Consider the following 63005-nt stretch of genomic DNA (forward strand, 5'->3'; position numbering starts at 1 on the left):
CCTGAAGTTTGTTTCAAATGTTAATTATATCATTAGTTCCTTGAAGTGATTTTTAGAACTTAAATTAGAGTTGCGATGAATATTGAAAAATTAAGCTCTTTGAGAGCTGCCATGTCTAAGAATTACAAGATTCGGTATCAGGAGCATTGTCCCTATTCAAAAGATTTATGTTAGATCATGACATTCTGAATCTTAGGATGTGGTTTATTTTTCTGATTAGTGATTCATTAACAACTTCATTATTCTTCTGGGATTACATGTTGAATTGTCAATCGATATTTTCTTTAAACATTCTTATTGTCTTGCAAATTTCAGCTCTCGTAGTAAGGAAGCTACGGTTTTCAGCCCTGGTCCTGATACAACTTCCTTAGTGCAAGAGGTTGCTGTCAAACAGAAGCCTTCATTGATGCAAGAGATATCCGGATCGAAGAAAGAATTGGCAAAGAAGTTCTCTCTCTCTCTCTCTCTCTATATATAGATATATATATATATATATATATATATATATATATATATATATATATATATAGGGGTTGGGTTCCGTTGGCTCAAGAAGTAACTTAGTACCCCGCCGTGTAAGCACAACATCCAATGGTTAAGATTTTTGGCATATACCGATAATACATATCCCTATGATCCTTATCTCGAGGATGATTCCCAAATGTAGGATTTTGTGTTTACTCGGTGAAGATTGTGTGTTATTTCTTGAGCCACCATAACCCACCCATACATGAACACACTTGATGGTTCTGAATTTTATCTGGAACATTCAAGTGGCTTCATTTATGACTTCTATCTGGGACACCTTATTGATTATGATGTGATGTATTTATATGTTATATAGGAAAACAACACCAAATCAATTTTGCAGACCAAACTCTCACGGCAGGGGTAAGAAAAGGTATGGATTCTATTGTTTAATTATGGATACTTTTTTTTCTTTTTTAATAATCACGTTCTTGTTTTGTTGCGCCTTCTAGCTTTGTTTGAAGCCCATTCTTCAACTATTTGATACATTCTTTTGACAGGGATAATGATTTGCATCAATTGCTCTTCATGCCAAATGGACTCCCGGATGGAGCTGAGTTGGCTTATTATTCGAAGGGCCAGGTTGTTTGATTGATACTTAACATTGTTGAGTGATTGCTGCTCTGGCTACTTACTTTCAAAATTTAGTAACAACATGTTATTTGTTTTCCACAGAAGTTACTTGAGGGCTATAAGAAAGGAAATGGTGTATTATGTAGTTGCTGTCGTGAAAAGATTAGCCCCTCACAATTTGAAGCTCACGCAGGATGGGCTACTAGGCGTCAACCGTGAGTAGTCTCTGAATTAGATGTAATCTTATAGAGTAAGTAAGTGCTTCATCTCCAATTAAGAACTTCTGTATTCTTGCAGCTATCGTCATATATATACTTCTAATGGAGTGTCACTACACGATCTATCAATTTGTCTGGCAAATGGTCAAAGTCTTGCTGCAAGTGATGGTGATGATATGTGTACCTTATGTGGAGAGGGAGGGAACCTAATTCTTTGTGACGGATGTCCTCGAGCATTCCATACAGGTGTGGATTTTTCTTTGAAATGAGTGTACCTTCCCTGCATTTTGTATGTATGCTTGAGTTAATGTGAATTGTTCCATTTGGTGTATTATGGTTTGAAGTTGTCGTTCTACATTTCTTGTTTATTGTTCAAACTGACAAATTCATCATTTGTTTGGTCCTTTTTTCTTTTCTTTTCATTTTTTTGAAGTTCTTATAAATATCATCAAATGCTTCAGTTAGCGATGATGTTAGGCTTGATAACTCTCTGATTGACACATATTTTATGCTGATCTGATCTGATATTTGTTTTTCATGGTTACCTCCACTTCTCTTTTTATGGCATTTGCAGATTGTTTGGAATTACAATGCATTCCTGAAGGTGAGTGGTACTGTCCAGACTGCAAAGATAAAATCGGGCTTGGCGGAAAGGCAGCTTCCACTGAGTCATGCGGTGGTGTGAGACCAATTACGATAAGACTAACTAGAGTTGTCAATGCTCCGGCAACCGAAATCGGTGGTTGTGTTGTTTGCAGGTGGGCCACATTAGTTATCTTATCTATGAATTTATACTTTGATTGTCTGTGGTCTTCTGGCTTCGTCATGGTTTTGATGAGATCCACTTAGGAGATCAGCTTCTTGTTAATCATCGGACAATTTTGCAAATCCTAGTATAATCATCATCGATATATTTTAATCCATGTTACAAGATTTGACACATTTTTATGCCTGTTGTCAATTTGAGCAACACTCTATCATGGCTTGGGATAGCAATCCAAGCCTATAATTGACGGGGGTGGATATGTTAGGGATATCTTCATGTTATCCTGAAAGGTTTTCTTTTGGATATCTAGCTTGTATGTCTCATATCAACTAGGATGATTTTTCCCCCAATATTAATCACCCTGAATCATAGTTGAATTTGTTCTACAATCATACATCATAGTCTAAAAAATATCCGCTTCATCTGTTTGTATTTATTCAAACTGACATGGTTTTCTTTGTTGTTTTCTTAGAGCCCATGACTTTAGTGTATCGAAGTTTGATGAGCGAACGGTTATTCTCTGTGACCAAGTAGGCTTTCAGCTATTTCTTTTTGTTGTTAAGGTTTATCTTGTAATCATTTACCATTGGAAATTTGGAATCTTACTCCTTTTCTTGTTCAGTGTGAGAAGGAGTATCATGTTGGCTGTTTGAGGGATCGTGGATTATGTGATTTGAAAGTAAGTCCAAAGGCATTACTATTGTTATTTTTTATTTTGATAGACATTCTTAACATTGACAAATTAATGTTCATTATGGCACATTTTAACATTGAGCCGATAACTCATCACAGGAATTACCTAAGGGCAAGTGGTTTTGTTGCGAGGACTGCATTAAGATCCATGATGCTTTACAGGACACAATTTTTAGTGGGGCAAAGGTGATTCCTGCTTCACTTTCAAATACATTAAACAGGAAGCTTCTTGAGGAAGGCCAAGCTGATGAAGTTGGAGATGATGTACAATGGCGACTTTTAAGTGGGAAAATGGAGTCACCAGAACATCGATTATTGCTTTCCAAAGCTGCTGCAATTTTTCGAGTAAGTGTCTGCTCATACTATGGCCTTCTTATACCATATAAGCCTTCCTGTCTTATTTTGAGCTATTATATATTTGTTCAACTAAATAAATAAATAAATTTCATCCCATCGGTTTAATACTTATCTTTGTGGATTCTTCATCCTCGCTGCTGTCCCAACAGTTTATTAGAGCCGATTGAGATGATATTTCATTGTTTCACAAAAATAACTGGTGCTTAGAAATCTTCATGAAGCTAGTTGGAAGGATTATTGTAACAGATCTTGTATAATCACAAGAAAAATTAATTAGATCTTACATGTTTATTACTGTGAATTGACTGTCACGGCCTATCATACCACTCCTTGGACTTGGACAATTGCACATGCACCGGGGGGGGGGGGGGATGTAGTTTGTCTGAATCAACTCTATCGACCTGGGCCATGCAAAGATGAGTCAAGTGCTGCTTTTTGGTCTGTGATCCCCAACAAAATATCAGAATGGGCTTATTTTTAACTCGCAAAAACTTTTTATAACATGTGAATCACCTTCAGCCATTGACTGATCTCCATGTGGTCTCTATGAACGCGTGACTCTAGACGTCAATTTTCCGTATGTTTTTTGGTCCAACATCTAGGCAATCTCTCGCCTAGTCAGGTCCCCAAAAAGCCCTGGCCAACCCCTGGCTAGACACTTATTGACAGGCCCCATTGTATATGCACTGAATTGCAAGGTGGTAAAATGTCCACCTAGGCTTTTGATGCAATATAAGATGGTCTGTTCCACACACAAGTAAACTCAATAGCTTAAGCTTAAATAGCTCCAAATAGGTTATTACCAACCAATTTATCTCATTTATCTATATTTTTAAACTTTATCTATTACATTTTGAAGCCCTTTCTATTTTAATATTTTAGGCTTCATAACATCATTTTCAAGTTCTTTTCTATTTATTTTCTTTGGCGAATTTCTTAACACCGCAGACCTGGGTGCAATACCTGCCTCCGCCCTCTTTCCACTCGAAAAAATGAACATTGCTTTTTTTGTTTTTTTGCATCCATTTATTTCTTTTTTCTTTAATTCAGTGCTTATTTTACCTGACGTGCATGCATGCGGAAATATTTCCTAAGCTTTTAGACTATATTTATTGAATCTAGTGGGCATGCTGATTGCTGTGCATGTACTTTTTTTTAGCTTTATTGTCTTGTTTAATATACATTATTGTCTTTCTTCCCAGGACTGTTTTGAACCAATAGTTGAAAGGTCAGGTCGTGATCTAATACCTGCCATGGTCTATGGGTAAGTTGATCATGTAATGTGTTCATTTAAAATTTTGTTTACTCCAAATATATGCTCTGCTTTCGATTGTTGGCATGGTAAAATTTCTGATGGTAGTTGAAATGCTTGCTTCCAAATTATTTTTATAAGCTGAATAGTGCTATATCCTCGCAATATCAACAATTGCAAAATGTGTCGGTCTACGAAAAGTAATGTTTACACAAAGAAGTCTAGTTTAGGGCTTGGACCCATAGCTCAGTTGGTTGAAAAATTGCTATACAGTTTTGAGGTTGTGGGTTCAAGTCCAGCTTACCTGTCAATACAAAAAATACTAGTTAATATTTGAAGGGACTTCACTTGAACAAGAAATAGAAACCTGTTTATGTAAGACTTTTAAAACCTGTGTTTTCTTGGGTGTATGTGGTCGTCATGCAGAGTTGCATGTTACTGACATCTTGTGTCCTTGTTTGTTGAATATTTTGCAGGCGAAATATAGCTGGACAAGATTTTGGAGGGATGTATTGTGCAGTTTTAAGTGTAAAGTAAGTTCTCTGACAAAAAAAAAAATGTATAATTTTTGTATTTTTCGTCCTATACTTTAGCTCTATGAATTCCATCTAATGATTTGTCTAACCTCGGTATTTTTATACAGGTCAGTTGTAGTGTCAGCTGGAATTCTTAGGATTTTTGGTCGGGAGTCTGCCGAACTTCCTCTGGTAGCTACAACTAAAGAAAACCAAGGAAAGGTAAGCCTTTCATGTTTAATAGGATGTGCATTGATGTTGCACTGTAACCTATTTCATTTGCCAAATATATTTATTTAGGTGTTCTTCTGTCTGTGTGACAATGTTCCATAAAAATTTCAAAATTTTCATGCCTGGTCTCGTAGATTAACCAAACTAGTTGTTTTCACACCAAGTTGTGGTTGAAATCAGAGAAGCTATAGATTTCTACCAAGTCTGACTTAGTCATTACGTTCCTATAGTTCCAAATCTCTGCCGGACTTATTCAATTATCTCCAGTATTCTTTTCTTTTTCTGTTTTGTTGTCTTTGTTTTTGCGCTTTTTCATTTTAATCAATATCCAAAGCTCTTTTGGGATATTAGGTAATAAACTATTGACCTATCTGTCATTATTATCATCATCATCCTAACAAGTCCTGCATCTTGGTTTTCTTATTTTTAAAACTAATATTTTATTTTTTTAGGGTTATTTCCGAGTGTTGTTCTCGTGCATCGAGAGGCTCTTGTGCTGCTTGAATGTTGAGAACCTTGTCCTTCCTGCTGCTGAAGAGGCTGAATCCATCTGGACAAACAAATTTGGCTTTAGAAAGATGACTGAGGATAGAGTAATTTCATTCTCTTTGTTATTTGGATTTTGAACTATAAACTCAAACATGTGAAATTTGGTAATTTTATTACATTTCGTTATATGTTAACAGTGAAATCTCTGTTATGTCCACAGTTGCAGATGTATTCAAAGGAGATTCAGTTTATGTTTTTCAAGGGGACTTCAATGCTAGAGAAAGCAGTGCCGCGGAACACTAACACTGTTCCTGCTTTACTCTCATCTTTAGATTAGTTACAACAAAGAAATTGAAAATTTCTTTTTTATAGATTCACATTCTTTTTTGTCTATGTTTGCTGCTATTTTGTTCCATAATAGGCAGCAGCAAATCATTGGTTGTGCTCTTTCTTGGTGGATAGATTGATCCATATATGTACTTGAAATTGGAAAAAAATGCCCCCACACCCCCAAAAGCCTACAAATATGTACAGTGAGCAGGCATTGCATGCAGACATTTTATCATGCATGTATACTATACATAAACATGATTTCATATGCTTTAGTGTTTGAGCAGTTACATGTATTATTTCTTTCCAATGACCCCCCATGATATTTGGCCCTTTTTCTTGTATTTATATGCTTAAATTTATTATTTTTTACTAAATGTTGAGTAAGAGCTGATTCAGGGAATTCAGCACACTCGTTAAATCGCCTTGACAATTGGTGTCCCACGTAAATCGTCGATAATGGCCGATGCTTCAGAAGATCTTAGTCTTTATATAATTTCTTTGGATCTTGATTATTACTCCCATTCCTCTAGTACTGCTGCACGTAGAAAATTACTAAACTATGTAATCAAGAGCTCAACGATGTTCCTTGAGCAATGTATTGAAGGAACAATGAATTGAAACATAACGGCCCACGCAAAAGGGATGGATAGGAAATTTATCCCTATAACCGTAGCAACTGTGGGTCTTGTACTTTTGTTGTTTTATTAGTTTATGAAATTCGGGTTGAAGTTTAGAAATCACGATTTAAAAAGAAAAAAAACTTCAAATGCAAGGAAAATAGCAAGCACAACCTGTTTCTTTTGTTTAATTTAATGCCCGTGAGTTCAACACCCACAAATGCTCCCACATGTACTTTTAATCGTATTACAATTCTTACAATTACCTTAATTAAATTTTAGAAAATTATTAAAATAACATTTTTTATTTAAAATTATGAAAAGGCCCTTACAAAATAAATGTTTGTTTCCACATACCACCTAGGCACCTACTAGTGGAGGTACAAGTACAAAGTTGATATATCTTTTCTTTGATGATACAATAGTGACAATTATTATTTCAAAAACCTCATCCCACATCGATACCTCTCAATTTTATTTTTTTTTTTTTTTTTAATTATACTCAAATATACAAAAGATGTTGAACAGACGACTAATGGAAGAACGCATGATCCCGACCATTAGACTGTGAAACCTATTGGTTGGGATTCATACATATCTCGAGAAATTGCTAATTAATAAAGCAAGCTGCTATTGGCAACTCAATTTTTACTTATATATTATCTCAATTTCTTAAATTATTTCACACCTTAATTAAAGACATTACAAAAATTTGGTTCAAGTTATTATCTCAACACTAGGGGTGCAATTTGGTCTGGTTCAAACCGTGAACCGAACCAAATCGATAGTTTTGGGGTGGTTTGGTTTGATTTGAAATAAGTTGCAGTTCGGTTCCGGATTACGAAAATGGAGAATCGATCAATTTGGTTCGATTCTCGGATCAAGCTTGTATAAAACCGAATCAAATCCCTATGCAATAAATAAATATATATGTAACTAATAATTATTATGAAGTATTTTAAGAGTTAGTACATAGATTAGTGATCTTTTACGTATAAACTAATGGTTTTTTATGAATAGATTTGTGATTTATTATATGAAATTTTATGTTTATTTTTTCATTAAAAAATATTACTTATAATTTATAAAATATTTGCAATTCGTGGAATCGAACCGAACCAAACCGACTTTAATTTGGTTCAAATGAAATTTGGTTCGGTTCTGGTTCTTATTTAATGGAATCGACCTATGTCGGTTTGGTTCTAATTTAACCTCAAATCGAATCGAACCAAGTTGCACCCCTAGATAGCATTATAACACATTCAAACAACTTTTGTAGCTATTTACAAATAGGATTAGGCACAATAAAATCCTAAAGTTAGCAAATAGAAATCTAAACAAGAAAAGAAGAGATTTATTAGACTCCAACGTTTACCCATTCTCAATCATTGATTTTTTTTAATGAGTAAATATAGGAGTGCCAATAGCAACTATCTGCGTCTCATTTTCACTTTTCCCGCATTGTCTATTCAAAACATTTTCGCACACTCAATTAGTCTATTCAAGTCGACACGGATCGAAGTCTGAGAGTTCCAAAACCGTTGATTAGAATCAAGATCCAACGGCCAATATACATTCTCTCCTGAATCAAAGTTCTAGCCACAAAACTATATATATAAATCCCCAAGCTCACAATCATCTCAGAACAAGCTCACTCCCATCTCAAGTGCAGGGTTTCCAATTTTCTCTTATAATCTGTAGTAGTTTTTTAAACCAAAGAAGTTAAAGATGGAGACGACTGGAAAGGTGAAGAAGGGTGTTGCAGGAAGGAAAGGAGGCGGTCCAAAGAAGAAATCGGTCTCCCGGTCCGTCAAGGCCGGTCTACAATTCCCGGTCGGAAGGATTGGAAGGTATTTAAAGAAGGGACGATACTGTCAGCGGCTCGGTTCAGGTGCTCCGGTTTATTTAGCTGCAGTTCTCGAGTATCTCGCAGCTGAGGTTCTCTTTCTTTCTCCTCTTTTTTTTTTTTTTCTTTCTCTGTTGGTTTTGTTAGATTTTTTTCTGCAACTTAGGCTTCTTTTATGTAGAATTAATCTAAGTTTGGTAAATCTAGGTTTTGGAATTGGCGGGAAATGCAGCTAGAGACAACAAGAAGAACAGAATTATACCAAGACACGTCCTTTTGGCTGTAAGGAACGATGAGGAGCTTGGAAAGCTTCTTGCAGGGGTGACCATTGCACATGGAGGTGTTCTTCCCAACATCAACCCAGTTCTCTTGCCCAAGAAATCAGACAAAGTCGCCAAGGAACCCAAATCTCCTTCCAAGGCCACTAAGTCTCCGAAGAAGGCAACTTGAATTTTCAATCTGAAAGTTAGATTTAGTTTGTCCTTCTTTTTATCTCCCTTTGTATATGTTTTTGGAGGATCTTCTGTTGTTTACGGTTGTAATGGGAAATTTTGAAAAGTTGTAATCATTGAAGTTATTGTTTTTGAGATTTCTTTGAATGAATCGGAAATGATGTTTATGTTTTTTAATCTTTTGATATTAATGTTGTATATCAAAGTGAAATTTCCAGTGCCATTAAACAAATTTCAATCTAATGGTTGTAATTAAAGCACAATATATAATTGGGTATCATTTGATATATTTTTTCTTAGTCTTTTAGCTTATAAGTAAGCTGTTGATTGTATGCACCCCCCCTTCTTTTCACCCCCTTTTTTGAACCATGTAGATATGGTTGTTTAGTCTAAAATGCTTTTCAATCTTTTGAGGGCATACTTTATTGGGTGAGTTTTATTTTATCTTTTTCTACCAATAACATAATGAGATTCTTTTTTAATTTAATTTAATTTTTGTTAAAAATTTGAGATTGATTTTTCACTTAAATTTGAAATTTATATTTAGAAAAATTTAATCTCACCATCATTAAGAACAAATTTTTTAAAGGGTTTCAAGTTGATTTTTTGAGTCTTTTTGTATTTGTAAGAGAGAGATGTGATGGTGGGTTGAAATCTTTAAAAAAAAAAAAGATTTTGAGAGATAAATAAGTAAAAGTTAAGGGTGGTAATAGGTATATGAGTGTGATTTTGTGGATTCAAATTTCTAGAATTTAGTATGAAAATTGTAATTGAGTTGAGAACTCAAGTTTTATGTAGTACAATTGTGAATGAATTTCTTAATTTTGTTAATGGAGAATGATGAGAAATACCATTACTCATCTTTCTCTATATCATATGAGAACATTTTTTTAACTCAATCTTAGAATTTTTTTGAGGACTTTGTTGTGTTGGAATTTGAAGCACACAATAACAAATTTCATGTATGGTTCCCGAAGGCTAGTTTCTCTTGTGTTCTATTTGTTTATGTTGTTATTTTTACCTGGCTTAATTTTTTTTTTTTAATACTGTTCATGGCTTTTACATTACCCAATATTATGTTCTTAGGCTTAGTCACAGCTTTCTTCTTTAGTTACTTATTTGAATCACGATTTTAAAACTTGTTTTGACATCTGGTCTTGTCCATGAACGAGACTGAGTTGTCTTTGACACGTTTTTGGATACGTTTGAGTTGTCTCGTTTCACAATGAGATAAATGAACCATGGTTTTAAATTTTGTCCGATATGTTTGACTTGTCTATCTGTCTCATTGGTGGATGATACCAACTCACATTGGATGAGTCGTCTTGGTCTCGAATGAGATTTAAAACCATGATTTGAATGCACATGTCGCCCCCTATTAATCTAGAAATTTCATGCTTCCCAATTCCCAGGTTGCAAGTACAGTTTATATTAGTATTAGCCACTTTGTATTCCTTTACTTTTGCATTATTATTATTATTTTTTTCCCTCAGAATTTCAAGCGGGGTTCCTGTTGGGCATTTGATAGCATGTGCCAGGTCTGGGTTCTCATCCGTTTCTCTTTTCATCAAATCTGAATATAAATATGATTCAGGTGGTGGTTCAGGTTAGACGGAATGCAGTGTTTGAGTTCTAGAAGAATTTCTCTGTTATTCTCTCCAGCAAGATGGCTGATTGTTCGACGAGCTCACAGCAAATTGTTTGTGGGTAGTACTAATCTCTCTCTCTCACACACACACACACACACACACACACACACACACACACACACACACACAACTACAAATACACTATGCACCAGCCCCTCGTTTTACTGCTATGATGTTAGAATAAATGCTTTAGACCCAGGCGCATGCTATGATTTGTACTGAAAAATATAAATTGATGGATATAGATTTGTATGTTAGGATATAAGTATGTTGTGGGGGGCAGAAAATAGTATTTCAACCAAAAGGCGGCATATCTCGATGCTAGGATTAATCTAGTGTAGATCTTGGGGAATTGATTGACATATATTTCAAGGGCAAACTAAGTATGCATCCCTATATCTGCACTTTTAAATTGCACCACTTGGCTTGCTTAAAATTTGATGTTATTTGTTTAGGAAAGGAATCTCAAAAGGAAAAAAAAACTCCTAATTAATGAAGGGATTTCCTTATTTGATTCATACTGGGAGTCTTGTCCACAATTGCCGGAATGTATCAATATGTCAACAAGACTGAGAAAGGGTTAACTTGCTTGAGTTATTCTATTTAGGATGATTGGAACATTTAATTTGCATGGGGAAATTTTTGTGACAAGAACAACAAAATTCAATGGCAGATCCTTCTTCGCATTGACCATGGACTGATTTTTTTTAAAGCTTTGTTATATTCATCATTTTTTTCAAGGCCAATACAATAACCAACACTTACTTGGAAATAATACATACCGATTTGGCATCTCAAGAGACTGTCTTAGAGAAGACCAAAATCAGACAGGTTAATACACATGTATCATGTCTTAGTCATCTCTGTGGTTAAGAACTTAGTAAAGTAGGAAGGATGGAATGCACCTGCCCTCTACTGTTTGCAATAGAATGTTGACACATGAGTGACATGGCAGACTTCTTTAAACTGGCATGTAGTGTTCATAGTTTAATTAAGATGGAAAAAATATACCATCACATAAGCGTGTCAGCACATCCTTGTTCCATTTACATTTTGGGCTAAGTATTTTCTTCCAAATTTCCACTACTTTTTTTCATAATCTCAGGCCCAGTTTTCATGAATTGCAGGCCTTTCATATGATACCAATGAAAGTGTCCTTAAGGATGCTTTTGTGCAACACGGTGAAATCATAGAAGGTATTGTGGCGAGTTCTAAAGATTTTCAGTTTCATTTGAGTTCTAAATGATAATGAAAGATTTTTAAGGAGAACCAATTGTTTTACATCCGGCAGTTAAAGTTATATGTGATCACATGAGTGCAAAATCAAAAGGTTTTGGGTTTGTGAAGTTTACTTCAGAAAGTTCAGCCAGTACAGCTCTACAAAAAACCGATGGACAGGTAAAAAATTCAGATCTCATTTATTTGTTAAATCTGAGTCCCATTAAATACTACTTGCGGGCTTTTGTTGAATTTTGGATTCTTGTTTTGTTTGAGGTATTAGATGGCAGAAGCATTCGTGTACATTATGCAAACAAACAATGATACGAGGAGCTCTGATGCAAGCAAACAATGAGTACTTCAATGTGGCTTCTGTTAACCTTCTCTTCTACCAATGTGGTTTGCTTCTTGTGAGAACGTAGTTTGCTATGATTAAGTCCCGGCATGTGATGGTTCCAACCAAGAAATCTTTTGAGTCAAGTATTCAATCACTTGGGATTACCCTAACTATTTGATCTACAATATTTCTTTCAATGGTTAAGAACAAAATCTTAGAATGAAATTGGTGTAGCTAGTTTTCATTTTCAACTATATTTCTTGCATATTTGCCTTTTTTTTTTTGAAGTGTATGATAAGCTATGAGCTTCACCAAACTTGGCAATTACATCTTATGTGTGCTGTTTTTAAAAAACCGATACGGAATCAAAACATTGGTATCAAAGCAATAAAAAATAGTTTTTATTCATTAATTAGCATATCTTATGTATAGGCCTAGTGGCTATTGCCTCCTTTCAAAAAAAAAGAAAAGGAGATGTCTTGATTTCAAGTCCCACCTCACAGGGATTTATCCCATATGGTGTGTGGGGGTATTGCTTGTACCCGGGCGAGGCAATCACTAAGTTTCGTGATGATCTGACTACCCCACATAGCATTCTCAATCTGCTCTCGGGAATCGTAGATTTGTACTCCTTGAGATACACAACTGCAATTTTTTGGGAATTGTGAATTTTTATTACTTGAGATACACGACTGCACTTTCCCTTAAAAAAGTGCAGTTGTGTATCCTGAAGAGTGCAGATCTACGGCTCCTGAACATATCATGTCAAGGGAGTCATAAGTATGCCAGGTGGATATTCATTCTATTACTAAAAGACTTTTTTATGTTTGGTTAAGTGAGGTTACAGATGACTCAAGAGTTGATTTCGTAACACACCCTGACAAATCAATCAAATTTAATAAGACAATAGTTAAATCAGCTATGCTTTAGTTGAATTTTGCATGATTTTAATAAATTGAATATAATAAAGAGGAGGAGATGGTGAGATAGATGAGTTGAAATATTTGGAAAGATAAAATTAGAACAGGGATTTGGACATATTGAGGTGGAAGATTAAAGAAAAAACAGGGATGAAAGTAAAAAAAAGATAACAGATGAACTCAATTTCTTGACTTTATTGTTGTCGTTGAATCTCTCATAAAAGTGATAAAGGTGATATTAACGGAAAAGGGTAATTTTCTACGATTTAGATTGAGGGGAGTAGAGGATCTGTATGTATTTGTCGGTAGTATCTTATCAACGTCAAGAGTACAAGATATTCTCATACTCTATTTGTATCTTTATCTTCACGTCACACTAAGTCAACTATGGTGTAAACCCCAAAGTCTATCAAAATATTAAACACCAAATGTGACACAAATCCTCAAAAATAAAAATAAAAGATTGAGCCATCTAACAATAACATGATAATAAATAAACACTCTACACAAAACTTCATACAAATCAAGTGGATCTGTTATCTATGATATATGAGAATCTAAAGCAATCTATCCATTTAAAGAGTTTTATTGTTTCCTCTAAGTACACCTAAATCAAACAATCCATGGCAACAGCTGGTTTGGTTTAGTTGTTGTTATTATTATTAATTATATAAAATTATATTTTACAAGTTTGAAGAATTACAAGATCAAAGTTTTTTCAAAAAGAACAATGGTAAAAACACTTAAATACCCGTCTTTATTCTCTAACCAAAAAAATAATTTATTTTGCTTTCAAAAAAATAGGTCATCTTCAAGCTTTTTAACTCAACTTCTTTGTCATATTTTTTAATCATCATTTTCATAATTGAATTAACAGTTTGTAGAAAACCCTAGATTTTTTCAACTAAAATTTTATCGTTTTCTATTTATCCAAATATCTTATTTTATTCCCTCCCCCACCTCCCACCACACACACACAATCAAAATAAAAAATAAAAAAAATGTCATCTTTAAGTTCTTCAATTGTAATCCAAAATTCCATCAATTTAGACTTCCACAAGAGTCCTATCTTTCTTTGAGACTTGATGATTGAAGTAGATATGATACTAAGATTAAAGATGAGGGGTAAAATTTTCATTTAAAGATGTTGAAGATGATTTGTTTTGAGAATAAAAATTAAAAGTTTTTTTTTTACTAGGGGTTAAAGACGAGGGCATTTGGATCTTTTCACTAGATAATGCATGTTATCAGCTTCAAAACACAACGGCAACGGTATCTCTAATGGAGTCGTGCTGGAGTGAACTCAAGATTCATCATTTCACACTTCAAAACGATGTCAATTTCAATGTTACTCCAGCACGACTCGTCTCTCTAATATTCACTAAAAGTTGGGGACATGTCTAATCATCCTAAAATTAAAGTGTAATGATTTTGTAACTCAACCTAAGAGAGTAACTCAAAAACTCAATTGATGTGTACCTTGCAAGAACTGTAAATTTTTCTCCTTGGGATATACAACTGTACATCCCCATAAAATATATGTAGTTGTGTATCTTGAAGGGAAAAAAACTAAGACTACAACTTGGGGGCTAACCTGAACTCAAATTTATTGATGGGCGAGCCTAGGCTGGATTATATGAAAAATGAATTGAGCCTGGGCTATGAAATCTCGACCCAAACTTGCTCAAAATGAAATTAGGCTTGTTCAATGAGTCGAAATTGCTCAACCCACCCAACATTGCTTAACTTGGATTAAATTGACCTTAACCCGATTTTAGAAGCTCAATCTCATGTTGAGCTTGGGTTAATGAACACTAAAAGATAGAGCCATCTAACAATAAAATGATAATAAATAAAGACTCTACACAAAACTGTTATCTATGATATATGAGAATCTAAAGCAACCTATCCATTTAAAGAGTTTTATTGTTTCCTTAAGTACACCTAAGTCTAACAACCCACGACAACAGCTGGTTTGGTTTAGTTGTTGTTATTATTTATTAATTATATAAAATTATATTTTACAAGTTGGAAGAATTACTAGATCAAAGTTTTCTCAAAAAGAACAGTGGTAAAAACACTTAAAATGCCCGTCTTTTATCTTTAACCAAAAAAACGTTTGATTTTGCTTCCAAAAAAATAGGCCATCTTCAAGCTTTTCAACTCAACGTCTTTGACATTTTTTTTTTATAGATTTTTTTCACCCAAAATTCTATCATTTTCTACTTATCCAAATATCTTATCTTATTCCTTCCTCCCCCCCCTAATATTAAAAAAAAAAATGGCATCTTCAAGTTCTTCAATGGCTTCTATGGTAATCCAAAATTCCATCGATTTAGACTTATACAAAAGTCCTATTTTTCTTTTGAGACTTGATGATTGAAGTAGATATGATATTAAGATTGAAAATGAGGGGTAAAAATTTCATCTAAAGAGGTTGAAGATGATTTGTTTTGAGAATAAAAATAAATTTTTTTTTTTTACTAGGGGTTAAAGACGAGGGCATTTGGATATTTTCGCGAGATAATGAATGTTATCAGTTTCAAAACACAACGACAACGATATCTCTAATGGAGTCGTGCTGGAGTGAACTCGAGATTCCTCATTTCACACTTCAAAATGACGTCAATTTCAATGTTACTCCACCAAAACTCGTCTCTCTAATATTCACTAAAAGCTGGGGATATGTCTAATCATCCTAAAATTAAAGTGTAATGATTTTGTAACTCAACCTAGCATAGTAACTCAAAAACTCAACTGACGTGTACCTTGCAAGAATTGTAAAATTTTTCCCTTGGGATATACAGCTGTACATCCCCATAAAATATGTGCAATTGAGCATCTCAAAGGGAAAAAAATCTAGGACTGCAACTTGGGGGCTAACCCGAACTCAACCCGATTGATGGGCGAGCCTAGGATGGATTATATGAAAAATGAATTGGGCCTGGGATAGGAAATCTCGACCTGAATTGAATTCAGGTTGAGGTTTTGAGCAACCCAACTCAACCCGAACTCGATGATATATATTTCAATATCAATATTCTTATTTATTTTAAAAAAAATATAGTTTTCTTTCTATTTTTAAATTTATTGCTATATATGTTTAAATATAATATTTTACATATTTTTGAAGATGAGTCTTTTTGGCATAAATTTTGAAGAGGTAAAAATGAGTTCATTTTGTCCAAAAAATTGGGTAACTTGAAAAATGAAATTAGGCTTGTTTAATGAACCGAACTTGCTCAATCCACCCAAAATTGCCTACTTGAGTTAACTTGAGTTCAACCCAATTTTAGAACTTCAATCTCAGGTTGAGTTTGGATTAATAAACTCTAATATGATGGTCAAGTTGAGAGTTCTACAACTTGGGTTAACTCTCCAATCCGTCCAGGTTGTAGTCCTAGAAAAATCTATTATTCTTGCACCAGCCACATCAGTGCGTTTTTGAGTTACCCTATCAGGTTGAGTTACAAAATCAGCACTCGAAATTAAACATTGAGGTCCACGTAGATGCGTGATTGTTGTTGATAAGATTGATTTTTTAGAAACTTAAAAGGTCGAGCTACTTAGATCTAAGTAAATTCTACTAAATCTAAAACTCAAAGTGATCAACAAGTGATTAACAGTTGCATCCGTGTTAAACACAAACTGCTTGATTGACTAAATTACACACTGCGTTTCACGTTGCACTGTCACAGATGCTTTTCATTCTTATCTATAAGGAAAAACATCAATGTGACATGCACGCCTCCACATCAGTACAGTGTGAAATGACGTCACTTTATCATTTTCCTAAGAGAATAGAGTCGTGCTAGAGTGACCTCATCGGTACATGGTAGATGCATTTCTTCGAGATACGAGTAAAATGCATCTATGGACATGCCACTTGATCTGGAAAAATAGGAAGATCATCTTCAATCACTCGGAAGTTGCAGGGAAATCTCACTTGATCTTTTAAATTTACCGAAAAGCCAACTCGACTCCTTAACGTGCAAGAAAGAGACTTTTCAAATGAGCAATTTCAATTAGAAGTCTCATTTACTTGCCAGCTTATTAGAAAATGTGCAAAAGCCGTTGGACAAAAAAAAAGCATCCGACGCAAATATAATCCTGCCACTTGTATTTAAGAAATCTGCACAATGGTTTTCCTTTGTTAATATACAATTATAGATGCACGTGTCATTATTTTATTGGCTTGCACGCTTTAAAGCATCAAAATAGGAGTGATCATTAAAAAAAAAAAACTAACCTATAAAGTATAAACTATAGTCCACCTTAACTTTATCTGAAAACATTTTTAAGTTGTGCCGTATACAAAAACACCATCTACAGTTTAAAAAAAAAGAAGATTTTGATGAAGAAAAACAGAAGAAGAGAAAGAAAGAGTTTGGCAACAATCTTGATGTTGTTATCTTCACATAGTGATACAAAGGAGATGGAATCTGTTACTCATCTCTTCGAATGTAAGACATGTAATCGAAAGTTTCCATCGTTCCAAGCACTTGGAGGTCATCGATCAGGTCACGGGAAGACAAGATTGATTGAAGGAGACTCACATCAACCTAATCAGATACAAGGTTTACATAAGTGTTCGATGTGTGGTATAGAGTTTCCGACCGGACAAGCATTGGGTGGTCATATGAGACGGCATAGGAGTGAAAATTTATCTACTAGACAAGTCCCATCGATAGAGAAATCAAATAGTACGAGGATTTTGTATTTTGATTTGAATTCGATTCCTGTGGAGAATGATTTGGAGTTCCATAATGAAAATGACTCTTTAGAGAAGGTTACTGCACCTATGATTAATTCTTTGGAGAATTCTAATCTCGAGTGGGAGCATGATTTGGAGTTACGGATTGGAAACGGGGTAGCTCTTTAGAAAAGATCTCTTCTTATTTATTTGATTGATTAATGGTGTCTAATGAAGGGTTGAGATGAGAAGCCTTTCTTAACTTGGTTGGACCATAGAGAAGTCCCGAGAAGTCTTTATTATTATTATTATATCTGAACATATAATCTTGTCTTGTTTTCTTGCATTTTTTTCTTCATTTTGGTGACTTTTTTTCTTTCACTTCTATTTTTGTGGTTAAATTTGGATTGTTGATTTTTTTCCCGAGTCCCATATTACTGTGTTTTAATTTGAAACTATCTTAATTATGCATTTTTATTGAAGGCTCCATACAGTACAAACCCTCAAGTCATCACTGAAATAATAAACACTATTGATATCGTGTAGTGCAGACTGAGCACTGGACCAAATCATTGTACCAAACATCGTGTACTTGGAATATGAGCATTGTTGCCGATTCATGATGTCTTGAGATTCCCTATCCATTGTGAATTAACACATGCAATGGACATGGATTTGATTATTGCAAGAATGGCAAAATGAGTGCAAACGTGATGTACTAGTCCTCGTCGATTTCCGGCTTAGGCATTGTTCCATGTATAACGTGTGCCATTAAGGACCTATGATAACCCCTTCTTGGATTGAGAATTCCTGGATTGGCAAGTACCCCTCTTGTTAGATCTTTGCTTGAAGGGGGAAGGAAATAACAATACTTTGTGCCCATTATATTAAGTCTTTTCTCTCTGCACACAACTATGATGTTAGACCTATTAGTTGTTGCTTATTCGTTTTCTAGATAAACTATCTAGAATAAGCATTTGATGATATCATCTCTTTCAAAATTTGGTTCACTGCCAAATTTGGTGCCCTTGTAAGGGCAACTTTTACTCTTTTGATTTTAAGGTATTTGGATTTTAAAGTTGGGTTGAAATTTATCACGACTTTTAGGATAAACATTCTTCGTATGGATAGTGGTGCAAGGAAAAGATTGCCCAACAACCACCTATATGTCCTTAACTTCACATGTTTGGAGGTAGAGCTCATATGACAAGAAACCATTCGTTGTATATATTTGATTGTCAAAAGGCATCACAATATAGCATTTTTGCATTTTTTTCACATTTTAGAAAAGTAAGAGGCACCTAAGTGTGGGCTCTATGGCATAGTTGAATTGTATTCTTCTCTGAAAAGTCTATAGTGTTCTTCTATTATTGTACATTAATGATGTCCCTACATTGCTAATCCTCCTTTGTAAATTAACAGATGCAAAGTACATGGACGTCGCCTACATGATCGGAATAATTAATGCATACGTGTGGTAGAAAATCTCATTGACAAATGGCCCAGCATCGCAAATTTCCTGCTTTGGCAATGTCCCATGCATGACCCATACTATTGAGAACCTATAGTGATGTCTTCTAGGATTGGAAATGCCAATGTGATGGCCAAGGGTCGGGACAGAAAAAACTTTGGAGCAAGCAGTCCGCTTCAATTTTTTTTTGAAGGAACCCTCTCCATTGGACTACACATGGCATTTCCAAGGAAGTATTCCAAATTTTGGCGGAAATGTAGGGGTGTGAAATAAATTCAAAATGTCTCGTGTCTTCTAAAGAGGAGGGTTCCTTCATATTTTTTAATAGGCCTGCCCGCTTCAAAGTCAGACTCAGTAAGGACCCTCTCGTTGTGCCTTCCCTCAAAAAGAGAAAGAAATAGAAGAAGCTGATGTTTATTATAGGTAACTTCTATTACCCCCACCAACTTTTCTTTATAACACGCCAATTAATGAAACAAATGGTTGAATGGTTTAGAAATGTGTGGCGCAACCTTTCTTATCTTCTCATCTTCACGCCCACATATTTCTAGGGTTTGGTGATAGCCTTCTATTTGCTTTTATTTTTTATTATTTTATAATAGAACCTTTGCTAGAGTCATGAAATTTCTAGGGTTTGTGGATAAACTACAGGCTTTTCGGAGTACATTAGCCCTAAAGAAAGTCTCGACTCCTGAGAATTTGAAGGTCACTCATACCAAATAAAAATGAGGGAGTGTATAAGAAAGAGGTGCATTGAAATAATGATAGGGACAAGGCATATGAGAAAGTTAGAAAGAACTTTGACTTGTCCCAACCTCATCTGAGGCACATGGCTTCACCCTGTAAATCTTTTGGTGCTCATCTTTCAAAATGGGAGAGCTCTCCCAAGTCCCAACCAATCTCTTACAACAGTGAGATAGAGAAAAATTGTCTACCTATTTCTTTAAAAAAACAAATGGTCCAAAAGATTTGGAATAAAATGCAAGATTGGTAGATAAATATATATCATTATTTGGAATCATACATGTTCGTGTGAAAAAGAAAAATTGGCATGGGAACTGAAGTTCCCTTATTATACTATGAGTGCGGATCCTATGCACCGAGGGGGGAGGATTAAAACCCTCCTCCCACACCTCAATTCCAAGGAAAATGTGCAACCATACACCACAAAATCACATCTTTCATTATAAAAAAAAAAAAAATCGTTTATGTTCCCCCAATTAACTATATGTAAAAAAAAAAAAAAGAACTTGATATGGAAAGCTGTGGGGTCCATCATTTTTTAAAGGTTTCCCATTTCTCTATTATTTGAAAAAGTCTAAAGAATTATTCTATTGGTACCTAAGAAATGTTTCAAGATTTTTAATTTTTCCTTCCTTAGTTGACAAATATGCAAAGATCAAATATGATTTTCACCCACAAAAAATAAGCGCATCAATGACTAGTTTCCCACTTAGGATTGTCCCTTAAATGAAGAACTATGCTATTAAGGACTAATAATGATTCCTTCGACGATTGAAATTCCAATGTAATGGTCAATGAGGTCGGCTAGCTCCTTTCCTTGAAAATGAAAAAGGGATTATCAAAAGTTGATGCTCATTAAATCAGCTCTTTTCTTCCTGTGGTGTACAATGTATATAAACCATCAGTTTTTTGCTTATTTTTCATATTTCGTTCCTCTACGAAGCATGTTTTTATTAAACCAAATGGGTGTCCACATAGCTCAAATTTATTTCTTAACGTCGTGTTATACCATATATATACACTAATTAGCTGTTTCTAAATATAGAAAATGTTCAATATTCTCCTATTGAAAATTCCTTGTTGCGCACTTTATTAGGTCTACTAATTTTTTATGTTTAAACTATACATTGCTAGACATAAAGAATATCTATATGGACATTATATTTGAATAATAGAAAATGATCAAAAAACTATGGTTATGAATCAATTATCAAATGTATTGAATATCGACTCATAGCTCAGTTGGTTTGATACATTGCAAAACAACTTTGAGGTCGTGGGTTCAAGGCCAGCTTACCATATAAAAAAAGGTGTTAAAAATAGGAAAATGATAAATTGATTTCTTTCAACAGAGTGCATAGAACCATAGATTTTTTTATCTTGTATCTCAAGAAAAAATCTATAATTCTCTGCACATTACTACGTTAGTGCAATGTGGAGCGTAGTGTCCAAGGAAGTTAGATTAGAACAACTCTTAAATATAACGAGTAGAAGTCACTCATAAAGTTAAAGAATAATACTAAATTGACTATATATATATATATATATATATATATATATATATATATATAAGCACTCAACTAATGTGGAATGTGTACAAAACCATGTATTTTTTTCTTGTGTATCTCAAGAGAAAAAAAAATCTATGGTTCTCTACACATTCCACATTAGTGGAGTGTATTTTTTTAATTCAATTTAAGATTGTTTTAAAGTTAAATGTTTAGGTATATGTCCACATGTATATAGGGTGGTGGACACAAAATTTTCTCAATTTTTTTTTTATGAATTGCCAGTTCTCAAAGTAATGAAATCAGAACCAAAATTAAAACTGTGTAGATTTTTCTCTAAATAGTTTCAATTCTTTATTTTTCTGAGTTCTGGTTCTCAATATGTACAATAGAGATCCAAAATTCTAATATGTTCCAATAAAAAAGATGTAAGATCTTGCCTTATCCATTTTGTTTTCGATTAAGAGTAGGGATCCAGTCAGGCGTCCTATTCCTAACCAAGCTCAAGTGGCACCCTAATTTTATGTCACATGGCATTGTTTTTTGGACTCATTGAGCATATGGATATGTGGTCCATCCCATAGTGAATTTACATATCCAAAATCATAGTCTTTTATAACTTCTATCTACTATCTAGTTTCTTAAAAAAGAATTTAAATCCAACTATTAGAAATCATTCTTAAGAAAATACTCTTATCAATGGATGCCCACCACTATTCAAACTGATCTTTAGTGTGTCGATTCAGAAAGGATGGATCACACATCCAAACTATTAGTGGGTAAAAAATAATAAAAAAGACACGTGGCATAAAAATGAAGTGACACCAGTACTCGCACGCTGTCAATCATTGATCTTTTGATACAAATATTGTATATCAAAGTGAAATATTTGATATACGACTCTAATTAAATTACGTACAATAAAAATGCTATCGTGTGAGACACAGTCTCTTATCTTTCCTCATAAATAAACCCAAAACAGAAAGTGAGAAAAAAAAAAAAACCAATACTGGTTTTTTTTGTTGTCGACATCAACATCGGGCTTTAACCAGTGGAGCGCGAGCGAAATCTCTATTGATCTCTCAGCCGAGATGAGCCGTTAGATTAACTTACTTTTCTGTATCAAAGGTACGGATTATCGAATGTTCTTGATTTTTTTTTTCTCAAACAAGGGTTAGGGCATCATTTTGAGGAGTTTACTCTATTAAGTCCAGCGTTTTGAAAATGTTCTTTGATTCGTCTCGAGAGTCACTTTAGTGGAACTCAACTTATATCGGTTCAGATTTGAAGAAATTATGACGGATTTTACAATCTAGGGTTTGATTTTTCTACCGGAGAATGTTTGGGAGCTGAAGAAGAAACAGTGGTGATCTTGATCTTCAAGCTTGTTTCAGTAGGGTTTGCTTGAAGATCGGTGACGGTTTGAGTTTGTACTCGAAAAGGTTACTATTTGACTCGAGAATTTTCTGGGTTCAATCTTCGTGGAGAGGAAAACGAGGAGACTAACAGAGAACAGAGCTCATAGCAACTTTGATTGTGGTCGAAAAAGTTGTTGCTTATACTTTGAAGTAAAAACGCGAAAATGGTATGTTTTAGATAAAGCTTTCTCCATGGATTTGTTTTGTAACTTAGGGTTTTGGACAGTTAAATATATTATTTATAGTGGAAGAAAGAGGGGTTTTAGATATATTTAAGTACAGCATGTTATGTTCTTCTGAAAACTTCAATGGAAAACTTGTGAAGAATCCTAGGGTTTGGTGTTTCGAAGGTGTGAGGGTTTAGTTATGTCTATCTTGGAGCTCTTGTTTTCTTGGAGCAAGCTTTATAAGGTCTTTTCGGGGGTCTTCTTTGAAGATTTCGTTGTTAGATGGGATAGGATTTGTTCGTTATCGTGAGAGTTCTGTTGTTTTCCTTTGTTTGTTTTGTTTTTCTCCTGCTTTGTTTTTGATGTGGTCTGCTCGACCACCCTTTTTTCCTCTCTTTTTAGTTTAATAAAATTATCTTTATTGATAAAAAAAAAAAAAGGTGTGAGTTTACTTTTAGTTGTATCCATTTCTCAAAGTGTGGTTTGTTCTGAGCTTATTTACCCAAAAGGGGGGGAGGGGGAAACTTCGAATTGTAGGAATATTTTTCAAATTTCATATATATTTTTTTGATAAGTTCAATTTTCAGTAAATGTTGAATCAATATTTCTCGTTAGGTAAGTTTACTTTGAAATTTTAATCATGGAATGTCACCAGTTGTGACTGGAAAGGTTAGCTTAAATCTACCATCTTTTGTAAAAGGTTAGATAAGTTGGTAAAGTCTGTGAGTTGTAATGACCTGGGATCAAAACCCCATCTTCACTATTCCTAAGAAAAATAAAACAATGTTGTTTGATTCTGATCCAAGTGAGGAAAGAGGAAAGAATCCCATTTAAAGGGCTTTTTTTTTTCTTCTATAGAATCCTCATTAAAAGGGACAGGGAATTTTATATTGCCACAAATTGTTGTTATGATATGAAGGTGGTGGTGAAAGGTGAATACCATCCTATTGGATGGGACTTGAGATACTCTGAAAAGGAAGCTTAGGGGATGTATGGGTTCCATACCAAAAAAGTTCCTCAACTAACTTAAAGATACAAAGAGGATTCTAGAATCTGTTACCATGTTGTAGGTGTGCTAGTTATGTGCAATGTGTGGAGATAATCCAAAAACTTCTCCATATCAAGTAGTCCTAAAGTTATTCTTCTGGTAAGGTTTAACTAATGGGTTCTTTGAGGAGTCTATAGTAAGGAATTCATCATCGTCCCAGTGCACCCGCTGGTTAGGGTATTGATTATAGGCATGGGTTGTCAAACTGCAGCAATTTGTGGTTTCGATTTTACTAACATTATATGCCAGGATGACTTATGCCAGGAAAGACTGTCCAGAAGGAATCTCTGAGGAATAAGTAACAATCACCTCTCATTTGGCAACTCTACTTCTTGTATCATTTGAAATCAAACATTTCAAATGGGTATTGATATTTGTCATCATTTTCCACTAACAAAGTTAAGAAATCGGTTCACAGTTGTACTCCATAAAACCTGAGTTCTCAAGTTAGTTACAATTTCTATACTAAATTCTAGAAATTTAAATCTCAGAAATCACACCCACATACCTATTACCACCCCCAACTTTTACTTATTTATCTCTCAAAATCTTTTTTTGTCTAGGGTTTTGACCCACCATCGCACCCGTCTAGAGATTTTGTTCTTAATGATGGTGAGGTTTAATTTCTCTAAATTATAGACTAAAGATTTTTAAGTGAAAAATCAATCTCAAATTTGAAAATAAATAAATAAATAAAATTAGGGAAAATCTCATTTTATTATTGGTAGAAGAAGATAAAGCAGAATTCACCAAATGATATACACCCTCAAAAGATTGAGAAGCAGTTGTGGCTGAACGACTGTTTCTACACAGTTTGGAAAAAGGGGTGAACGGGGAAAAAAAAGTGGGTGCATAGAGTCGATGCCTTACTTATAAATCAAAAGATTGAGAAAGAATGTGTCAAATGATGCCCAATCATATAACGTGCTTTAATTTCAACCGTTCGATTGGAATATGTTTAGTGGCATTGGAGATTTCACTTTGATAGACAACATTAATATCAAAAGATTGATAGACGTGAACATCATGACCGATTCATTCAAACAGATCTAAAAAACAATAACATTAAAGAGTACTACTTATCAAAATTTCCCGCTACAACATTCATAAACAACAGGAGATAGAAAGAAGAATAAACTAGATCTAGCTTTCAGATTGAAAATTCAAGTTGCCTTGTTTGGAGACTTAGTGGCCTTGGAATGAGATTTAGGTTCCTTAGCGACTTTGTTTGATTTCTTGGGCAAGAGAACTGGGTTGATGTTGGGAAGAACACCTCCATGTGCAATGGTCACCTGTGCAAGAAGCTTTCCAAGCTCCTCATCGTTCAAAAGAACGTGTCTTGGTATAATTCTGTTCTTCTTGTTGTCTCTAGTTGCATTTCCCGCCAATTCCAAAACCTAGATTTACCAAACTTAGATTAATTCCGCATAAAAGAAGCCTAAATTGCAGAAAAAAAATCTAACGAAACCAATAGAAAAAAAGAGGGAGAAAGAAAGAGTACCTCAGCTACTAGATACTCGAGAACTGCAGCTAAATAAATCGGAGCACCTGAACTGAGCCACTGACAGTATTGTCCCTTCTTTAAATACCTTCCAATCCTTCCGATCGGGAATTGTAGACTGGCCTTGACGGACCGGGAAACCAATTTCTTCTTTGGATCACCTCCTTTCCTTCCTGCAACACCCATCTTCACCTTTCTAGTCGTCTCCATCTTTAACTTCTTTGGTTTAAAAAACTACTACAGATTACAAGAGAAAATTGGAAGACTTGCACTTGAGATGGGAGTGAGGTTTTGAGATGATTGTGGGCTTGGGACTTTATATATAGGTTTGTGGCTAGAACTTCGATTCAGGAGAGAATGTATATTGGCCCTTGGATCTTGATTCTAATCAACGGTTTTGGAACTCTCGGACTTCGATCCGTGTGGACTCGAATAGACTAATAGAGTGTGCGATAATGTTTTGAATAAACCATGCGGGAAAAGTGAAAATGTGACGTAGTTTAATGAAATGGTTAGGTTTTATTTAGATATTTGATATTGGCACCCTAAGTTTTACTCATTAAAAAAATCAATGATTGAGAATAGGTAAATGTTGGAGTGCTAATAAATCTCTCTACTCTTCTTTTTCTATTTGAATGTGTTATAATGCTTTCTAGTGTTGAGATGATAACTTGAACCAAACTTTTATAATGTCTTTAATTAAGGTGTGAAATAATTTAAGAAATTGAGGTAATATGTAAGTAAAAATTGGTTGCAAATAGCAGTTTGTTTTATTTATTATTAGTTTCTCGAGATATGTATAAATCCCAACCAATAGATTTCACAGTCTAATGGTCGAGATCATGTGTTCTTCCATTAGTCATCCGATCGATTGTGTCACTTTAAATAGATGGTGAATATCATTGCTAAGCATCCTAACCATTATGAGGATGCATTGGGTAATGCATGTTTTAATGATAGGAATTATGTCTTTTTATGGAGACTATTATTCATAATGCCATGGATCCCATGGAGAGAATGATTCTCTTCTTTAAGAGTTGATAGGAACGTAAGTTTCTCATATCTCCATATTTTGGTGAAAAAATATTCACATCAAAGATATGTATGTTACAACATTTTTATTTAATATTAATGTTAATGAGCATTGTTATTTATTTATTATTTATTGGTGTCTTTTATCTTAGGAGTTGGCTAGTATTTAATCCAATAGTCAAGATAAACTTTTTTTTCAAAAATCCTATAAATAATAATGTTATGAGATTTTGAGAGATAGAGAAAAGGGTGTACGAGGGTTTGAAGACTTTAATTTTCAATCTGAAAGCTAGATCTAGTTTGTTCTTTTTTCTATCTCCTTTTGTATATGTTTTTGGAGGTTCTCCTGTTGCTTATGAATGTTGTAGCGAGAAATTTTGATAAATTGTACTCTTTGATGTTATGTTTTTGAGATCTCTTTGAAAGAATCAGTCATAATGCTCACATCTATCAATCTTTTGATATTAATGTTGTCTATCAAAGTGAAATTTCCAGTGCCACTAAACAGATTTGAATCGAATGGCTGTAATTAAAGCACGTTATTGACACATTCTTTCTCAGTCTTTTGGTTTATAAGTAAGGCGTCCACTCTATGCACCCACTTTTTTTTTTTCCTCGTTCACCCCCTTTTCCGAACTGTGTAGAAACGATCGTTCAGCCGCAACTACTTCTCAATCTTTTGAGGGCATATCTCATTTGGTGAGTTCTGCTTTATCTTCTTCTACTAATAATAGAATGAGATTTTCCCTAATTTGATTTATTTATTTTAAAATTTGAGATTGATTTTTCACTTAAAAATCTCAAGTCTATAATTTAGAGAAATTCAACCTCACCATCATTAAGAACAAAATCTCTAGATGGGTTTCAAGTTGATTTTTCTTTGTATTTGTAAGAGATAGAGATGCGATGGTGGGTCGAAACCCTAGACAAAAAAAGATTTTGGGAGATAAATAAGTAAAAGTTGGGGGTGGTAATAAGTATGTGGGTGTGGTTTCTGGGATTTAAATTTCTAGAATTTAGTATGGAAATTGTAACTGACTTGAGAACTCAAGCTTTATGGAGTACAACTGTGAATCGATTTCTTAATTTTGTTAGTGGAAAATTATGGCAAATATCAATACCCATGTTTCTCTATATCATATGAGAGCATTTTTTTTAAAACTCAATCTTAGAATTTTTTGAGGACTTTTATGTGTTGGAATTTGAAGCACACAACAACAAATTTCATGTATAACCATCCAAAGGCTAGTTTCTCTTTTGTGTTCTATTTGTTTATATTGTTACCTTTACCTGGCTTAAATTATTATTATTTTTTTTTTTTACCGTTCATGGGTTTTACATTACCCAATATTATGTTCTTAGGCTTAGTTACAGCTTTCTTCTTTAGTTACTTATTTGAATCATGGATTTAAAACTTGTTTTGATGTTTGGTCTTGTCCATGAACGAGACCAAGTCGTCTCGGACGAGTTTTCAGATACGTTCGAGTTGTCTTGTTCAACAATGATATAAATGAACCATGGTTTTAAATCTTGTCCGATATGTTTGACTTGTCTATCTGTCTCATTGGTGGATGATACCGACTCATATCGGATGAGTCGTCTCTGTCTCGGACGAGATTTAAAGCCATGATTTGAATGCGCATGTCGCCCCCTATTAAACTAGAAATTCCATGCTTCTCAATTCCCAGGTTGGAAGTACAGTTTATAGAAGTATTAGCCACTTTGTATTCCTTACTTTTTTATGATTTTTATTTTTTCCCCAGAATTTCAAGCAGGGTTCCTGTTGGGCATTTGATAACAGGCACCAGGTCTGGGTTCTCGCCCGTTTCTCTTTTCATCAAATCTGAATATAAATATGATTCAGGTGGTGGTTCAGGTTAGACGGAATGCAGTGGTTGAGTTCTAGAAGAATTTCTCTGTTATTCCCTCCAGCAAGATGGCTGATTGCTCGACGAGCTCACAGCAAATTGTTTGTGGGTGGTACTAATCTCTCTCTCACACACACACACACAACTAGAAATACACTCTTCACCAGCCCCTTGTTTTGCTGCTACGATGTTAGAATAAATGCTTTAGACCCAGGTGCATGCTATGATTTGTACACAAAAATATAAATTGATGGATATAGATTTCTCTGTTATTCCCTCCAGCAAGATGGCTGATTGCTCGACGAGCTCACAGCAAGTTGTTTGTGGGTGGTCCTAATCTCTCTCTCTCTCTCTCTCTCTCTCTCTCTCTCTCTCTCACACACACACACACACACACACACACACACACACACTCACTATCACTATTCACCAGCCCCTTGTTTTGCTGCTACGGCGTTAGAATAAATGCTTTAGACCCAGGTGCATGCTATGATTTGTACACAAAAATAATGATTGATGGATATAGATTTGTATATTAGGATATAAGTATGTTGTGGGGGCATAAAATAGTATTTCACCTAAAAAGGGCATATCTCGATGCTAGGATTAATCTAGTGTAGATCTTGGGGCATTGATTGACATATATTTCAAGGGCAAACTAAGTATGCATCCCTATATCTGCACTTTTCAATTGCGCCTCTTGGCTTGCTTAAAATTTGATCTTATTTGTTTAGGAAAGGAATCTCAAAAGGAAAAAAAGACTCCTAATTAATGAAGGGATTTCCTTATTTGATTCATACCGGGGAGTCTTGTCCATAATTGCTGGAATGTATCAATATGTCAACAAGATTGAGAAAGGGTTAACTTGATTGAGTTATCCTATTTAGGATGATTGGAACATTTAATTTGCATGGGGAAATTTTTGTGACAGGAACAACAAAATTCTATGGCAGATCCTTCTTCGCATTGACCATAGGACTGATTTTTTTTTTAAAGCTTTGTTACGTTCATCATTTTTTTTAAGGTCAATACAATAACCAACACTTTCTTGGAAATAATACATGCCGATTTGGCATCTCAAGAGACTGTCTTAGAGAAGACCAAAATCAGACAAGTTAATACACATGTGTCATGTCTTAGTCATCTTTGTGGTTAAGAACTTAGTAAAGTAGGGAGGATGGAATGCACCTGCCCTCTACTGTTTGCAATAGAATGTTGACACATGAGTGACATGGCAGACTTCTTTAAACTGGCACGTCGTGTTCATAGTTTAATTAAGATGGAAAAAATATACCATCACATAAGCGTGTCAGCACATCCTTGTTCCATTAACATTTTGGGCAAAGTATCTTCTTCCAAATTTCCACTACTTTTTTTCATAATCTCAGGCCCAGTTGTCATGAATTGCAGGCCTTTCATATGATACCAATGAAAGTGTCCTTAAGGATGCTTTTGTGCAACACTGTGAAATCATAGAAGGTATTGTGGCGAGTTCTAAAGATTTTCAGTTTCATTTGAGTTCTAAATGATAATGAAAGATTTTTAAGGAGAACCAATTGTTTTACATCCGGCAGTTAAAGTTATATGTGATCACGTGAGTGCAAAATCAAAAGGTTTTGGGTTTGTGAAGTTTACTTCAGAAAGTTCAGCCAGTACAGCTCTACAAAAAACTGATGGTCAGGTAAAAAATTCAGATCTCATTTATTTGTTAAATCTGAGTCCCATTAAATACTACTTGCGGGCTTTTGTTGAATTTTGGATTCTTGTTTTGTTTGAGGTATTAGATGGCAGAAGCATTCGTGTACATTATGCAAACAAACAATGATACGAGGAGCTCTGATGCAAGCAAACAATGAGTACTTCAATGTGGCTTCTGTTAACCTTCTCTTCTACCAATGTGGTTTGCTTCTTGTGAGAACGTAGTTTGCTATGATTAAGTCCCGGCATGTGATGGTTCCAACCAAGAAATCTTTTGAGTCAAGTATTCAATCACTTGGGATTACCCTAACTATTTGATTTACAATATTTCTTTCAATGGCTAAGAACAAAATCTTAGAATGAAATTGGTGTAGCTAGTTTTCATTTTCAACTATATTTCTTGCATATTTGCCTTTTTTTTTTTTTTTTTGAAGTGTATGATAAGCTATGAGCTTCACCAAACTTGGCAATTACATCTTATGTGTGCTGTTTTTAAAAAACCGATACGGAATCAAAACATTGGTATCAAAGCAATAAAAAATAGTTTTTATTCATTAATTAGCATATCTTATGTATAGGCCTAGTGGCTATTGCCTCCTTTCAAAAAAAAGAAAAGGAGATGTCTTGATTTCAAGTCCCACCTCACAGGGATTTATCCCATATGGTGTGTGGGGGTATTGCTTGTACCCGGGCGAGGCAATCACTAAGTTTCGTGATGATCTGACTACCCCACATAGCATTCTCAATCTGCTCTCGGGAATCGTAGATTTGTACTTCTTGAGATACACAACTGCAATTTTTTGGGAATTGTGAATTTTTATTACTTGAGATACACGACTGCACTTTCCCTTAAAAAAGTGCAGTTGTGTATTCTGAAGAGTGCAGATCTACGGCTCCTGAACATATCATGTCAAGGGAGTCATAAGTATGCCAGGTGGATATTCATTCTATTACTAAAAGACTTTTTTATGTTTGGTTTAGTGAGGTTACAGATTACTCAAGAGTTGATTTAGTAACACACGCATGACTTGATGAACAAGTTTAATAAGACAATAGTTAAATCAATTATGCTTTAGCTGAATATTGCTTGATTAAGAAGCACGATTTTAATAAATTGAATATAATAGAGAGGAGGATGTTGAGATAGATGAGTTGAAATATTTGAAAAGATAAAATTAGAACAGGGATTTGGACATATTGAGGGGAAGATTAAAGAAAGTACAGGGATGAAAGTTTAAAAAAAAAAAAAAAAAAAAAAAAAAAAAGGATAACAGATGAACTCAATTTCTTGACTTTATTGTTGTGTGGTTGAATCTCTCATAAAAGTGATGAAGATGATATTAACGGAAAAGGGTAATTTTCTAAGATTTAGATTGAGTGGAGTAGAGGATCTGTATGTATTTGTCGGTATTATCTTATCAACATCAAGCCTACAAGATATTCTCATACTCTATTTGTATCTTTATCTTCACGTCACTCAAAGTTGACTATGGTGTAAACGCTTTATTCCCCCCCCAAAGTCTATCAAAATATTAAACACGAAATGTGACGCAAATCCTCAAAAATAAAATAAAAATAAAAGATAGAGCCATCTAACAATAAAATGATAATAAATAAACACTCTACACAAAACTTCATACAAATCAAGTGGACCTGTTATCTATGACATATGAGAATCTAAAGCAATCTATCTATCCATTTAAAGAGTTTTATTGTTTCCTCTAAGTACACCTAAATCTAACACCCCACGACAACAGCTGGTTTGGTTTAGTTGTTGTTATTATTGTTAATTATATAAAATTATAATTTACAAGTTTGAAGAATTACCGGATCAAAGTTTTCTAAAAAAGAACAATGGTAAAAACACTTAAATACCCGTCTTTATTCTCTAACCAAAAAAATAATTTATTTTGCTTTCAAAAAAATAGGTCATCTTCAAGCTTTTTAACTCAACTTCTTTGTCATATTTTTTAATCATCATTTTCATAATTGAATTAACAGTTTGTAGAAAACCTTAGATTTTTTCAACTAAAATTTTATCGTTTTCTATTTATCCAAATATCTTATTTTATTCCCTCCCCCACCTCCCACCACACACACACAATCAAAATAAAAAATAAAAAAAAATGTCATCTTTAAGTTCTTCAATTGTAATCCAAAATTCCATCAATTTAGACTTCCACAAGAGTCCTATCTTTCTTTGAGACTTGATGATTGAAGTAGATATGATACTAAGATTAAAGATGAGGGGTAAAAATTTCATTTAAAGATGTTGAAGATGATTTGTTTTGAGAATAAAAATTAGAAGTTTTTTTTAACTAGCGGTTAAAGACGAGGGCATTTGGATCTTTTCACTAGATAATGCATGTTATCAGCTTCAAAACACAACGGTATCTCTAATGGAGTCGTGCTGGAGTGAACTCAAGATTCATCATTTCACACTTCAAAACGATGTCAATTTCAATGTTACTCCAGCACGACTCGTCTCTCTAATATTCACTAAAAGTTGGGGACATGTCTAATCATCCTAAAATTAAAGTGTAATGATTTTGTAACTCAACCTAAGAGAGTAACTCAAAAACTCAATTGACGTGTGTACCTTGCAAGAACTGTAAATTTTTCTCCTTGGGATATACAACTGTACATCCCCATAAAATATATGTAGTTGTGTATCTTGAAGGGAAAAAAACTAAGACTACAACTTGGGGGCTAACCTGAACTCAAATTTATTGATGGGCGAGCCTAGGCTGGATTATATGAAAAGTGAATTGGGCCTGGGCTATGAAATCTCGACCCAAACTTGCTAAAAATGAAATTAGGCTTGTTCAATGAGTCGAAATTGCTCAACCCACCCAACATTGCTTAACTTGGATTAAATTGACCTTAACCCGATTTTAGAAGCTCAATCTCATGTTGAGCTTGGTTAATGAACACTAAAAGATAGAGCCATCTAACAATAAAATGATAATAAGTAAAGACTCTACACAAAACTGTTATCTATGATATATGAGAATCTAAAGCAACCTATCCATTTAAAGAGTTTTATTGTTTCCTTAAGTACACGTAAGTCTAACAACCCACGACAACAGCTGGTTTGGTTTAGTTGTTGTTATTATTTATTAATTATATAAAATTATATTTTACAAGTTGGAAGAATTACTAGATCAAAGTTTTCTCAAAAAGAACAGTGGTAAAAACACTTAAAATGCCCGTCTTTTATCTTTAACCAAAAAAACGTTTGATTTTGCTTCCAAAAAAATAGGCCATCTTCAAGCTTTTCAACTCAACGTCTTTGACATTTTTTTTTTATAGATTTTTTTCACCCAAAATTCTATCATTTTCTACTTATCCAACTTATCTTATTCCTTCCTCCCCCCTAATATTAAAAAAAAAAAATGGCATCTTCAAGTTCTTCAATGGCTTCTATGGTAATCCAAAATTCCATCGATTTAGACTTATACAAAAGTCCTATTTTTCTTTTGAGACTTGATGATTGAAGTAGATATGATATTAAGATTAATGAGGGGTAAAAATTTCATCTAAAGAGGTTGAAGATGATTTGTTTTGAGAATAAAAATTAAATTTTTTTTTTTACTAGGGGTTAAAGACGAGGGCATTTGGATCTTTTCGTGAGATAATGAATGTTATCAGTTTCAAAACACAACGACAACGATATCTCTAATGGAGTCGTGCTGGAGTGAACTCGAGATTCCTCATTTCACACTTCAAAATGACGTCAATTTCAATGTTACTCCACCACAACTCGTCTCTCTAATATTCACTAAAAGCTGGGGATATGTCTAATCATCCTAAAATTAAAGTGTAATGATTTTGTAACTCAACCTAGCATAGTAACTCAAAAACTCAACTGACGTGTACCTTGCAAGAATTGTAAAATTTTCCCCTTGGGATATACAGCTGTACATCCCCATAAAATATGTGCAATTGAGCATCTCAAAGGGAAAAAAATCTAGGACTGCAACTTGGGGGCTAACCCGAACTCAACCCGATTGATGGGCGAGCCTAGGATGGATTATATGAAAAATGAATTGGGCCTGGGATAGGAAATCTCGACCTGAATTGAATTCAGGTTGAGGTTTTGAGCAACCCAACTCAACCCGAACTCGATGATATATATTTCAATATCAATATTCTTATTTATTTTAAAAAAAATATAGTTTTCTTTCTATTTTTAAATTTATTGCTATATATGTTTAAATATAATATTTTACATATTTTTGAAGATGAGTCTTTTTGGCATAAATTTTGAAGAGGTAAAAATGAGTTCATTTTGTCCAAAAAATTGGGTAACTTGAAAAATGAAATTAGGCTTGTTTAATGAACCGAACTTGCTCAATCCACCCAAAATTGCCTACTTGAGTTAACTTGAGTTCAACCCAATTTTAGAACTTCAATCTCAGGTTGAGTTTGGATTAATAAACTCTAATATGATGGTCAAGTTGAGAGTTCTACAACTTGGGTTAACTCTCCAATCCGTCCAGGTTGTAGTCCTAGAAAAATCTATTATTCTTGCACCAGCCACATCAGTGCGTTTTTGAGTTACCCTATCAGGTTGAGTTACAAAATCAGCACTCGAAATTAAACATTGAGGTCCACGTAGATGCGTGATTGTTGTTGATAAGATTGATTTTTTAGAAACTTAAAAGGTCGAGCTACTTAGATCTAAGTAAATTCTACTAAATCTAAAACACAAAGTGAACAAGTGATTAACAGTTTCATCCGTGTTAAACACAAACTGCTTAATTGACTAAATTACACACTGCGTTTCACATTGCACTGTCACAGATGCTTTTCACATCAGCACAGTGTGAAATGACGTCACTTTATCATTTTCCTAAGAGAATAGAGTCGTGCTAGAGTGACCTCAGCGGTACACGGTAGATGCATTTCTTCGAGATACGAGTAAAATGCATCTATGGACATGCCACTTGATCTGGAAAAATAGGAAGATCTTCAATCACTCGGAAGTTGCAGGGAAATCTCACTTGATCTTTTAAATTTACCGAAAAGCCAACTCGACTCCTTAACGTGCAAGAAAGAGACTTTTCAAATGAGCAATTTCAATTAGAAGTCTCATTTACTTGCCAGCTTATTATAAAATGTGCAAAAGCCGTTGGACCGAAAAAAAAAGCATCCGACGCCAATATAATCCTGCCACTTGTATTTAAGAAATCTGCACAATGGTTTTCCTTTGTTAATATACAATTATAGATACACGTGTCATTATTTTATTGGATGGAACACTTTTAAGCATCGAACTAGGAGTGATCATTAAAAAAAAAAAACTAACCTATAAAGTATAAACTATAGTCCACCTTAACTTTATCTGAAAACATTTTTAAGTTGTGCCGTATAGAAAAACACCATCTACAGTTATAAAAAGAAGAAGATTTGGATGAAGAAAAACAAAGGAAGAGAGAGAAAGAGCTTGGCAATGTTGTTATCTTCTCATAGTGAAACAAAGGAGATGGAATCTGTTACTCATCTCTTCGAATGTAAGACATGTAATCGAAAGTTTCCATCGTTCCAAGCACTTGGAGGTCATCGATCAGGTCACGGGAAGACAAGATTGATTGAAGGAGACTCACATCAACCTAATCAGATACAAGGTTTACATAAGTGTTCAATTTGTGGTATAGAGTTTCTGACCGGACAAGCATTGGGTGGTCATATGAGACGGCATAGGAGTGAAAATTTATCTACTAGACAAGTCCCATCGATAGAGAAATCAAATAGTACAAGGATTTTGTGTTTTGATTTGAATTCGATTCCTGTGGAGAATGATTTGGAGTTTCATAATGAAAATGACTCTTTAGAGAAGGTTACTCCGCCTATGATTAATTCTTTGGAGAATTCTAATCTTGAGTGGGAGCATGATTTGGAGTTACGGATTGGAACCAGGTAGCTCTTTAGAAAAGATCTCTTCTTAATTGATTAATGGTGTCTAATGAAGGGTTGAGATGAGAAGCCTTTCTTAACTTGGTTGGACTATAGAGAAGTCCCGAGAAGTCTTTATTATTATTATTATATCTGAACATATAATCTTGTCTTGTTTTCTTGCATTTTTTTCTTCATTTTGGTGACTTTTTTTCTTTCACTTCTATTTTTGTGGTTAAATTTGGATTGTTGATTTTTTTCCCGAGTCCCATATTACTGTGTTTTAATTTGAAACTATCTTAATTATGCATTTTTATTGAAGGCTCCATACAGTACAAACCCTCAAGTCATCACTGAAATAATAAACACTATTGATATCGTGTAGTGCAGACTGAGCACTGGACCAAATCATTGTACCAAACATCGTGTACTTGGAATATGAGCATTGTTGCCGATTCATGATGTCTTGAGATTCCCTATCCATTGTGAATTAACACATGCAATGGACATGGATTTGATTATTGCAAGAATGGCAAAATGAGTGCAAACGTGATGTACTAGTCCTCGTCGATTTCCGGCTTAGGCATTGTTCCATGTATAACGTGTGCCATTAAGGACCTATGATAACCCCTTCTTGGATTGAGAATTCCTGGATTGGCAAGTACCCCTCTTGTTAGATCTTTGCTTGAAGGGGGAAGGAAATAACAATACTTTGTGCCCATTATATTAAGTCTTTTCTCTCTGCACACAACTATGATGTTAGACCTATTAGTTGTTGCTTATTCGTTTTCTAGATAAACTATCTAGAATAAGCATTTGATGATATCATCTCTTTCAAAATTTGGTTCACTGCCAAATTTGGTGCCCTTGTAAGGGCAACTTTTACTCTTTTGATTTTAAGGTATTTGGATTTTAAAGTTGGGTTGAAATTTATCACGACTTTTAGGATAAACATTCTTCGTATGGATAGTGGTGCAAGGAAAAGATTGCCCAACAACCACCTATATGTCCTTAACTTCACATGTTTGGAGGTAGAGCTCATATGACAAGAAACCATTCGTTGTATATATTTGATTGTCAAAAGGCATCACAATATAGCATTTTTGCATTTTTTTCACATTTTAGAAAAGTAAGAGGCACCTAAGTGTGGGCTCTATGGCATAGTTGAATTGTATTCTTCTCTGAAAAGTCTATAGTGTTCTTCTATTATTGTACATTAATGATGTCCCTACATTGCTAATCCTCCTTTGTAAATTAACAGATGCAAAGTACATGGACGTCGCCTACATGATCGGAATAATTAATGCATACGTGTGGTAGAAAATCTCATTGACAAATGGCCCAGCATCGCAAATTTCCTGCTTTGGCAATGTCCCATGCATGACCCATACTATTGAGAACCTATAGTGATGTCTTCTAGGATTGGAAATGCCAATGTGATGGCCAAGGGTCGGGACAGAAAAAACTTTGGAGCAAGCAGTCCGCTTCAATTTTTTTTTGAAGGAACCCTCTCCATTGGACTACACATGGCATTTCCAAGGAAGTATTCCAAATTTTGGCGGAAATGTAGGGGTGTGAAATAAATTCAAAATGTCTCGTGTCTTCTAAAGAGGAGGGTTCCTTCATATTTTTTAATAGGCCTGCCCGCTTCAAAGTCAGACTCAGTAAGGACCCTCTCGTTGTGCCTTCCCTCAAAAAGAGAAAGAAATAGAAGAAGCTGATGTTTATTATAGGTAACTTCTATTACGCCACCAACTTTTCTTTATTACACACCAATTAATGAAACAAATGGTTGAGAAGTGTGTGGCCCAACCTTTCTTATCTTTTCATCTTCACGCCCACATATTTCTAGGGTTTGGGGATAGGCTTCTGTTTGCTTTATTTTATTTTATTTTTTATAATAGAACCATTGCTAGAGTCATGAAATTTCTAGGGTTTGTGGATAAACTACAATCTTTTAGAAGTACATTACCCCTAAAGAAAGTCTCAACTCCTGAGAATTTGAAGGTCACTCATACCAAATAAAAATGAGGGAGTGTATAAGAAAGAGGTGCATTGAAATAATGATACGGACAAGGCATATGAGAAAGTTAGAAAGAACTTTGACTAGTCCCAACCTCACCTGTGGCACATGGCTTCACCCTGTAAATCTTTTGGTGCTCATCTTTCAACCAAGTCCCAACCAATATTTTACAACAGTGAGATAGAGAAAAATTGACTACCTATTTCTTTAAAAAAAATGGTCCAAAAGATTTCAAATAAAATGCAAGATTGGTGGATAAATATATATTATTATTTGGAATCATATAAGTTGGTGTGAAAAAGAAAAATTGGCATGGGAACTGAAGTTCCCTTATTATACTATGAGTGCGGATCCTATGCACCGAGGGGGGAGGATTAAAACCCTCCTCCCACACCTCAATTCCAAGGAAAATGTGCACCCATACACCACAAAATCACATTGTCCATTAAAAAAAATCGTTTATTTTCCGCCAATTTACTATATGTAAAAAAAATTATATGGAAAGCTGTGTGGGCTCCATCATTTTTGAAAGGTTTCCTATTTCTCTATTATTTGAAAAAGTCTAAAGAATTCTTCTATTGTATGTACCTAAGTAATTTTTCAAGATTTTTAATTTTTCCTTCGTTAGTTGACAAATATGCAAAGATCAAATATGATTTTCGCCCACAAAAAATAAGCGCATCAATGACTAGTTTCCCACTTAGGATTGTCCCTTAAATGAAGAACTATGCTATTAAGGACTATAATGATTCCTTCGACGATTGAAATTCCAATGTAATGGTCAATGAGGTCGGCTAGCACCTATCCTTGAAAATGAAAAAGGAATTATCAAAAGTTGATGCTCATTAAATTAGCTCTTTTCTTCCTGTGGTGTACAATGTATATGAACCATCACTTTTTTGCTTATTTTTTATATTTCATTCCTCTACTAAATATGTTTTTATTAAACCACTACATAGCTCAAATTGATTTCTTAACGTCGTGTTATACCATACATATACGCTAATTTGCTGTTTCTAAATATAGAAAATGTTCGATATTCTCCTATTGAAAATTCCTTCTTGTGCACTTTATTAGGTCTACTAATTTTTTATATTTAAACCATACATTGCTGGACATAAAGAATATCTATATAGACATTATATTTAAATAATAGAAACTGATCCAAAAAACTATGTTTGTGAATCAATTATCAGATGTATTATATATCAGCTTAGACTCATAGCTCAGTTGGTTTGATACATTGCAAAACAACTTTGAAGTCATGGGTTCAAGTCCAGCTTACCATATAAAAAAAGGTGTTAAATATAGGAAAATGATTAATTGACTTCCTTCGACAGTGTGCATAGAACCATAGATTTTTTATCTTGTATCTCGAGAAAAAATCTATAATTCTCTGCACACTACTATGTTAGTGCAATGTTGAGCGTAGTATCCAAGGAAGTTAGATTAGAACAACTCTTAAATATAATGAGTAGAAGTCACTCATAAAGTTAAAGAATGATACTAAATTGACTATTAAATAAAAAAAACACTCAACTGATGTGGAATGTGTACAAAACCATGTATTTTTTTCTTGTGTATCTCGAGAGAAAAAAAATCTATGGTTCTCTACACATTCCACATCTATTGAGTGTATTTTTTTTATTCAATTTAAGATTGTTTTAAAGTTAAATATTTAGGTATATGTCCACATGTATATAGGGTGATGGACACTTTTCTCAACTTTTTTGTATAAATTGTTAGTTCTCAAATTAATGAAATCAGAACCAAAATTAGAACCGTGTAGATTTTTCTCTAAATAGTTTCAATTCTTTATTTCTCTGAGTTCTGGTTCTCAGTAGATACATCAGAGATCCAAAACTCTAATATGTTCCAATAACAAGGATCTAAGATCTCGCCTTATCCATTTTGTTTTCGATTAAGAGTAGGGATCCAGTCAGGTGTCCTGTTCTTAACCAAGCTCAAGTAGCACCCTGTTTTTATGCCACATGGCATTGTGTTTTGGATCTATTGAGCATATGGATATGTCGTCCATCCCATAGTGAATTTACATACCGAAAATTATAGTGTTTAATGACTAGTATCTACTTGATCTAATTTCTTAAAAAAGAATTTAAATCCAACGATTAGAAATCATTCTTTAGAAAATGCTCTTATCAATGGATGCCTATCACCAATCAAACTGATCTTTTGTGTGTTGATTCAAAAAGGATGGATCACATATCCAAACTATTAGTGGGCCAAAACAAAAAAAAAATGACACGTGGCATAAAAATGAAGTGACACCAGTACTCCCACGTTAGGTCACGTAGATCATTGACCTTTTGATACAAATATTGTATATCAAATTGAAATCTTTGATATACGACTCTGATTAAATTACGTACAATAAAAATGCTATCGTGTGAGACACAGTCTCTTATCTTTCCTCATAAATAAACCCACAACAGAGAGAGAGAGAGAAAAAAACCCAACTCTGGTTTTTTTTGTTGTCGACATCAACATCGGGCTTTAACCAGTGGAGCGCGAGCGAAATCTCTATTGATCTCTCCGCCGAGATGAGCCGTTAGATTAACTTACTTTTCTGTATCAAAGGTACGGATCAGTGAATGTTCTTGATTTTTTTTTTCTCAAACTAGGGTTAGGGCATCATTTTGAGGAGTTCACTCTATTAAGTCCAGAGTTTTGAAAATGTTCTATGATTCGTCTCGAGAGACACTTTAGTGGAACTGAACTTATATCGGTTCAGATTTGAAGAAATTATGACGGATTTTACAATCTAGGGTTTGATTTATCTACAGGAGAATGTTTGGGAGCTGAAGAAGAAACTGTGGTGATCTTGATCTTCAAGCTTGTTTCAGTAGGGTTTGCTTGAAGATCGGTGACGGTTTGAGTTTGTAATTGAAAAGGTTACTATTTGACTCGAGTATTTTCTGGGTTCAATCTTCGTGGAGAGGAAAACGAGGAGACTAACAGAGAACAGAGCTCATAGCAACTTTGATTGTGGTCGAAATAGTTGTTGCTTATACTTTGAAGTAAAAACGTGAAAATGGTATGTTTTAGATAAAGCTTTCTCCCTGGATTTGTTTTGTAACTTAGGTTTTTTGAGAGTTTTATATATTATTTATAGTGGAAGAAAGAGGAGTTTTAGATATATTTAAGTACAGCTTTTTATGTTCTTATGAAAACTTCAATGGAAATCTTGTGAAGAATCCTAGGGTTTGGTGTTTCGAAGGTGTGAATTTACTTTTAGTTGTATCCATTTCTCAAAGTGTGGTTTGTTCTGAGCTTTTTTACCCAAAAAGAAAAAAAAAAGTGGAAACTTCGAATTGTAGGAATATTTTTCAAATTTCATTTTTTTTTTTTTTGATAAGCTCACTTTTCAGTAAATGTTGAATCAATATTTCTCGTGAGGTAAGTTTACTTTGAAATTTTAATCATGGAATGTCACTAGTTGTGACTGTAAAGGTTAGCTTAAATCTACCATCTTTTGTAAAAAGTTAGATAAGTTTGTAAAGTCTGTGAGTTGTAATGACCTGGGATCAAAACCCCATCCTTACTATTCCTAAGAAAAATAAAACAATGTTTGTTTGATTCTGATCCAAGTGAGGAAAGAGGAAAGAATCCCATTTAAAGGGATTTTTTTTTCTTCTTCTATAGAATCCTCATTAAAAGGGACAGGGAATCTTATATTGCCACAAATCTCATTGTTGTTATGATATGAAGGTGGCGGTGAAAGGTGAATACCATCCTATTGGATGGGACTCAAGATACTCTGAAAAGGAAGCTTAGGGGCTTTATTCCTGTTGTGGATGTATGGGTTCGGTACCAAAAAAGATCCTCAACTAACTTAAAGAAACAAAAAGGATTCTAGAATCTGTTACCATGTTGTAGGTGTGCCAGTTATGTGCAATGTGTGGAGATAATCCAAAAACTTCTCCATATCAAGTAGTCCCAAAGTTATTCTTCTGGTAGGGTTTAACTAATGGGTTCTTTGAGGAGTCTATAGTTTGGAATTCATCATTGTCCCATTGCACCCGTTGTTTAGGGTATTGATTATAGGCATGGGTTGTCAAACTGCAGCAATTTGTGGTTTCGATTTTACTGACACTATATGCCAGGATGACCTAGGCCAGGAAAGACTGTCCAGAAGGGATCTCTGAAGAACACGTAACAATCACCTCTCATTTGGGAACCCTACTTCTTGTATCATTTGAAACAAAAAATTTCAACTGCAATCACATTTTTGGCATTTAAGGTTTCCGCCTTAGAAAGTCTTAATATTATCTTTGGAAGAGAACAAGTGTCAGGTAATTTTTTTTTCTTTGCATTCAAGATAGTTCAGAGTCCAATGATTCCATGTCTAGTATTTTTTTTCCTCTTTTCTATATCATGATTACGTCTTGAGATTGATGATGAGATTTTGATGTTATTATTAATTAATTGACGCTTTTTTATGCTTTCCCATTAATCTATTCTTCTCTACTGAGCTATTGTTCTGCTGTTTCCAACATAAATTTCCAAGAGACCTCAGTTTTTTCTTTTTTACTCCAAATTAGCTTAGATAGAGTTATTGAATGGCAAAAGTACGAATTTCATTTTCTAATTGGATAAAGCATAGATGATGTTGATGACTCTTTTTAATTTGCTGTTTCTTAGAATCAAGAAACTTGTATCAATTTTCCTGGAATAAGTTTTTAATTTGTGGCTGTGGCAGTCTTTCCAGAGTAAGGGATTTTGGATGGCAAAGGGGGGTTCTGGGTGTCTAGCCGATGGGGAGATGGGTTATGATAATTCTTCCAGAATTGAACCAAAGCGTGCTCATCAATGGTTTCTAGATGCTACTGAACCGGAGCTGTTTCCCAACAAGAAGCAAGCTGTAGAAGCTTCGAACAGTAGACAAATATCAGGAGTTCCAAATGTGAACCTTCCTTGGGAAAATCCTTCCAATTTCCAGTCAGTCACCGGCCAATTCACTGACCGCTTATTTGGATCCGAGCCCTCAAGGACTATCGATTTTGGCGGGAGGAATTTTCAATCCATTAATACTGGGAATCTTGATATAGGAAGAAGGGGAATTGAGGAACAATTTGGAAATGATGCTTCTATTGCTTTATCGATGTCTCATACAATGGAGGATCCCGGATCATGTCTTAACTATGGGGGAATTAGAAAAGTCAAAGTTAATCAAGTCAAGGATTCTGATAATACCATGTCTATGCCAATGAGTCACAATTTTAACAAACGTGATGGCACCACCATTTCTTTTGGTGATTTTCAAGAGGGATCTGAGATGAACCCTTCTGGCCGGCTCTTAACCAATTATGAATTACTAATGGGTCAATCTTCAATTCAACCATCAGAATCATTGAAGGAAAAAGAGTTGGTTGATCCGAACGCAAATGTACTTGAAAATGCTACTCCATTGGCAGTTGTCACAAACAAAACTCCTAAGAGTAAGGTGGAACAAAAAATGTCTAATAAGGTACCACCCAATAACTTCCCTTCAAATGTCCGGAGCTTGTTATCAACTGGTATACTTGACGGAGTTCCGGTAAAGTATATTTCCTGGTCACATGAGGTAAACCTTGTAATTCTTATGTGTTGGTTCTTCAATAACTTGATTGCCGCTTTTTAATTTGTGCAATTCATTCCCATGCATGTTGGAAGGAGTTTCGCGGGGTTATAAAAGGGTCCGGATATTTGTGCAGCTGTCAATCATGTAATTACTCTAAGGTCAGTTATCTATCACTCCAACTTTTATTGGTTCCGTTAGCGGAATAGTTGTGTCGTATCTATTGACCTTATTGATCAATTTAATATTCCATGTAGGTACTAAATGCTTATGAATTCGAGCGTCATGCTGGATGCAAAACTAAACATCCAAACAATCATATATTTTTCGATAATGGAAAGACTATTTATGGGATTGTCCAAGAGCTAAAAAGCACGCCTCAGAACTTGTTGTTTGAAGCAATTCAAACTGTGACTGGTCATCCAATCAATCAGAAGGCCTTTCGTATTTGGAAGGGTAAGACAAGCTTATTCATTTTTATAATTAGTGTTTTTGGTTCGATATATTCATGGGAGATCAACTTCAATGCAAGCTTTGACTACTTATTGTGACATTTGATTTCTTCGTAAGAAGACACATCCACATTCCACACAACCCCACATTCAATCTCTCTTTTCTCTCTTTCAGAATCATATCAAGCAGCAACTCGTGAACTTGAGCGTATCTATGGGAAGGATGAACTAAACCAACTATCTTAGGACGAGGAATCTGAATGTGCCTTATTTAAATTGGAAGGTAAGGCTGTCTTTGATTTGTGTATACATCTTTCTGGTAAACTTGACATCAAACTTAGTATTTTTTAGAATGATGCTTCTTGTTAGTTAATCTCACTACCAGTCTGTATAGGATTTTAACTTCTTCATTGTGGTTGTTAGAAGACAAGTTCAATCCTCAGACAAGATGTTTCGTAATGATCAACCTTGTTTGTGTATTATTTCTTTGGTTGATGGAGTGCAAGACTGTAAATTCCATGTAATTTGGAAATGCAAGTATTCAAACAACGGTTTTTTCTGCTTACCATGTCCTGGATTTTTTTTTCCTTTTAAACAGGAATCCAGATCCTCCAGTCCCCTAGAGTAGGAGCTTCAAAATCAAACACCTTTGAAAACTAAAAACCCCACCCACCTGGGAGTTGAGACGTGATCTGGTTTCTTGTGAAAGTATATATTTCTCATTCCACATCTCACTGTTCTTTTGATAAGGATTGAAATTTCCCTTCTCATTATGGAAGCACCCACACACACAAAGGAAAACCGGTCATTTAGATATTCCTCATTCTACTTGTTGGTAAGGAATAAGTTCCTCATTCAGGAAAAAGAAGCAAAACATTTTGGCAGATGGAAATTAAAAAAAAAAAATTCCGCTTTGTATGATTGTAAGCCTGATCCGATTTGAAGGATCCTGTTTCCTTTTTTGTTGAGCAATATAAATTGGTGAGTGCCTTTCTCTATTTTATTCTTTTCTATATATTCTCAGGTGTCAGGGAAGTGGGGGGAAGAAGAGAAAGGAGGCAACAGTCCATTTTATTTTGCAGGACAGATGAACATATTTTCTATAGGAAATGGGTATGTAATGGAAGATTTTTTTGATGTTTGAAACATGCTTAAGATATGAACAGGGGGGGGTATAATTTGGAAACCTTCATTTTGGGTATAATTTTATTTTTGTTTTATCAGTGACATGTGTAATGTTTATTAGGCCCTAAACTATTTTTAGCATGTGTTTGCTTTTTCAGTAGTTAAGAAATCCTCTAATTTTCGGGTAGAATGTAAAATCAATTTCGGTGTGGTTGAAAAACCTGATTTTGGGATCTGGTCTACAGGTACGAAATCCAGTTTGGGTTGGCAGATTGTTTTTTTAAAGGTGATGAGTTGGACTAATATATGCTATAAACACAAAATCTTATTTTATGTTTCTTTAAATCATTAGTATATGAGAACAATACAACTTTTACTTATAACACGCCAACCAATCTACATTTTCTTTAGTTAAATCTATGTCTCGTTTATACAAAGCAAGTAAATATTTCTAGTAAGATTGAAATGGTCAGAATTGTCATGACTTGATGAATTGTATAATTTAACTGATGCATGAACAATAACTAACGTGTAAGCTGGTATTGGATTCAAGCAAAGTGAGTCTGGTTCACATGGAACATAGTTGATGACATTAAGAATCTTGTTCCACCTCTGTAGCTCAGCTAAGTTTTAAAACAACGCCTTAAAAGTTTCAGGAAAAACAAAGTGTAGGCCTTGTATAGGGTAATCCATCTGGGGTTGCATAGTTCTTCCTGATCCTTAGAACTGTGGACCTTCTAACATGGTTTTAAATCTCGTACAAGGCGACTCAAATAAATCAGTTCTCTTCCAAGATGACTTGGTCTTGTTCATGGACAATATCAAAATGAGTTTTAAAACCATGACTTCAATTGTGTTTCTTTTAAAAAAAAAAAAAAAAAAGGAAAAACCAAGTTTTACAAAGATTAATTTCAGGAGACTAAATATTTTCCCTTGGATTTAAAGAGTTAAACTTTTATTGCATACTTTCTGGAAAAGTAACCAAGAAGGATTTGTGGTTTATTAGGCCCATTCGAAGATGGAATAAAACAAAGTGCCAGGTCAATAGAATAACTAGCACAGGAGTTAAAATAAGTTGAAAACTTCCTTTAGATTCCACTAGGGCGACATCTGGACCGAGTTCATTCTTTTGCGTAAGGCATGGCCAAGATTTCAGTGATGGACTGATTTCATTTTCTTGGATAAGGCATGGCCAAGATTTCAGTGATCGAAATGTCATATTCGCTAATGGTAATTATAAGATCATTTGGGCAAAACTATTGACAACATGTCTACACTTACATTTCTAACAAATATTCATCAAATCATTTCATGAGGTTGACTAGATATCACAATCATAATTCCTCCATGTAACACATCACCAATCACTTATTTTTCAATTGGATGGCTTTCACACAGATGTTGAGTTTCACGAATGCTCATGAGTCCCATCAAGGGTAAGCAGATTAATTTGGATCCCTAAAATAATCATGAAATATGGTAACATTTTTACCTTTGCACTGTCAAAATTTTAGTTTTTTCAACATTCAAATATTAAAAGAAGATATGATTTAGAAAGAGGTTTAAGAGGTTAGGTTTTGGTAACAAATCCAATAAAATATTTTGTATAATCTCTAAGATTTCCCCATTTTTTTTTATGAAACTTTTATCCGAATTCAACCCTCACTGAATAATTACCAAATCGAAACTTTGTTACTACCTATAGGCTCATAACCATAACCAGATTTTTTTGTCCTGATAATGTCATGAAAAACAACCGCATAAATGTCTAGATTTTTTGTCCTATATCCCATATTGCTTTTGGGATATTCATTGTCATGTCCAAGAAATTTAAAAAATAAAAAATAACCACATAAATATCTAGGCAAGGCAGCTTTAAGAGTGGTGGGGGCATTCAGTGAGCAATCTTTTCTCATCCATCCAAAGAAATGTGTGGTAAGAAATTATAGACGGAAAACTATACTCTCCGATATTTCCAGGGAAGGTAATATGCAACGGCAAACCATAATTGAGATAAGGGATTATTGATGATAATTGTGATAGGCCTTACAACTTTCCTAAGAATACTCCATGAGGGTGTGTTAAGTCTTTCTAAATGGCAAAGCTAACAATCTTGTTTAATGTTCCAAAAAAAAAACGAAAGCAATAAACCACTCTACTACGGTAAATGCATAAGGAATCGGAAATACAAAAAAAAAAAAAAAAACTACTCAACAGTAACCATAAAATTCCAAAACTATCTTCTAGGAAAACAATGACTAGTAGAAGAAACCGAGTACTTTCCCACCAACATTCTTTCTTCTAGCCTCTTCATGGTCCATGATGCCAGCGGATGTTGTCAGCACGATATACCCAAACTGCAAGATTTTTATTCATCCATTGTCACAAGAAACTATATACATTGCTTACAGAGGAGGTCTAATGATTTTTTCTTGTTGGGTGGGGGAACCATTGATAAGATCAAATAAGATGGTAGATTGTACATCATTTACAGGGTACCACCAAGGAGATGCCCTAGAACAAAATTGTCAGTTACCATAACCATCTGATATTATCACATTCTTTTGAACTAACAGTCCAAGAAACGATTGAATGGTTAGAATTATTTTTATCAGGTTAATTTAGGCCAAAGGATGCATCTCCTTGGTAGGGACTATAGTGTAGGAATATAATAATGGCATATCCCCGTCATGGTTTTAAATCTTGTCCGAGACCGAGAAGACTCGGTCTCATTCACGGATGAGACGAGATGTCAAAACGAGTTTTAAAACCATGATCCCCATTGCTTAGTAAATCACTTTGTTACTGGCAGGATTTCTAACAAATAAACTGTGGACAAACACTAACCTGTCTTGATGGAAGCAACCTTGCAGTCCAAGGCTCGATTTCTTTGACACCAACGTCGAAACGAGGACTAATAACCCCACACTTGTTTAGTCTACCGTTCAATTCAACAACAATTTTGCCAGACCTGTGGTCGTCAACATACTCAAACTCCCCAATATAACCTGTACATGAAGACCAAACAGTTGAAAAAAAATACAAACAAAGAAGCAATGGCAACCAAACAAGCCAAAAAAAAAAAAAGGATCAAATGTAACAGTTACGAACCATGCTTCTGCATGACTAGAAGGAACTTGATGATCACTTTTGAGGATGGTCTGATCATGACCTGACGCTTCCCTCGCTTCTCAGCATTATACATGCTTTTAAGAGCATCGTTTAACACGCTGATTCTAACCATCCTCACTAACGCTTACCCACTGCAGTTGGGTGAAAGTATCATCAAATGTTAACTCTACATTGTCTAGAAACGTTGAAAATCAATAGATTTTGGCCTTGTCTAAGGTCCTGAAAGGAATCATGCAAAAAAAAAAAAAGATTTTTGATCTTTTTGTATTTCACGTAAGATCAACATCTCACCCCTTCACCTCACCCACACGAATAACGTGGGAATTATTCGTCACATATGCAAAAAATCCTTGCAATTTATTAACTAAATCCAGGCAGAAAAAAGATTCCATAATACAACATCTTATATTTCACTCATGTTCTAAGATATCTCCCTTTCAGGTTTAAAAACAATCTTATTTCTTCAGTTCTTGGTGCCACAGACCTTGCACCAAGCACCAACCTAAAACACTGATACATGGTCGAACATCTTTTGAACAGTTCCGAGAATCATCCAAATCAACCTATTTTAATAGTTTGATCGATAATTAGAACTTGGAAAATTACACGATTTGGTTAAACTGCACCATATATTAGAAGAGAAATATTAACCGATTCAAAGAACACATATTTCATAAAATAAAATATAAAAAAAAATCAAACTAAACGAGCAAAAAACAGATCTAGTAATTCAGGTCTCTTAAAAGCAAGAGAACGAACCCTAATCTGAGATACAGAACAAATAAGGTTGGATTTCTACACGGAGAGCTTAGATATAGTACCTTTGAGAAGATGTGGGCGGGGGTGGCCACTCCTCTTGAACTGAAGAATAAAGAGAATGTGAAAGTTAGGGTTTTGGTTTTGAAAGGCTTGATTGAAGTAGAGAAACCCTTTGCCCTACTTACATTGTGGGGGTTAACTGCAATTACGAATTTGACCTTCCTCCCAAATTTTGGCTTTGCGAGTGGAGCTTGTTGGATTAAGGGCTCAATTGACTTTAAAACCCATTAGAAAAATGGGCCAGGCTTGGAAAACAGTTCAACTTTTCGGCCCATAAAAATACTCTAGTAGGTGAGACTTGGGCCTGTAATGTTTGGGTTGTTATGAATTAGGATTGGATCGGCCTAAGTTTCATAAATACTAGGCTGAGCTTTGGGCATATCTCATCCTGGCTTGTTAACACCTATATCTATGATGGGCGTCGACAGGGGTGGAGCCAGGATTTTCTTATAGTGGGGGCAAACTATGGTCAGTTGTATAGTTGAAGAACTTGAAAATGAATGGTTTTAGGGAGAAATTCAGAAGTTTTTAGTTAGAAGTTGAAGAAAAGGATATTTATGTCATTTCCAATTAGTATATGAGAAGACCCGGTCAAGAGGCAATGTTATCAACAAAAAATGGAGGGGGAGGTGAGGGTGTGGGGCAAATGGGGAGAGAGGTGAGGGAGTGGGGACAAATGGGGCATGTGATTAGTTGAAAATATAGGGGTGTCTCAAAGTTCCGTGGGGGCAATTGCCCCAACCAGCTCTTTACTAGCTCCTCCCTTGTGCATCAATCTAGGCCTTGCAGACTCCGATTTTCCAAGCAAGCCATTGCTAAATTTTGTCGTGATTTGGAACCATGGTTTTAAAACTCGTCCAAGACAGAGACTACTCGTCTGAAACATCTAAGGTATCGTCCACCAACAAGATGGATAGACAAGTCAAACGTATCAGATGAGATTTAAAACCATGGTTCATTTGTTGCATTGTTGAACGAAACGACTCAAATGTATCGAAAAACTCGTCCGAGATGACTCGGTCCCACTCATGGATGCAGTGTCAAAATGAGTTTTAAAACCATGTTGGACCCTCCCTCCCCCTCCTCTCCTCAGCCGACATGCAGTCAGCCAATTTTGTCAATGCTTTTATGGAGACGGCTATTGAGACAATGTGCCAGGGTCCTCTCTTCAAATGCTTGAGCGGTTGTGGCCTCAATTCCATACATTGGCATTGTGTTGGGTAGCCTACATGGCAGCCAATTTTGTTAATGTTTTTGTGGAGATGGCTATTGATCCAAGTGCTTGAGAGGTTGCAGACTCGAGTAGCTATTCCATGTTTTCGAACTATTACACTTCTCACATGAACCCAGCCCAATTCAAATTAATGGAGTCCGTATTGCACATGGACAGGTGAGAGTGGTCAACTGTCAAGCTTGTTGAAGTGAGCTCAGGTGGCTGAAGTTCCCAAAGATGGTTGCATGTATGCTTTAGATACAAACATATCCTGTAATCGTCGTCTCTAATAATATCCTTGGCATCAAAAGCGCTACCTCTATTGCTCAGTTCACCCAAACTATCACTCTTTCATTTTCTTCAAAGAAGAAGAAATCAATCCAGATTCAGTACAAAATCATTTCAACTCCACTCCAAGAAGGAAATCTGCTTCATGTGCTAACAATTAACCTAACTCTGCACATTTCTACTTACTTTTCTGTGTCTTATCTGAAACTCTTTGTAGAGTTCCTCAAACAAATTTCTGCTTATCATCCCAACAACCATCAACCACTGAAGTTTACCATGATATTGGCTACTTGACATGTAATGGGGTGGCATATCTTCACTACGAGTATGCATTTAGATCTATATCAACAAAGCCATCTAATAAAGTCAGATTATAATCCAGTTAAAAAAAATATAGTCTCATTAATGGATTTTGGGACCACTCAATCGTCTCTGGGTTCTGTCAAAATCCAAAGGTAGGCAAAGTCTACAAATTCTGGAAATTTAAAAAATGAGATGAGAATTTTATGGTTTCAGGCAGAGAGATAATGTCTCAACCGCCTCCTGTAAAAACAACTTTAAAAAAAAAATACAATCTTAACTACCCAACGATTCAACCATTTGAAATGACAATAAATCGGACAACCAATCATTGGACCATGACAGTGACACTGGCATCCGACATTGTATCGTCTCAAGGTGGCAATCTTCCAGACAAGTAGAGAGATAACTTGTCTCTCAGGATTGACGCACTCTTGTCCGCAGATTCACAGATCTGCTGTCGATAACCAGAGTCATGGTGATGAGACAATGGCATCTCATCCTGCACCTCATCTTCCAGATCGATCACGATGTTATGTAGCAAACAACAAACAAGAATAATCCTCGGCAACCGATGCTTGTCGGGCCTCCACATCACTCCTTGAACGATCTTCCACATTTCCTTCAACCTTGCTAGAGCCCTCTGTGCCACCATCCGAGTGGCAAAATGCCGCTTGTTGAATTCCGCCCTCGACTCTGGTAGATCTTTCCCTTTATATGGTGTGACAAGCCACGGCAAGAGAGGGAAACCCACATCCCCAATTATGTATTCTCTCACTTCTGATCCTTCTGACAGCTCTATCTTATTCCCATTAAGCCTCTTACCCTTCTCGCAAAGCTTGAAGAAACCCGAGCTCCGAAGCACAGAGGAGTCGTTCATGCTACCTGGCCATCCGGTGACTATGTCCCTGAACCTCATCTCAGGGTCCACAATTGCCTGCAAAACCATGCTGTGGTTCTTCTCCCGATCAAACCAGACCTCATTCACAGGGTTCACTGAAGGTAAACACATCATGATATGGGTGGCATCGATCGCACCACAACAGTTAGGGAGGCCTCGGATTCTCTCAAACTTGGACTTTATTTCTGTCATCTCTGTTTCCGAAGTGGGCCATTGGAGGTGATGGAGCCCTTTCTCTTCCATTGCCTCTACAAATCGCCAGGTTACTTGGGAAACAGTCGATTGGTTCATCCCAAAAGATTCACCAATTGTCAGCAATGACTCTCCGGAGCTTAGTCGCCTTAGAGCAACGGCTACTTGGTCATTTATAGACAAAGGTTTACCATTTGTAGCAGTGAAGTTCGAGGGCTTTGACAGCATATCTTCCCTCACAAGTGAGCAGATGTAATTAAATGTCTTTCTCGAGACCTTGAAGACATGCTCAAATTTATCCAAACTCTTTGATTGGGACAAAGGCCCTGCAAATGAGAAAAAAGATAACCCAAAAATTAAGATAAAGCTATTCAGATAGATAAAATGTATAAAGTGGACAATATTTACAATTCTACATCAATATTTTCAGTGACATTTGCTGGTACTTGGGAAATTGGATTAACGATTCAATCTTTAAGTGTTTCAAGCCCTCTACTCGTCATTATCATTCTTTCATGATTAATGGGGTATCCAATAAACTTAGTTGCCCAAAAAGAAAATATTGCTATGAACTTACGCGGGGAAAATCTGGAGCATGCGTTGATAAAGAAAAAAAAGAAGTGGTTATCAATCACAAAACGATATTATTACACATTGGCCAAGTTCTAGAGCATTTTGGGGTTTCTCCCATTGTTGTCTTGTAACCTGCCAAGAACTCACGATCTTGATGTGCCAAACGTATACATACTTCATGGATATCCTATAAGTTCCCTAACCAAAACTCCATAATCTAAGGCAAGGTTACTTGCCTGTGAATATAGTATATCTTCGGCTCAGAACCGTAAGGAAAGTAAGCTCTAGTTCATCATGTATGAGGAAAAAAAGAACATTAGATTTGGGATTAAACATCCTGAGAGGTGAAAATTCTTAAAACTCAACTTTCGAACATGTGGGTCTGAACTCTTCTTTTATCGATAAGTGGTTAACAATGTCATGGAAATATAAAACTACATTTATTAAAACAATTTTTTTTTAATTTTAAAAAAGGGCCTATTAAACCATAAATATGCAGATTGTCTCTTGTCCAAGCAAGCTAATTGTCAAAATTTATTGAAAGAAGTGTACATTTTTACAGAAATACAAGCATGGTTCAAGTTATTTGGAAAGAATTGTATAAAGATTGACTTAAGAGGATTGAGATACAACAAGTTTAACACACACAAGTTGACCTTTTTACATCATTAAAAATCACATTTTATCATATTGCAAGAAATGTATATGGTGCTCTGTGGTCCATAAGTCCTTTTTCCTTTGATTGTGATTTGCAAGTTTTTTGAAGCATTGTAGACTTGTATTCAAGGGAGTCAAGCATTGCTATAAGAACATTACCTTGGCCCACGAAGATTGCATGGATGATAGAGAAACTCAAAGGTACGGATGGCATTACTGTTATCCACAAACTAAGTTTATGTGCTTGTATCTATCATTTATGGGAGGAGAGGAACTAATGTATTTAAAGTACCAAAATGAAGAAATGGGATTCGTTTAGCCAACCCCAAATCTTTGTGATAAGGCTCTGATGATGATGACGATTTCTTCTTAATGTTGGCTGCATGAGGATGGAGGTGTTGATGAACCTGGAAGTATAGATGTGCCCTACAACCCGTCTTAAATTGAACCTAAGCTTAGTGTAATCAAATGTGTAAATGGAAGCTGCCCCTTAGGGTTGGTCGTTCCCTTAACTAAGATGGGTCTCTTAGTACACCCAGGTGGTTTTGGTGGCATGGTTCAAGATGACAATGGAAATGGTGTTATGGCTTTCTCAAATAAGTGCACAGCAGACCATCACTTTCGAGTAGAACTCCAATCAATCTTTGTGGAGTTCAATTTCCCTAGGAAAAAGGGGTCAAGAAGCTATGTACTCCAATGCACGTGCATGCACAAATAAAAAAGAATAATGCTGAAGTGATTTCAAGCTGGAACCTCATATCGCACTTCATGACGTGAAAGTGGATAAGAACCTTACATGCTTTTTCACTTGTATCTCAATGAAAAGCATCTATGGTTCCTATCCACTTTCACATCATGAAGTGCAATATGAGATTCCAGCTTGAGGTCACTCCAGCACGACTCAAAAAAAAAAATGCAATCAACATTCATTTCCAAGCTGTTAGCAGGGTTTAGGGAAGGAGCAAGGAGAAATCACCTTGGAAATTGCTCCTTACTTTTGGAGAGTTTCTTTGTTAGGAAATCAAACATATTTGGGGGGGGGGGGGAAGACAACACAAGAAACCAGTTGGTTTCTTTCTAGTTTTGTAACAATCGTCTCAAGGTTTGCTTGTTCCTTCTGCGTCCTAAAAATCTTACCAAGCTAATGGAGGATGATTAAAAGGGTTATAGAGAGATTAAATGTTGTAATATCTTATGCTTGAGACCAAATTCCATGCTTATGCCAGGAAAAAAGGATATAGACATAAAAAAGGGTTGTTTGGATATACTGAAAGCACGTAGGGTCTTCCAAATCCCATGCTTATCCGGGAAAAAAAGGAACAAAATGAGAGAAATGAGAAGAAAAAAATATATAGAAGAATAATAGACTTGGCAAATAGGTAAAGTATACCCATGACCAATGTAATCCGTTTGAGTCATAAGTTGTAACAAAGACCATCCTTCTCAAGTGGATCAAGCATAAGGGTCTTGCTAAAATGTGTTTCATTAAATATCACATCAAAAGAAACTAAAATATTCTGTTTTTCAGAATGAAAGCGGAAAAAATATATATACAAAAATCTCAAGACATCTCATTGGAAGGAAAAAAAAGATATGTTACATGGTCTTCTTGCAAAGCTTGTTTTGGGGAAATTGAAGACCAGCACTGCTAAAGGGAATAAAGGAGGGGCTGAAACACTACAACATTTAAAGTGGTGAGAGCATTGCTTAGAATTTATCACTTGAAGAACAATGAGGTAATTGTTTCCTAACAAATTGACATTTCAGACAGTTAGCCTTGAGCATTTCTGTTCCACCAGAAATGAGAAATGCTTGTGAATGCTCAACTTGTTTCAAGTGGAAATGTGAAATAACCAACGGAAGGTAAACTATGGTTCCTCGTTGAAGCTAGAGTGGAATGAGACAAGGTATCAGCTGAGCATCCCTAAAGTTGGAAAGGCATCATTATCAATACCCTTTAGGTTTTACCATTTTAGCTACGTTCTCCCTGAGTGAGATTGACAGTTACCACATGTTCGATTCCTCTATTTCATGGGAAAATGATTTCCAAGGCAAATGATTTTCTTGTCAGGGTGGGAAAATTTTGTAGTGTTTAATCATTGATCAAACACCAGCATTTTGCAAGTGAAATCAGGTAATTCTAAAATTTTCCTATACGAATAAAACTGTTGTACATTAATGTTTCCTTAGCAACCAAACACACCCATCAGACAATTAACAAGCTTAGAAACATATAAGGAACTCTGGCCATGGGACAGAATAACCTCCAGTTGGAAATTAAAAAACCAGGAGAACATGGTTGCATAAGAATATAAAGCAGCATGTTTTCCATAGCATAGCAGCCTAAGGCCTTGGACGGCCATATCAACTCATAGGAGATCAGGGGCCATGCATGACATCCCCATGGAATGCACTAGCAGACTACAAGTGCAAGGATATTAATTGAAAAGAGTTTGCGTGGATCTTTAAATCATTCATTGTGACACATTTATCTCAAGATAAATAGCCACAAAAAACACAAATTATGAGTTTGCTTCTTTGTCCGTCACATAGATATGTTCTTAAAATTACCATGGGTGTCGAGTTGTGGAGTACAAAGAACCATCTATTTTGAAATTCTTTAAAATTTACTCATCCTCAAGGCGCTTACAAAGCTGGGACTAAGAAAGAATTTCTCAAACACGAAGACAAGGAGTTCCTTTCCAAATCTTGATCAGTAATCCCCAAAGAAGAAAAATATATTCTCTTCCATCATCATCAAACAACATGTGAATCTTATCCTTGTTCCATACCATATGCTCGTAAGTTTAGAAATTCTAGGTTTCTCATCGATGTGAATGTGATCATGAATGACCCTTCTTAGTCACAGGCCAAAAATGTTACACACATCCTCTTATCTGGCTTTCTCTCACTCAGGCACTAATCAGAGCCATGAATGCAAGCATCACCCCGTATGCATCTTAAACATGTGGTCAACCACATACCTTAGATCACCCATACTTTTTTTTTTTCCCTTTTGAATACTGCCTGTCATGTTTAGTAGGAGAGAACAGCCTTGTATAACTTTTGTGTTTCCCCATAGCAAAAAATAGCTTGTGAGGTCCAAGCCAACTACTTATTCCAGTATCAGGTACAACCCACATAGGACACCTTTTTGAAGCTAATCAAATTTCTTGTATTAACACATTACACACCTAGTTAAACAAATGAGTAACGTAAAAGCTAGTGCACTTCCTATCCTACTATCCAAATATGGCCTTGACTCTAGCCACTATGTGTTCTGAAGTTAGGATGTTATAAAAGCTACAACTAGAACCACCATTCACTACCTTATATTCCCCCTTCGCCAACAACTCATGGATTTCTTGCATCAATTTTTTTCCAATCAAGAAATATACTTTATACTCGTTCAGCCAACCCCCAAAATTTGGTATAAGGGTTCAAATATTTGATAGTTATCAAATGTCACTGTAATTCACAATAAACAAGACAAACATTCCACATTATTTTTATCACTCAGATTCAATAAAAGACATATCCTAACCTAGATCCAATGTCCCTTATGACATGGTTACCACCATTGATTACATGAGAAATACAACAAATAATAACAAACATTGAAAGAAAATGAAATTTAAAACAAAAAAAAAATGAGAAAAAAAAAAAAAAGGAAAGAAAAAGAACAGTGTATCCAACTGATACTCAATCCCCCATCACACGAGTTATTACTTCATAATCTCTTTGTTAGTTCAATTCAATTTCCTGACCTTGGATGCCCCTTTGATTAGAAGCAAAGATCAAATCACAGATTTTCACACCAACCTCTTATTTGAGAAAATTTCCACAACGAATAATGGATCCACATTCTCCATGAGGAATACTAAACTATGTTGTTTGAAGCGTTTCTCTATTCGAAGCCTTGAAGCACAAACCTCAAGGCGTAAGCCTTACAAGCATACATTTTTAAATAGATAAATCATTAAATCTATAAATAAATAAATAACAAAAAATTCTAATTCTAATATAAATAAATAACAACAAATTCTAATTCTAATATGACTAAAATCAGGAAAAATCATTACAAAAGTTATGAAAATTCACAATTTCAAATTCCAAGATCTAATATCCAAATCCAAATGCAAAACTCATTAAAATCAAATTTACCACATCCATACTTTCACACTTTCTAACTTTATAAGTTTGAATCCCACAAACAGAAAACAACAATTTTAGTGTAACAACCACTCAACTAAGGAAAAAACTTTGAAGTGGCCATCTCACTTCAAAATTTCGATAGAACCCTCTCCTTGGGATTACATGTGGTGTCTCCAAGGAGGTATCCCAAATATTAACAAAAACTTAAGGGCGTGAAATAAATACAAAAACCTACATGTCAGGAGGGTTCCTCCAAAATTTTGAAGCGGCCTGGACGCTTCAAAGTCAGACTCCTCTACTAAAACACATGCCACTAATCTAATACTAGAAGCTGAAGTGGATTCATAGATTTGGCATAGAAACCAATAATAGAACTGGGAAAGAAAAAAAATTCATGGAAGAGGACGATCCAGAGATTATATATAATAATGTGAATTGAATGTTCCACCATAAACAACTTCATAATCACATAGACTATTACAAAAATAGATAAAAATAAAAGGAGATACAACACATCCCCATAAAGAGTACACCTTAAGTTAAAAGGTGTCAAGAAGGTGTGTATGTCCCTAAGGTATAAACCTTTTCAACCACTGTTTAAGTAACATGTAGGCCTTTGAGGTAAAATAAGTCTTTCCTAATATTCTCAAGGCATTTCATGAGAACCTTGCCCTGAGATGAGCCTCAAAGGCATGAGCGCCTTTGAAAAATTGAATCATTGTACATTCGTTAGTTATCCAGATTGTGCATTTTGCGAAATTATAGAACATAAATTGCATTACACACGCAGGCAAGTATATATTAAATATGGGTGTGCCAACCTAAAATCATTGTTATAAGGTTTCAATGATGATGACTTCAATGTATGTACCCGTGTATGTATGCAAGTATACATGCCTGATTGTATTTGTATGCATTGTCCATAACTCCAGGACAAGATTTTGTATGGGATAAAATGGAGCACAATCCAGATACATTGGAAGCTTAAAATAAATCGGCAAGGACATAACTTGCAATGCAAATTGTTTCACTAACCATCAAACTAACAATTTGATTTAGCTCTTGATAAAACTAATAGGAAAAGGAACCAAAACATCCTATACCAATTTCAATGAACTTTTTGAGATTTGGGGATTTTGGTATATGAAGAGACATAAAGCATATAGGCTTCTTTCTTGTTTTATTAATAAGAAAATTTATAACAAAAACACAACTAAAAACTCCCTACATTTAAGAATACCAATTTAAAGCATATTTTGCAGATGGAAGGTCAAACTTATTGCTACTTCTAAGATATGAATATGCAGGTCACAAATCCACGGCCTCCAACAAAGAATAAGATGGATAGCAAGACATAAATATGCTTTGCCTTTCCAAAGGCCAAAGTAATCCAGTTATAAGAAATGAGAAATTTCCTTCTTCTTTTGAAGGACTGAAGGGGGATTAAAAGAACTCTAACCATCCAAATGAGCATACCCACCTCTTTGTTTGAGCCTTCAATACTTATAAGACTGGACAACACCTTTAAAAATGCCTACCATAAAAAGTGATAACAAGAGATAACACTTTCAAAACTGTGCATTATCTATTTCTAAACCCCACCATTATCAGTCAAATTGATGCGTCTAAGAATTTCACTTGCTTTCCAATTTGTCATGAGAGAAACATTTCTTTTCTCGTTCCCTGTTATGTACTATGGCTTTCCACACACTCAAAATCAACTAATCTAAGATTGTGCAACTCCTTCACAAGGTCTAACTCACAACTCCATCTTCTTGGACCTCCAACAGCACAAACACAACTATGGGCTAGTGCTTCTAGACATTCAACAATGCCAATTCCAATTACCATACTTTTAGTTTAGGCTGTCTTGGCCTTTGGTAGTAGAAATAAAAGAATACCCCTTTTAAAACTTCAAATCAAGCTTAAATCCAAACTTGCTTGGCCATCAACTTAAGATCTTTTGTTTCTTAATAGTATACTGTACCGTTGTCTCTAGTTCAACGTGACTTCGAATGCTTAAGTGACCAATGTTAAATCTTGCTTGAGATGCAACAAAAAGTAGAAGTTTCCATTCACATAATATGTGTAGTCCTCTAAACTAATGTAGGGAAGGCCAAAATCATGGGACAGTAATATAGGTCTTCAGGACCACCCATTAGCATTTTCACCAAATTAGGTTTTCCATTGACCCAGATTTCATTGTATACCCATCAAGAACTAATAAAATAAACACACAATTCTTGAATCTTAAAACGAAAAACACATAATGTAGTTAACTTGAAAGTTCCAGAAACTGGAAGATTAGGGTCCTCTGTATATGTGCCCAAATGCATTTCCAACATATCAAGTATAGATTGTATGAGATACAAAGCAAGAAATCAATCTAATTACCCAAAACTGGACACAATCCATGAACTTGAATTTGACCACATACAGAGAAAACCTAACAAATAACTTTAATAACAACCATACCACTCAAACCAACAAGATCAAAATCGATACAAATATTCAAGAAACACAGTAACACAATCTAAACAACAAAATACAAACAAACAAACAAGAATCTAAAGAAGCCATGTATATATATACCAGAAATCCGCCTAGAGAACTCATCCCACCAATCTGTGGGCTCCTCCTGTTCTGATGACGCTGAAAGGCCCGAAACGTTTAGTTCCAACTGTTTCTCCACTATCTTCCTCCTCTTCTTAAACCCTCTAATGGGTCCCATCGAAACCAGAAGACCCCACCAATTCAAAGCTCAGAAAACCCACTAACGTCAACCAAAGAAAATCAAATAAAAGTCAATAAATTTGCAGAGCCAATACCCATTACCCATAACCCAGATTCCACGCGAAAACTATAGAAAAAAATAGCAAGATCAAGGATAAAAGAATGGGAGGATTAGTGGGTAGTTGAGAGAGTAGAAGTAAAACATGCAAAAACGTCTTATGGGGTAGACAAGGATGGTTTCTAGCACTCTAGCAGAGCTGTTTATTAAAGCATGCAAGAAGAAGAAGAATATTTGAAGAAATAAGAGAAAAATTTGAAATATTTTTTGGGCTTCGAGAGGAGAAAATGAGAAATCTAAGGACGGACGTGTAGGTTGGTCTTTGTTAAGGACAATGTAGCAAAGAGGACATGAGCAATGCTACCACACTTTCTTCTCCCTCTCTCCACTCTCTCTTCTCATATATATAAAGAGAGAGAAACTACTAAATATATAATGGTTTTAGAGGTTTGGTTAATTGGTTTGGACTTAGAATCGTCCTATTAGACTTGAGTTGGTCTTAGAGGTTTGGGCATTTGGTTTGGACTTGGGAGCCATTCTATAAGATTTGTGTTTTTTAGATTCCATGAGATGGGCAAATGAAGGAACAACTAACAATGAGGCAATTAAGGGAAATTTTAATTGACTCTTCAAGGTTTTTTGAGATAGCCATGGGTTTTCCAATTGATGGCATGCCCATTGACTACCTAATATTATTAGGGGTTGCAATGGGTACCTAATTACCCGATTATTCATTGTATCTTAAATTGATTAATCGATTTTGAGTTTACCATCATGGACTCAATTATATTTTGGTATGGATCTGGGTACTCATCTCAGGGATCCGATAGCAATTTTGTTTTATTTATAGCTTATTTATAATGATGTTAAATAGTTTTATTAAATATAATAAATGAATTAGTTGGAAGTGTGATTACAATTGAGCCGTTTTATACTGACTTCTTACAACATTGCATTCGACAATTCGGTAATGAGGTGGTGTCAATGGAATCGAAGATGATTTTTACTCATATCTCGAGGAAACTTCTATTGTTCTGTACACACTTCTACATCAGTATAGTGTTAAAAACGATATTGCAGGAAGACAATTTTGCGTTTTTCTTACAAATCTCATTTGAGATCAAGTCAAATTTTCACTATGAATCATCTCGCACGGTGTCTCATTTGACAATTGAGATGATACGAGCAATATTTTGAAAATCTCAATCAAGTCAACCGGGATTTTATATTTTCTTATTAAAAAATAATAATTTTGTTAATGTTTATTATCCAAATAAAATATAATCTTTTAATAAAGCACCTTCAAATTTATCCTATTTTATATATAAAAAAAAAAACAAAAATTATAAGTATTTGCATATAAATATAAATATATATATATATATATAGGATAGCGTTATTACGACCCCTATTACGACTCACATTGCGACACATCGTTTGTCTTATATGGGCAAAAATGTTTGGAATGGGCTGATTTTTTGTGAGGATGATCTCTGTGATGAGGGGATCATCCTGGCAAAAAATCATCCAATTCCAAAACTTCTAACCCCATCAAAATTGATTTGCAAAAATTGGACGGTCTAAAATTTTCAAGTTGTAAACATGTGGCTAGAAGTTTTATAATGAGCTGATTTTTGGCAAGGATGATCTCCTCACCATAGAGATCATCCTAATAAAAAATCAGGTCATTTTGAAACTTCTAACCCTAGTTTACAAGTTGAAGAATCGTGGACCGTCCAATTTTTGTAAATCACTTTTGATGGGGTTAGAAGTTTTGGAATAGATTGATTTTTGGTGAGGATGATCTCATCATCATAGAGATCATTCTCACAAAAAATCAGCTCATTCCAAAGCTTCTAACTCATATTTTGAAAAATGTTTGGCACCAAACTTGGCAAACTTTAGGGCTGCTGAACCGTCCCCTATATATATATATATATATAAAACGTGTTAGAAACCGTCTGAGAAACATGAGAAACCCATGTTTCTCAGACGTTGGATTAAGAGAAACTGACGGCTGAGAACGTGTTAGACGTCAATTCCAAAGAGTTTATGTATTTTTATAAAAGTCCCTCATTTTTTATTTTTTTTAAAACTAAAGGAAATAACTCTGTTTTCCTTTCATTCTCAACGAATCCTTCGTTTCCTTCGAACATTCCAGCTCTCTCTTCCATCTCTCTCGATCTGTAGAAGACTCAAGGAACCCGAACTCTCTCTCGATCTGTCTCTTGATCGATCGACCTTGATCGAACAAATGTCAAGCTCTCTTTCTCAACCACCCACTCGAATCAATAAGCAGTAGATTTATATAGGATTCAAAAGAAAAAATCAGAGACAGAGATAACAAAACAGGGCACCATGTAATTATATATCTAAGAAAGAGAATATAACAACACCAACCCACCACCACTACCACCCAAAAAAAAAAAAAAAATCTATCTTTTACTGTTTATGTGCCACTGTCCCCACCTCATTTTCACTAGCTTCTATAGAAACTCCAAACTGATTGTAACTTACAAGGTTGAAGATGAAAAGTTGATGATAAATACAATAAGGTCCACTAGATCCTTACAAACCCATTGATCGCTCCAACTAGAGAGATGCAATCCTATATTTGAATATGAGAATTATGTATACTTACAACGATAAATTAAGTAATGGATTGTTTGAGTATTTGATCAATATTTTATCTTGGTATGGATGCTTCAACGAATTTTTTGATGCTAAACTAGAAAAACTATAAGACTTGGTGGAGGTGTCTATAGG

General features: G+C 35.0%; 9 protein-coding genes and 1 pseudogene across 23 annotated transcripts in view; 7 read left to right on the plus strand and 3 right to left on the minus strand.

Annotated features, from left to right (window-relative positions):
• Nucleotides 1-6262, plus strand: part of LOC147385644 (uncharacterized) — a 14881-nt gene extending 8619 nt beyond the window's left edge. For all 3 annotated transcript variants that reach the window (XM_086423364.1, XM_086423363.1, XM_086423362.1), the window contains 14 exons: nt 316-447; nt 845-901; nt 1029-1110; nt 1204-1316; nt 1399-1565; nt 1894-2077; nt 2558-2615; nt 2708-2764; nt 2878-3123; nt 4338-4399; nt 4864-4920; nt 5031-5124; nt 5586-5726; nt 5843-6262. In XM_086423364.1, coding sequence (XP_086279490.1) covers nt 316-447; nt 845-901; nt 1029-1110; nt 1204-1316; nt 1399-1565; nt 1894-2077; nt 2558-2615; nt 2708-2764; nt 2878-3123; nt 4338-4399; nt 4864-4920; nt 5031-5124; nt 5586-5726; nt 5843-5959 — 1567 coding nt within the window. In that variant the 3' untranslated portion in view covers nt 5960-6262. The remainder of the gene's footprint in view (nt 1-315; nt 448-844; nt 902-1028; nt 1111-1203; nt 1317-1398; nt 1566-1893; nt 2078-2557; nt 2616-2707; nt 2765-2877; nt 3124-4337; nt 4400-4863; nt 4921-5030; nt 5125-5585; nt 5727-5842) is intronic.
• A 1945-nt stretch (nt 6263-8207) lies between these two features.
• On the plus strand, nt 8208-12299 carry LOC147385645 (histone H2A-like). Its single transcript, XM_086423660.1, has 5 exons — nt 8208-8510; nt 8626-10573; nt 11647-11715; nt 11811-11917; nt 12014-12299. Exons 1-2 carry the CDS (start codon nt 8301-8303, stop codon nt 8866-8868), a joined length of 453 nt encoding a protein of 150 aa, XP_086279786.1. The 5' UTR covers nt 8208-8300; the 3' UTR covers nt 8869-10573; nt 11647-11715; nt 11811-11917; nt 12014-12299.
• LOC147385646 (glycine-rich RNA-binding protein 4, mitochondrial-like) lies at nt 10236-12092 on the plus strand. Its single transcript, XM_086423175.1, has 5 exons — nt 10236-10282; nt 10364-10476; nt 11647-11715; nt 11811-11917; nt 12021-12092. The coding sequence occupies exons 1-5, from the start codon at nt 10236-10238 to the stop codon at nt 12090-12092; spliced, it is 408 nt and encodes a 135-aa protein (XP_086279301.1).
• Nucleotides 12300-17429: 5130 nt separating the features above from the next.
• Nucleotides 17430-17876, plus strand: LOC147385647 (zinc finger protein ZAT11-like). Its single transcript, XM_086423176.1, has one exon. The coding sequence runs from the start codon at nt 17430-17432 to the stop codon at nt 17874-17876; it is 447 nt and encodes a 148-aa protein (XP_086279302.1).
• Nucleotides 17877-22381: 4505 nt separating this feature from the next.
• LOC147385648 (glycine-rich RNA-binding protein 4, mitochondrial-like) lies at nt 22382-30507 on the plus strand. 13 transcript variants are annotated; one of them, XM_086422398.1, is made up of 7 exons: nt 22383-22538; nt 27221-27275; nt 28340-28384; nt 28453-28556; nt 29855-29923; nt 30019-30125; nt 30229-30507. In XM_086422398.1, exons 4-7 carry the CDS (start codon nt 28463-28465, stop codon nt 30298-30300), a joined length of 342 nt encoding a protein of 113 aa, XP_086278524.1. In that variant the 5' UTR covers nt 22383-22538; nt 27221-27275; nt 28340-28384; nt 28453-28462; the 3' UTR covers nt 30301-30507. The 13 variants fall into 13 exon arrangements, with proteins under 13 accessions (XP_086278526.1, XP_086278525.1, XP_086278524.1 ...); XM_086422391.1 differs by adding an exon at nt 22727-22995 and having other exon boundaries at nt 22385-22538; nt 28340-28556; XM_086422393.1 differs by lacking the exon at nt 22383-22538 and adding an exon at nt 22545-22995.
• On the minus strand, nt 25207-25754 carry LOC147385649 (histone H2A pseudogene; annotated as a pseudogene).
• A 5123-nt stretch (nt 30508-35630) lies between the features above and the next one.
• Nucleotides 35631-36068, plus strand: LOC147385650 (zinc finger protein ZAT7-like). Its single transcript, XM_086423177.1, has one exon. The coding sequence runs from the start codon at nt 35631-35633 to the stop codon at nt 36066-36068; it is 438 nt and encodes a 145-aa protein (XP_086279303.1).
• A 4436-nt stretch (nt 36069-40504) lies between these two features.
• On the plus strand, nt 40505-45359 carry LOC147385651 (DNA-binding protein). The gene is made up of 7 exons (XM_086422459.1): nt 40505-40661; nt 40868-41118; nt 42784-43647; nt 43737-43802; nt 43899-44097; nt 44269-44376; nt 45118-45359. Exons 2-6 carry the CDS (start codon nt 41116-41118, stop codon nt 44337-44339), a joined length of 1203 nt encoding a protein of 400 aa, XP_086278585.1. The 5' UTR covers nt 40505-40661; nt 40868-41115; the 3' UTR covers nt 44340-44376; nt 45118-45359.
• Nucleotides 45360-47226: 1867 nt separating this feature from the next.
• LOC147385652 (Ribosomal protein S8 family protein) lies at nt 47227-49327 on the minus strand. Its single transcript, XM_086422460.1, has 4 exons — nt 49172-49327; nt 48330-48481; nt 48066-48226; nt 47227-47575 (listed from the first exon to the last, which is right to left on the minus strand). Exons 2-4 carry the CDS (start codon nt 48460-48462, stop codon nt 47477-47479), a joined length of 393 nt encoding a protein of 130 aa, XP_086278586.1. The 5' UTR covers nt 48463-48481; nt 49172-49327; the 3' UTR covers nt 47227-47476.
• A 1799-nt stretch (nt 49328-51126) lies between these two features.
• LOC147385653 (PIF / Ping-Pong family of plant transposase) lies at nt 51127-60724 on the minus strand. The gene is made up of 2 exons (XM_086423741.1): nt 60041-60724; nt 51127-52389 (listed from the first exon to the last, which is right to left on the minus strand). Exons 1-2 carry the CDS (start codon nt 60177-60179, stop codon nt 51344-51346), a joined length of 1185 nt encoding a protein of 394 aa, XP_086279867.1. The 5' UTR covers nt 60180-60724; the 3' UTR covers nt 51127-51343.
• Between the last annotated feature and the right edge of the window lie 2281 nt (nt 60725-63005).

The sequence above is a fragment of the Akebia trifoliata genome, chromosome 14 (genome assembly GCF_017979445.1).
Source record: "Akebia trifoliata isolate Shusen 1 chromosome 14, ASM1797944v1, whole genome shotgun sequence".
Classification (NCBI taxonomy): Eukaryota; Viridiplantae; Streptophyta; class Magnoliopsida; order Ranunculales; family Lardizabalaceae; genus Akebia; species Akebia trifoliata.

Bases quoted from the DNA above. Each gene is read 5' to 3' on its own strand.
- LOC147385645 (XM_086423660.1), top strand. From the start codon at position 8,301: ATGGAGACGACTGGAAAGGTGAAGAAGGGTGTTGCAGGAAGGAAAGGA. The intron at 8,511-8,625 runs GTTCTCTTTCTT...TGGTAAATCTAG, and splicing joins TCGAGTATCTCGCAGCTGAG to GTTTTGGAATTGGCGGGAAA.
- LOC147385646 (XM_086423175.1), top strand. From the start codon at position 10,236: ATGTCGCCCCCTATTAATCTAGAAATTTCATGCTTCCCAATTCCCAG. The intron at 10,283-10,363 runs GTTGCAAGTACA...TTTTTCCCTCAG, and splicing joins TCATGCTTCCCAATTCCCAG to AATTTCAAGCGGGGTTCCTG. The intron at 10,477-11,646 runs GTTAGACGGAAT...CATGAATTGCAG, and splicing joins TGATTCAGGTGGTGGTTCAG to GCCTTTCATATGATACCAAT.
- LOC147385647 (XM_086423176.1), top strand. From the start codon at position 17,430: ATGGAATCTGTTACTCATCTCTTCGAATGTAAGACATGTAATCGAAAG.
- LOC147385648 (XM_086422400.1), top strand. From the start codon at position 28,463: ATGCAGTGGTTGAGTTCTAGAAGAATTTCTCTGTTATTCCCTCCAGCA. The intron at 28,557-29,854 runs GTACTAATCTCT...CATGAATTGCAG, and splicing joins CAGCAAATTGTTTGTGGGTG to GCCTTTCATATGATACCAAT. The intron at 29,924-30,018 runs GTATTGTGGCGA...TACATCCGGCAG, and splicing joins ACACTGTGAAATCATAGAAG to TTAAAGTTATATGTGATCAC.
- LOC147385650 (XM_086423177.1), top strand. From the start codon at position 35,631: ATGGAATCTGTTACTCATCTCTTCGAATGTAAGACATGTAATCGAAAG.
- LOC147385651 (XM_086422459.1), top strand. The intron at 43,648-43,736 runs GTAAACCTTGTA...GCATGTTGGAAG, and splicing joins ATATTTCCTGGTCACATGAG to GAGTTTCGCGGGGTTATAAA. The intron at 43,803-43,898 runs GTCAGTTATCTA...TATTCCATGTAG, and splicing joins AATCATGTAATTACTCTAAG to GTACTAAATGCTTATGAATT.
- LOC147385652 (XM_086422460.1), bottom strand. From the start codon at position 48,462: ATGGTTAGAATCAGCGTGTTAAACGATGCTCTTAAAAGCATGTATAAT. The intron at 48,227-48,329 runs GTTCGTAACTGT...CTTCATGTACAG, and splicing joins TCTAGTCATGCAGAAGCATG to GTTATATTGGGGAGTTTGAG. The intron at 47,576-48,065 runs GTTAGTGTTTGT...AAAATCTTGCAG, and splicing joins GGTTGCTTCCATCAAGACAG to TTTGGGTATATCGTGCTGAC.
- LOC147385653 (XM_086423741.1), bottom strand. From the start codon at position 60,179: ATGGGACCCATTAGAGGGTTTAAGAAGAGGAGGAAGATAGTGGAGAAA. The intron at 52,390-60,040 runs GTATATATATAC...TCTCATTTGCAG, and splicing joins GTTCTCTAGGCGGATTTCTG to GGCCTTTGTCCCAATCAAAG.